The sequence below is a fragment of the Chenopodium quinoa genome, unplaced genomic scaffold (assembly GCF_001683475.1).
Source record: "Chenopodium quinoa cultivar QQ74 unplaced genomic scaffold, ASM168347v1, whole genome shotgun sequence".
Classification (NCBI taxonomy): domain Eukaryota; kingdom Viridiplantae; phylum Streptophyta; class Magnoliopsida; order Caryophyllales; family Amaranthaceae; genus Chenopodium; species Chenopodium quinoa.
The window spans coordinates 819,519-884,226 of record NW_018742418.1 but is presented as its reverse complement, the minus strand read 5'-3'; the positions used below and the strand labels follow the sequence as shown (position 1 = coordinate 884,226).

General features: G+C 37.9%; 5 protein-coding genes and 1 pseudogene across 5 annotated transcripts; 4 read left to right on the top strand and 2 right to left on the bottom strand.

Annotated features, from left to right (window-relative positions):
• The first annotated feature begins 8,949 nt into the window (after positions 1–8,949).
• On the top strand, positions 8,950–10,938 carry LOC110708322 (aspartic proteinase CDR1-like). Its single transcript, XM_021886427.1, has one exon. It carries the CDS (start codon positions 9,006–9,008, stop codon positions 10,332–10,334), a length of 1,329 nt encoding a protein of 442 aa, XP_021742119.1. The 5' UTR covers positions 8,950–9,005; the 3' UTR covers positions 10,335–10,938.
• A 5,768-nt stretch (positions 10,939–16,706) lies between these two features.
• Positions 16,707–28,476, bottom strand: LOC110708304 (annotated as a pseudogene).
• A 1,750-nt stretch (positions 28,477–30,226) lies between these two features.
• Positions 30,227–32,964, top strand: LOC110708314 (aspartic proteinase CDR1-like). The gene has a single exon (XM_021886418.1). The coding sequence runs from the start codon at positions 31,281–31,283 to the stop codon at positions 32,613–32,615; it is 1,335 nt and encodes a 444-aa protein (XP_021742110.1). The 5' UTR covers positions 30,227–31,280; the 3' UTR covers positions 32,616–32,964.
• Positions 32,965–33,514: 550 nt separating this feature from the next.
• On the top strand, positions 33,515–35,121 carry LOC110708296 (probable aspartic protease At2g35615). Its single transcript, XM_021886397.1, has one exon. The coding sequence runs from the start codon at positions 33,573–33,575 to the stop codon at positions 34,893–34,895; it is 1,323 nt and encodes a 440-aa protein (XP_021742089.1). The 5' UTR covers positions 33,515–33,572; the 3' UTR covers positions 34,896–35,121.
• Positions 35,122–36,295: 1,174 nt separating this feature from the next.
• Positions 36,296–37,734, top strand: LOC110708282 (aspartic proteinase CDR1-like). Its single transcript, XM_021886375.1, has one exon. It carries the CDS (start codon positions 36,363–36,365, stop codon positions 37,629–37,631), a length of 1,269 nt encoding a protein of 422 aa, XP_021742067.1. The 5' UTR covers positions 36,296–36,362; the 3' UTR covers positions 37,632–37,734.
• Positions 37,735–41,770: 4,036 nt separating this feature from the next.
• Positions 41,771–44,143, bottom strand: LOC110708288 (RING-H2 finger protein ATL46-like). The gene is made up of 2 exons (XM_021886387.1): positions 42,077–44,143; positions 41,771–41,892 (listed from the first exon to the last, which is right to left on the bottom strand). Exon 1 carries the CDS (start codon positions 43,198–43,200, stop codon positions 42,088–42,090), a length of 1,113 nt encoding a protein of 370 aa, XP_021742079.1. The 5' UTR covers positions 43,201–44,143; the 3' UTR covers positions 41,771–41,892; positions 42,077–42,087.
• Between the last annotated feature and the right edge of the window lie 20,565 nt (positions 44,144–64,708).

Below are 64,708 nucleotides of genomic sequence, written 5' to 3'. Positions count from 1 at the left end.
CTTTTATTAAGTAGCTCTTGACTATTTACATCATTAAAAAGAAATATTTCTTAAGATTATCTACATTCCAAGTTCGAGGCAACGGTTGTCCGTCTGGTGTTTCCAGACGGTAGGTACCGTCCCTGACTTCCTCACAGATTCGGTAGGGTCCTTCCTAGTTGGGAGTTAGTTTGCCAGACTCATTAGCCCTACCAACTGCTTCCATTTTTCTAAGTACAAAGTCCCCTACTTTGAGTGGACGCCTGTGTACTTTTTTGTTGTATGATCTAGTCATTCTCAGGCGATAGATTTCATGGCGCAAGACAACATTGCCCCTCTTTTCAGGAAGTGAGTCTAATGCCAGGCGCATGGCTTCCCAGTTTGCCTCTTCGTCATATAGCATTACTCGAAGAGTCGGCTCGTAGTGTTCTATTGGAAGAACAACTTCCGCACCGTAAGTTAGGAGGAATGGAGTTTCTCCAGTCGCCCCTTTTTCAGTCGTCCTAATGGCCCAGAGAACATGTGGTAGTTCATCCGCCCATAGGCCGCCTGCTCGTTCAATCTTTTTCTTGAGACCGTCCGAGATGATTTTATTAAAGGCTTCTACCTGGCCGTTTGCTTGTGGACGGCCGACAGATGCAAAGTAGTTTGCAATTCCTTGGTCATCCAACCAGCTTTTGAGAACAGGCGTCTCAAATTGGGGACCATTATCAAAAACCATAGACATGGGAACCCCGAACCGAGTGATGACATTTTTCCAAATGAATGAAATTACATCTTTTGTCTTGATTCCCTTTACAGCCTCCGCCTCTACCCATTTAGTGAAGTAGTCAACGGCAACAAGTATGTACCTCCTTCCGCCTGTAGCAGGCGTATATGGACCCAGAATGTCCATGCCCCACTTAGCAAACGGTAGTGGGCTATGAATGGTAGTGAGGTCAGTAGTCGGACGGTGAATTAGTTTGCCAAACCTTTGGCACTTGTCACATTTTTTCACCATCTCCATTGCATCTGCTTCCAAAGTAGGCCAAAAGTAGCCCTGCCGCCTTGCCCTTTGAGCAAGCGTCCTACCGCCTATATGAGAAGCACAGTAACCAGAGTGAAGATCGTCTAGTATCTCTCGTCCCTTTTCTGGAGTAACACACTTTAAGAAGGGTTGAAGGTACCCCCTTTTGTGAAGTTCTCCCTTTATCATTTCAAAACAGGTGGCCCGTTTTTTCAGTGCTGCCGCCTGTTGAGGATCATCCGGCAGTGTACCGTTTGTCAGATATGCCCTGATTGAATCCATCCAGGTTGAGCTTCTGTCTAGGATTCCAATAGGGTTTTCCTCGATGCTTCTCTTCTCCATTACTTCCCAAAAAACAGTTCGAGGAGTATCAGAGGAGGCGGATGATGCTAATTTTGACAGTGCATCCGCCTGGTTGTTTTCTGATCTCGGCACTTGGATCAGATGGAAATCCTCAAGGGAGCCGACTGCTTGTCGGACCGCCTGTAAATACTTGATCATGGCCGGATGGGTTGCTTCGTATTCGCCATTGTACTGACTCACTATCAATTGTGAATCGGAACAGGCGTCTATTTTTCTTGCCCCTGCCGCCTTGCACATGCGGATCCCGGCTAGTAAAGCTTCATATTCTGCCTCATTGTTTGAAGCCTGAAAACTGAAGCGTAGAGCATACTCGTACCTGTCGCCCTCTGGCGACTGACATATGACGCCTGCTCCACAACCATTTGAAGTAGAGCTTCCGTCCACATATACCTTCCATACTTGGTCTGGAACTTGAAAGTCAGGAGGACGAGTCATCTCTACAATAAAGTCAGCAAAGGCTTGCCCCTTCACTGCTTTTCTAGGCTCGAAAGTAACTTCGAGGCTCTGTATTTATATGGCCCATTTGATCATTCGGCCTGACGACTCCATGATGGTAAGTGGCCGCTTGATAGGTTGGTCTGTATACACGACGACTGCATGTGCCAAAAAGTAGGGCTTCAATTTTTTAACAGCCATGAAGAGTGCAAGACCAAATTTCTCCACTAGGGGATACCTCAACTCGGCATTTTTCAGTACGTGACTGACAAAGTAGACCAGGAGCTGACAGCCGTCTCTTTCAGCAAGGAGAACAGCGCTTAACGCATGATCAGAGACGGCCAGGTACATGTAGAGTACTTCTTTGGGCAAAGGGCTGACCAGCCTCGGCAAGGAATGCAAGTGAACTTTCAATTTCTGGAAGGCGGCCTCAGCATCACCCCCATTCAAACCTTGCCTTTTTCTTAATTGCCTGGAAAAAGTATAGGCATTTGTCGCCTGATCGGCTTAGAAATCTTCCCAAGGCCGCCAGACAACCTGTTAACTTCTGAACCTCTCGGATGGTACGAGGCGACTGCATGTCAATGACAGCCTGCACCTTCTCAGGGTTCGCCTCTATTCCTCTCTGATTGATAAGGAATCCGAGAAATTTCCCAGACTCAACTCCAAATACACATTTCTTGGGATTGAGCATGACATGGTGCCGCCTGAGTATGGCGAAAGTTTCTCGGAGGTCTGACAGATGATCTTTCTGAAGTTTAGTCTTGACAATCATATCATCAATGTATGCCTCGACGTTTCTCCCAATCTGATCAAAGAACACAGTGTTTATCATTCGCTGGAAGGTAGCCGGGGCATTCTTAAGACCAAACGGCATGACCGTGTAACAGTATAACCCCTGATCAGTGACGAAGGCCGTCTTCTCCTGATCTTTCTTCCATAAAGGAATTTGATGGAAACCAGAATAGGCGTCCATAAAGCTCATCAAAGCATGGCCGGCTGTTGAGTCGACCAGGTTATCAATTTTAGGCAGAGGGTAACTGTCTTTGGGGCACGCCTTGTTTAAGTCTGTGTAGTCTACACACATTCGCCAGGTGCCATTCGGCTTTTTAACAAGCACCACATTTGCAACCCAGTCTGGGAAGTAACATTGCCGAATGAACCCTGCATCAAGTAATTTTCTAACTTCGGCGGCTGCCGCCTGACTTCTTTCTTCTCCATGGTTCCGCTTCTTTTGTCGTACCGGCTTCTTTTTCGGATACACGGCCATTTTATGTACCGCCAGATCAAGACTAATGCCTGGCATTTCATGGACTTCGAATGCAAAGATGTCCTTGTATTCTTTCAATAGTTTGTGAAAGTCGTCACCAAGGTCTCTCAGAGCAGTCGTCCCAACTTTGACTGTTCGGTCAGGACGTGAGTCGTCTAAGATCAGGTCCGCATGCTCACCAGCCGGCTGAGGGCGGAACTCATCCGACCGCTCCTCTGCCAATGATTGCTATTTTCTTTCTTTTCTTGCGGCCCTTGTCTGGGATTCCTTTCTCTTCTTGCCGCCCGCTTCTTGAATAGGCGCACTCTCCTTGACATTGTCAAGGTCTGTTTTTTCACCGCTTGACCCAGTGGCCATAACAGCGGGCTTGACATCCGAGAGATAGCATTCTCGGGCCATCCTCTGATCTCCCCTTAGGGAGCCGACTGTTCCATTATCCCTCTCAAACTTGAGCAACATAAGAGATGAGATTATAACAGCCTTGGAATTATTCAGGGTTGGTCGACCCAGAATCATGTTGTAGGCCGAGAGTTCTTCTACTACCAGGAACCGGACTACCATGTGTCGTCCTTCCCCTTTTTCGCCCAGGCGGATGGGTAAATCCACTCGTCCCAGTGGGTGGACGACTCCTCCTCCAAACCCTACTAAAGGGTGGGAGGCCGGATGTATGCAATCAGTCTGGTATTTTAGTTTCGACAGACATTTACTACTGATGAGATCTGAGGAGCTTCCGGTATCTATGAGGATTCGGCCAACTCTCTGGTTGGCCACTTTACATTCAATAACGATAGGGTCGTCATGGGACCCTATTACCCCTCCTAGATCTTCTTCAGTGATGACAATCTCAGGAAATGAATATTTGGACGGCCGTTCTTGGTGAACGGAATTTACATCTAACCGCCTGATATTGTCTTTGTTGCCCCTAATAGTGGGGCCGCCTCCTGAGAAGCCGCCTGCAATGGTGTAGACGACTGCATCATCTGTATCGGAGCTGTCGGCCTGTTGATTCTTTTTGGCCGACTGCTTTTTTGAGGAAGTGTTCCCCCTAGATTTCTTGACATAAGTGTCAAGATCACCTTGCTCAGCCAGGCGGTCCAGATACCGCATGAGACTGATGCAGTCATTGGTGTGATGACCAACATCATCATGATAAGCACAGAATTTATCTTGGTTCCGGTTGTTTGCAGAACCCTTCATGGGGACCGGCTTCTCAATTGAGATTCGTCCCTTGATTTCTTTTAGGATAAACTGGTTATCTTTGTTAAACGCATACTTTGGGGAGTATGATTTGAATTCTTTTTTCTTTTTCTGGGCCGGCTGTTTAGAGGAATCAGCCGCCCAGACCTCTTTTCTCTTCTCATCTTTGTTTGACGACTGTTTCTGTCGTCCTTCTCTTTTGTCGAACCTTTTCCCGTCTGACTGTTTTACCGTACAAAGATCAGTCGCCTGTATATAGGCTTCTGCTTCAATCAAGGCCTCTTGAAGAGTCGCCACCCTCTTTCAAACCAAATCAAATTTGAAGGTAGACCCGTCTTTGAGACCTCTGAAAAAGTCAGTATAGGCTACCTCATCCGGTAACCCTTGAATCTGTATTCTCATCAGGTTAAACCGCCTGATGTAAGAACGAAGCCCCTCCTTCTCGCCCTGCTGAATTGTTCCTAAATCAAGGGTCGTTTTCTTCGCAGGGATGTTCATGGCGAAGTTGGAGGTGAATAAGTAAGCAAGCGTCATGAAGCTATTTACACAACCAGTCGGCAGGTTGCCGAACCATTGTTGTGCGATTCCTTTGAGAGTTGCTGGGAAACACTTGCACCAAGTGGGATCATCTAACCCTTGAAGGTACATCAGGTTGGTGAATGCCATCAGATGGTCTTCTGGGTTAGTAGTGCCGTCATAGGCGCCTACTAGTACATTTTTCACTTTGGCCGGCTGAGCGGCTTCAGTAATTTCCTTGGAGAAGGCCGACGACTGTTCACCAAGTCTAAGCAACCGCAGCTGCCAGTCCATAGGTTTGACGGTTTTTGCTGTAGGTCCACCAAACGGAGGTGGCTGCAAAAAATACTGTTGTTGCGGCACAAATGGTAAGTTTGGTACCGCCTGGTCGCTATGAAAGCCGGACTGACGGGAGGTGCCGCCTGACTGACTCTCATGATACGACTGAGTATGCCTCATCGAGGCATTTCGCAGACTGTCTTGAAAGTTTGAAGTAGAGGCCGACTCTGACAATCGGTCACTCTTCTTCTGCTCTAGCAGTAGCCGAGCGTCTGTGAATGTTTGCTTCGACCCGTCCGCCTGAATATGGCGAACAGGTTTCCTATTTCCTGTAGGAAAACGGAATTTTGTGAAATCAAGGGCAGGTGGCTCCCGCTTCCTAGATTTAGGATGAGGAGTCGCCTCTCGCCCTTGAACTGGCTTCCTCTTCAGTGAAGTGGTGGGTTTCTTAGCCGACTGCTCCTTGACTGGAGCAGGCGGCTTCTTGTTGATCAACTCTTGAATCTCTCCCTTGAAGTTCCTCATGAAGGTCATGAGTTCGTTCCTTGTGATGGGAGCAGACCCATCAGTCGGCTGTTGCCGAACAGGCGGTGCGCCTGCTGGCTCACTTCCAGTTTGAAGATGTTCCCGTTCCCTCCTTTCGGTATGACGGGTACGTCGGGCCCTTAGGGTCCCGTCTGAAGCTGTGTGAGCTTCAACTTCAAATTCACTCTCGGTATCATGGTCCGACTGAACTTGAGGGTCGTCTAGGGGACGCCTCTCTTCAGGAGTCGGTACAGACTTGGATGCCATCTCAGAAGTACTCTCCCCACAGACGGCGCCAGATGTTTCGGGGTTTTCTGATGTCCTGCGGGAGAGTTACAATTCCGAGACTGGAACCGGACGCCTGTACCTGCAAAATAACGGAGACTCCTGGTGGTGGGAGCTCCGCCTCCAACGGTCAAGTTAGTACTTGATTAAGGAGTAATTAATGCGGAAATTAAAGTGATTGGGTCTCTCTAGGTGAGAGTGTTTAATGTAGGTAATATGCTTTGTTAGCGAGATCAGCCGGTTATTACTGTGTGTAATTAATGTGTTTTTTCGTAATCCCCCTTAATGAGGATTAAGGGAGTTATTTATAACCTTGGGAAACGTGCCCATCCTAGGTTTAGGTTAACCTAGGGCTGATTGGGCTTCCCTCGGAAGTTGGGCCTGGGTGGCTGGTTTCTCCATTAGGCATGGAGTATGCCACATGTCATGACATAATAGGTCCAAGGTGGACAAATAAGCGCGTGCCACGTGGCAAGCCCTGACAGTGCCAACTGGGGGACACTTGGCAGGACCTGATTGGCCCACGTGGCGCATTCCGATTGGTGGGAGCAAAATCCCCTAATCAATTATTATTATTATTATTATTATTATTATTATTATTATTATTATTATTATTATTTATTTTATTTTATTTTATTTTATTTTATTTTAAACGTGAGGAGAAACATTTGGATGGAAAGCCTTGTTAAGAGGTGGCGGCGATGTGTGGCAACTGGCAAGGCAACAATTCTTTGTCCTGGGATTTAAGAATAGTATAGATACATAGAAGGATTGAGTTAATATGATAATTATACTCCCTCCATTTTATAATAATCACAGTACTTTGATCGTCATATATGTCAATGCACAACTTTAACCATTAATATTTATAATTATATATTATTAAGAAATACAAAAGGTTAATATAATGAAAATATACTTAAAGACTAATCTAAAAATATTTTACATGACAATATATGTTTTTATGTATTGGTAAAATGTATAGTCAAAGTGAGCATATAAATATTGCAAAAGTCAAAGTGTTGCGATTATTACGAAATGGAGAGAGTTTATGAAATTCTAAATGGAAGGTGTAAAACGTACTAATGTCAATGTGATTTAGTTGATTTAGTTCTCCTCTGTATACTAGTCCCATTTCTCAACAAGGTATCACTAATTAATTTGTGTGAAAAGCAGAAGAAATTATTGTGGTTGTAGGGTTGCAAAAAATGACACAATACAAAGATTGGTTGATTTTATTAATGACTAGTTTAAAATGAAAGGGGCTTAGGGTAATAAGAATGGAACAAACCTTCAAGGGATTTGTTTACTTGCCATATCATCATCATCATCACACAAATCTCTCACCCAAGTACCCACACAAAGCTATTCGCATTTAGCAACAATAGATAAACCTGTTCAAAAGTTTATGCATAGAACCCACTATCCATACAACTTATTAAATTAATCAAAACAAAAAATAAAGAAAATTCATCAAGTGGGTTCGACTAATCCACTTGGCAACTTGTATAGCATTTGCAAGCAAAATGCAAACCAGTTTGTAAAAACAAACCTCTCCCCATAAACCTTTGTTTGTAAGAGTGAGGGATAGCTCAGGTGGTTAAAGCTCCCCTCCTGATTTCAGAAAATTTTGGGATCAATTCTCATAACCTGCCCTTGAGATAACTCTCTAAACACCAAAAACAAACCTTTGTTTGTCAAAAAAAGGTTTGTTGACAAATCCTTAAAAAGTTGCCTCAAACCCATCAAAAAAACTTTCTATTGCTGATGCCGTGCAAGAAATGTGAACGAAACGAAAAGAAGACTTGATCTCTATAAGAAGTGGGTCTTAGAAAACAACAATGTGGCTAATGAGAATGTAAGATCTAGTCGCATGTAATACCAATAGAATAGTACTCGTATTCCACCAGTTTTATATGCTAATTATTCTCCCTTTTGGGATAGATAGTCCTAATTCATATATGTATTCGCTATGTTTAGCTCAACTTATTTAACATAGATCATATAAGATCAAATTAGATCTCATTTAATCTCTTGGAATTTTTGCCAAACACCTACCATTTAAATGACCACTCTTTAACAACTACCAATTAAATTTTTTTTTGAAAAAAAACTACCACAAAAATACAAAAGTTTGAGTAACACTATCACTTTTGTTTTCCGACAAAAATTTCCAGTTAAGGAGATCCAATTTATAAAATTTCCGTCCAAAAAAACTCATATGGAATGACGAAATTGCGCCTACATTAACCTTATATTGGGTAATACAATTCAGTTGCACCTAATCCCCTATTTCGCAAAATCCTATAGTCCTAATCTCTTTATCTGCATTTACTTATCATAAAATTATCAAATTACAAATTAAAAAAAATCATGAAAATTTCACATTTGCAAAGTAGGATTTTTATTGCAAAAGTATGGATGTTTTCACAGCAGTCGTTTGAAATATGACTATCATATTACTTTGATGATAAACAATATGATCGGTTCATTTTTTTTTTTACATTATAATATGGACACAATTAGTCTTCTAATATAAAATATAAATTTTGGAAATTTTAATCTAACATAAAATTAATATTTTTCGAGAAACTATAAAATAAAAATAAAAGTATAAATAACATAAATGAAACTAAAAATGTGTTACATAAAAAAAATATTGATTATATTATTTCATACCAAAAATTAAGTAATATAATTTATTATTTAAAGAAAAAAATGTCAATTATAAACTATATAATCATTAAAAAATAATTATTATCATATTTCAAACTACCACAATAAAACTTTCAACATTATTAGGAATGTAATGCCATAATTTAATCATATTTTTGCTTTGTCAAACATGTATAGCTCGCTGTATACTTGTGCGTGTATAGTTTGATTTGCCTTGACAAACTTGTATAGCTCTTTGCATTCTTATGTGTACTTTTATTTGCCCTGACAAACTTGAATAGTTCGTGGTATACTTTTATTTGCCTTTGACAAACTTTTATAGTTCGTTGTATAATTTTATTTGACTTTGACAAAGACATAATCTATCATTAGAAAATGATTATATAAACCCATATTGTTAACCATATAAGTCACACTTAACCAAAACATATATCTTTTATTAGCCATTGGCACAAATTTTTGTTAGCAAACAACATGCATGCTTATACTTTGCCAAATATCATCCTAGCTCTTTTGCTAGCATTCTCCTCTTTCTTAGAATCCCCTAATTCGATCTCAGTTGAGGCTCGAAAACTATCTACTTCTGATGGTGTCTTTAAGGTCGAACTTATCCATCGCAATTCACCACTTTCACCTTACTACAAGAGAGAACTCCAAGGCTTTGAAAGTGATAACAAAAGCGATGCAACATCGTATGCTTTAAAAGGTAATAATGGTGGACAATACTTCATGAAAATTGCCCTTGGTACCCCAAAAGTCGAATTTTTAGCCGTGGCAGACACGGGAAGTGACCTTATTTGGGTCCAATGTGCACCTTGTAAGACCTGCTTCTCGCAAAAATCTCCACTCTTCGACCCAACAAAATCTTCAACCTATCATACAATCCCTTGCACTTCTCCGAATTGCACCCCTCCAGATCTTACTACTAGTTGTTCTCCGTATAATACTTCAAATAATAACAATAACAATAACAACAAGTCATCAAAGTCGTGTTTTTATCAGAGTATTTACGGTGATACAAGACAAAGTAGTGGCATCCTAGCCACGGAAACCATTAGCTTACCAACCCCTCATCCTACCTCTATTAGCCTTTCTTCCGGCATTTTCGGTTGTGGCACGGACCAACAAGGCCCATACAACAGCCCACTAGAGGGGTTTGTTGGGCTAGGAGCGGGCCCATCTTCCTTAGTCTCCCAACTCGGCCCAAAAATCAACTACAAGTTCTCCTACTGCTTGGCTCCCTTGACTTCCGGGGTCTCAAGCAAGCTTACCTTTGGAGCCGATATAACCGGTCCTAAAGTAGTGTCTACTCCCTTCCAAATTGGATTAGCGGGAACACAACCCACATTTTACAACCTTACTCTCAATGGCATTAGTGTCGGGGATATAAATAACTCGGTCCAACTCAACTCGGGGTTGGGCATAATCATCGACTCTGGTACCACTCTTACAATGCTTCCAACTAATACCTACACCAGTTTAAAGTATTCTTTGAAAAGTGCCATCGGACTTAACACGATACCGAGCCCTTTGGAAGATTATGACCTCTGTTATAATACAAGCTCGACATCAGGGCAGCAGTTTAGCCCTCCAGACGTGATATTCCTATTTCAAGGGGCTGAAGTTGTGTTAAAGGCATTCAATACTTTTCGCGAAATTGAGGATGGTGTGAGTTGCTTGGCAATGATGGCTACCGATGGTACTCCCATATTTGGGAACATTGCTCAAGTTAATTTCGAAATTGGGTATGATTTAAAAGCTAAGCAAGTTTCTTTTGCTCCAACAGACTGTACTAAGTACTAACTAGATCTCATTCATTTATTTTATATGAGTATGTTTTTATAATTTGCTTGATCATAATTTTTCATTCTTAATTTATTTTGCCCCTAATATTTAGCTATTTAATTGTGATAAGTTTGTATTATTTGCTATTTATACTTGTAACTATCGAGTTCCTGTATCAAGAAGCTTTGCTCAATAAAATTGTACTTATTTTTATTTTTATTTTAATTTTTTTTTTTTTTTTTTGAACGGGCAATAAAATTGTACTTCGTAGTATGTACTTTTGCCTTATATATGTGCTGGTAGAAAAGTTTCTTATGAAAAGTTTCTGTATTAAGGCGATTACCCTCTTAAGAGTCTTAACTCTTAAATGCAAACTCTACGATACTCAAGTGTTGTCATTCTTGGCTATTAAGTTTTTTGTTCGACAAGAATTTTTTCCACAATAATTTTAACTAGAGAAATGCTCTTAGTAGCTACGACAATATATATGTTATATATTTAATATCATGAGTAACATTACAACTCCCTTAATCCTTTTACAACATTTGTCGTATGCACAATATTATAGCAAATGTTCATGGACTATTAAGTCACAAAGTGCATCAATACATTGAACTCTTGATCTTTCTTATCTTATTCAAGTAATACTTATACAGAATATATTTAATTAGCCAATATGGCTAAGCAAATGTCTTGGATGGAAGAAATCCATGTTGAAGGGAAGCTTCCCATATCTTGTCAATGTCGAAAAGTGTTGATAAGTATATTAGGTGACTCGTACTTCGTAGCTTTGTCCGCCCGATCGGGCGGACATTGCCCGGTCTGACCGGGCGGAAGAAGAAGAGGTGCCTGGCAAATTCGTTGAAGAAGCTGCTCTCGCGCCCGACCGGGCGAGCCTTCGCCCGACCGGGCGAGCCTTCGCCCGATCGGGCAGACCTTGCCCGGTCTGACCGGGCGGTGGGGGTTGGATACGTTGAAGCATTCGTATGGAGTCTTCTTCTCGCGCCCGATCGGGCAGACCTTGCCCGGTCTGACCGGGCGGAGAAGGAAAAATACGGAACGCGGATTTTGCGGTTTTAGGTTATCTTATTTTATTATCTTTTTGCCCAAGTATCTTTTAATTAGGGATTAATATAAAACCTCCCTAATATCAGTATTAGGGTGAAGAGAGACAGAGTGAGAGCCGTTCTTGAGAAATACAAGAATCATCTTTGTAATCTTTGCAGTTTATAGTGAAATCATTCGATCTCGGTGCCCGTGGACGTAGCTATCACATCGATAGTGAACCACGTAAATTCTTGGTGTTGTTCTTATTGTTTGCATTGAATTTCTTTATTGTTTTCTTGTTTGTTTTCGACCTTTGCTTCCGCTGTCGCACAACAATTGGTATCAAGAGCTCAGGTTCAATCCTTGGAGAGTTTCTTGAAGATAACAATGGCAGGAGATTCAACAATAAGAATTGAGAAGTTTACCGGGAAAAATAGTTTCGGGCTATGGCAAATTAAGATGAAGGCTCTGTTAAAACAACAGCAGATATGGCGTCCGTTGGCTCCAAAGAGTACTACTTCGGAGTCAGGAGACGGACCGACTGACTCGCAGTTAGAAGTTATGGAAGAGAAGGCACACTCTACCATATTACTTAGTCTTGATGATCAAATCATCACGGAGGTTGCTGATCAGGAAACGGCGGCTGGATTGTGGCTGAAGCTGGAGTCATTGTATATGACTAAGTCGTTGACCAACAAATTATTACTGAAACAGCGGTTGTTTAGCCTCCGGATGCAGTCAGGTACTTCCTTACGGGAACATCTAGAAAAACTTAACTCTATTTTGCTTGATTTACGTAATTTAGATGTTAAAATTGATGATGAGGATGCTGCGTTGATTTTACTTGTATCTCTACCGTCTAGCTTTGAGAATTTTGTAGAGTCTTTTGTTGTTGGTAAGGATTCTATAACCTTAGAAGAAGTGAAGGCAGCACTTCATACTAGGGAACTCAGAATGAAAGCTACGAGTGATAATGGGGATAATGGTAGTGGGTTATTTGTTAAGTCCGGAAAGTCTAAAAAGAATAAGGGGTTTAACAAGGGGAACAATGCTGGGTCGGGTGCTGGAAACGGCAAGGATGGATCTAGTAAAACTACTACTAAAACATGTTATTACTGTAAAGAACCGGGTCACTTTAGGAATAATTGTCCGGTGAGGAAAAACAAGTCCCAGGCTGCTGTAGTTGAAGAGAAACCGAATGAGAGCTATAATTCAGAGGAAGATTTAGCATTAGTCAGTTCTGCTAGGTCTGATGATTTATCTGATAACTGGGTTCTAGATTCGGGGTGTTCGTTCCATATGTGTCCACGTCGAGATTGGTTTGATACATATGAACCTCGCAATGGGGGTATGGTTATAGTCGGTAACAATGCTCCATGTAAGGTCACAGGTATTGGTTCCATGAGGTTGAGGACTGTTGATGGGCGGAGGTTAACTTTGACTAATGTACGGCATGTTCCTGCTTTAGGAAAGAATCTGATTTCATTGGGTACCCTGGATGAATTGGGGTACAATGGTGTGTTTTCAGATGGGGAGTTGTGTATTTTCAGAGGTTCTGAGTTGGTACTTAAGGGTATCAAAAGGAACACCCTCTATGTTTTTGAGGGTGTTACACTGCCTAGTTCTGCGGTTTGCGCATCTGTATCTCACCAGGAGATGACTAAGATTTGGCACATGAGGCTTGGTCATATGGGGGAGAAGGGGATGCAGCTATTGTCCAAGAGGGGTCTTCTATCCGGGGTCAAGGTTGCCAACCTTGAATTTTGTGAGCATTGTGTGTTTGGTAAGAAACACAGGTCAAAGTTCAGCAAGGGTGCTCACATTACTGATGCAGTGCTCGATTACATCCATTCAGATTGCTGGGGTCCATCTAGAGTTGAAGGTATGGGAGGTTACCACTATTTTGTGTCATTTGTTGATGACAAGTCCCGATACACATGGCTTAGGTTGCTTAAGTCAAAGGATGAGGCCTTCAAAGTTTTCAAGCAATGGAAAGCTTTGGTGGAAAATCGACAAGGAAGGAAGATCAAGAAGCTACGAACGGACAATGGGCTAGAGTTTTGCAAAGACGAGTTTAATCAGTTCTGTGCAGATGAGGGTATAGGTCGGCATCATACTGTCAGGAAGACACCACAGCAGAACGGTGTAGCAGAACGGGTTAATCAGACACTGCTAGAGAGAGTTCGATGCATGCTCTCTAATGCAGGGCTTGGGAGGAGGTACTGGAGTGAAGCTGTGTTAACAGCTTGTTATGTCATTAATAGGGGTCCTCATTCTGGAATTGATTCCAAAATTCCGTTTGAGATCTGGAGTGGTAAGTTGCCTAATTTTTCGAATTTGAAGATTTTTGGTTGTGTTGCTTATTATCATGTTATTGAGGGTAAGCTGGATCCACGAGCCAAGAAGGGGTGTTTTGTTGGGTACGGGGATGGTGTGAAGGGGTTTAGAATTTTTTCACCTTCGGAGGGTCGGGTCATTCTTAGTAGGGATGTTACTTTCGATGAAAACACCATGTATTCAATTAAAAATGCAGAGATTTCAGATTTGAGAAGGGAAGGAGACAATTTATTACAGACAGATGGGGTACTTGAGGTACATCAGTCTACCATTGCTGATTTACCTCGGGTACAATATATTGATGATGATGCTGATGTTCCAGTGCCGGGTACTCCTGAACCTGAGATTACTCCTACTCATTCTAACTCTGGGGATGAGGTGGAGCAATCTAATCAGGGGTCATCTAGTCAACCTGACACCATTCTTGAGATGCCTAAACGAGTTATCAAGAAGCCTGTTAGATTGATTGAAGAGATGGAGGGAAGAAATTGCTGTGTTGATGCGATGACAGGTTATGCATTGAGTGTAGCTGATGATGTAGAGTCATTTGAACCTGCCACATATAAACAAGCAATTAGTTGTAGTGAGTCTGCGCAATGGCTTGCCGCAATGGGTGAAGAGATGCAGTCCCTTTACAAGAACAGAGTGTGGGAACTGGTAAAGGTACCGGAAGGGAGGAAGCTTGTGGGTTGTAAATGGATTTACAAGAAGAAAGAAGGGTTGTCGGAAACTGAGCAAATACGTTTTAAGGCTAGGCTAGTTGCTAAGGGGTTCAGTCAGGTAGAAGGGGTTGACTTTGTTGAGATATTCTCACCTGTGGTTCGACATACTTCTATCCGTGTGTTATTGTCAATTGTAGCACATTTTGATCTTGAGCTGGAGCAGTTGGATGTTAAAACGGCCTTCCTTCATGGCGATTTGGAGGAGGAGATTCTGATGAAGCAGCCCGAAGGATTCGAAGCTCCTGGAAAGGAACACTATGCCTGCAGATTGCTAAAGTCATTGTATGGACTTAAGCAATCCCCCCGACAGTGGTACAAAAGGTTTGATTCTTTTATGGTTTCACAAGGTTTTGACAGGAATTCATATGATTGCTGTGTGTATCATAGTAAGCTGGATAATGGTTCCATGATTTATCTTTTGTTATATGTTGATGACATGTTGGTTGCCACAAAGAATAAATCTGATATTGCTAGATTAAAGGAGATGCTTAACTCGGAGTTTGACATGAAAGACTTGGGTGCAGCTAGGAAGATTTTGGGTATGGAGATCTACAGGGATCGGGCTAGAGGTAAGCTTTTCTTGACTCAGAAAAGCTACATTGAAAAGATTTTGTCTCGTTTTGGGATGGAAAAATCGAAGCCTATAAGTACGCCAACTACTGTTAGTTGTAAGTTGTCTTTGTCTATGTCACCTCAATCAGAGGAGGAGTTGTCTTATATGTCTAGAGTTCCATATGCAAACGCGGTTGGTTGTTTGATGTATGCTATGGTCTGTACTAGGCCGGATATTGCGCATGCTGTTAGTGTTGTAAGCAGGTTTATGGCTCGACCTGGGAGGGAACACTGGCAAGGGGTGAAAAGGATTTTTCGCTACCTGAGAGGGACAGCTGATATTGGTCTTGTGTACGGGAATGGTAAGGAATGCTTGGTCACTGGGTACAGTGATTCTGATTATGCAGCTGATGTGGATACCAGGAGGTCTGTGACTGGTTATGTGTTCACTTTGGGTGGTTCTGTGGTTAGTTGGAAGTCTACATTGCAGTCATCAGTTACGTTGTCAACTACTGAAGCTGAGTATATGGCTCTAACTTCTGCAGCTAAGGAGTCTATTCGGCTCAAAGGCCTAGTAGGTGAACTGGGTATTGCACAGGATTTTGCTACAGTGTATTGTGATAGTCTAAGTGCGATTTGCTTAGCTAAAGATCAAGTACACCATGATCGGACGAAGCACATTGATGTCAGGTATCATTTCTTACGTACTGACAAGAGGATTAAGGTGAAGAAGATTGGGACTGCTGACAACCCGGCTGATTTCTTCACTAAGCCTGTTCCGTTTAGCAAGTTTAAACATTGCTTAGACTTGCTAAATATTGATTACTACGTGATGTAGTAGGCCCTGAGGGGCGAAGTTGGGGAGCTCCTGGTGTAGGTGTGTTGGCATTAAGGTGGAGCTTGCCCGGGGCTTGTGATGCAGGTGGAGCATTATGAGTTGTTATACTTGGAGACGAGTATGTGATGGGTCTTGGTTGAAGACTTATCGGGATGTATGGCTTATGCATGAGTCCTGCATCGGGTTTGGCTTGAGATGTTTTTTCACTATGTCTTGATGGGGTCGTTTGCTGACTACGAGTTCTCGTCAAGGTGGAGATTGTTGATAAGTATATTAGGTGACTCGTACTTCGTAGCTTTGTCCGCCCGATCGGGCGGACATTGCCCGGTCTGACCGGGCGGAAGAAGAAGAGGTGCCTGGCAAATTCGTTGAAGAAGCTGCTCTCGCGCCCGACCGGGCGAGCCTTCGCCCGACCGGGCGAGCCTTCGCCCGATCGGGCAGACCTTGCCCGGTCTGACCGGGCGGTGGGGGTTGGATACGTTGAAGCATTCGTATGGAGTCTTCTTCTCGCGCCCGATCGGGCAGACCTTGCCCGGTCTGACCGGGCGGAGAAGGAAAAATACGGAACGCGGATTTTGCGGTTTTAGGTTATCTTATTTTATTATCTTTTTGCCCAAGTATCTTTTAATTAGGGATTAATATAAAACCTCCCTAATATCAGTATTAGGGTGAAGAGAGACAGAGTGAGAGCCGTTCTTGAGAAATACAAGAATCATCTTTGTAATCTTTGCAGTTTATAGTGAAATCATTCGATCTCGGTGCCCGTGGACGTAGCTATCACATCGATAGTGAACCACGTAAATTCTTGGTGTTGTTCTTATTGTTTGCATTGAATTTCTTTATTGTTTTCTTGTTTGTTTTCGACCTTTGCTTCCGCTGTCGCACAACAAAAAGCTCATCACCACATTCATTCACATTCCATCCTTCTAAAGCATGTACGATTCCCGCCACACGCCAAGCACTGATCACCCTTCTTGGCAACCAGTTCTGCTTATGTACACATACAGCCGAAAACAAGCAATTAAGAGCTTCGTTTGAGAAAATAATACTCGATTAGGATGACTAAATAATGTATTCAAGAAGTGCGTGGGAAAACAACGAACAAACCTCACAAGAATGCAAGTTTCCAAAAGATTTAGGAGCCACCAATGATGGTGTGTTGTGATAGAAGCAGTCATCTCTTTATTTTCTTGGGAGGGAACTGAGAGAAAAAAACAAATATAGTTCCCTTCGATGCCATAGACTGCTCGTCTTTAGTAAAATCATCTCCGACTAACCATACCTGCATCAAAAGGAAAAAATATCATCTTCGAGACTACTAGAATACAATAATTTTACGTACAATGGTTACAAGAATTTATAGCCACTGTACCGTACATTTCATATATTTATTGGTTCGTATGTAGCTGATTTTAATACTTAGATAATTTAAATTAAAGAGCAAAAGCATACCTTTTGATTAAAACCATTTGTTATAAAAACAAGATTGGAGCCATCTTCTGTTGTCAAAGGCTTTTTAAGCTTCTCATATTCAACTTTTCTTATGGTAGTAACCTAAATAAGATATAAAAGCATAGGTTAATTTCACGTACTTGTATATATTTACTGAAATTCATCACATCAATGTGGATATTATTGGAGTTTTACCACAATACTACATGGCCATAAATGGCACAAATTTACTACCTGGATGCCCTTGTGACATAGCGCCAAAACAATTGAATAAGTAACCTTAGAGAGCCTACCCCTAAACATAACCTGGGAAGTTCCCACTGGAATGCTATTGAGCACTACCGCGACTGCTAAGCTACTACCATCTACCACTTTCACTTTGAAATTAGGGTGTCTTTCCAAGAAAATTTCTCCGTTTTTATTGCAATATTCCCCCTGGAAAGTAGTTATGTGATAAGAAGATAAAGTAAGCTATATTTTCATTGGTTTAACGTAACATAAGAGAAGAATCATAACTTGCCTGATTTAAAAGTCCTAAGCTCACTACTTTAATTCCTTTCTCCTCTGCCTCTAGTATGGCTTCTTCAATCGACTTGTTTATAGCCTCTCGCTTCGTTAGTAAGAGATACTACACCAAAGTTTGCAAAAAATATGTAAGTTCCATTTTTATGTCATACTCGATCATATAGAAATGTAATATGTCTTTGTGAAATTAAAGTTACTTCATTCTTAAAGCGTGGTACAACCCATAACTGTGCTTTAAGCTTCTTGAATGTGTTTCTTTCGACGATAAATGTCCTACCATATGCCCAAGTTATGACCGCGGTCAAACATGTGAGAGGCCAAATTAGCCACATGTACCATTTGGAGTTCAAGGGCTTTGAGGCAAGGGAAGCAAACCCAAGCCGGAGATGATAGACAGACTGCAGGGTAGTCAGATGTGTAAGGTGAGCCACATCCGGAACATCTTCTAGCTTCTTTAGAGAAGTTTCATAAACTATATCTGTTAAATTCATCCATCGTTCCATAGATATAATCATAAAATGGCATGAAAAGAGAATAATTTGTCCTGAAACGAGTGTGATGCAAAGAGTGATACCTGTCAAAGCACAAAAACAGTAAGCATTGCATCAAAACATAACAACAATACTAAAAGTAAGAATTATGCATATAACTTGCTTTTACTCTAGGATAATATGCAATATGCAGTGCTACCTAGGATTTGTTCTATTCGACTGATTTGTCTGAACTTATTTAATTTGCATTTATTTTATTTGAAATAAGTCGAACAAAATAGAGCCTTGTTACTTTTGTTCATTTTGAAATAGAGAAATGTATTGTACATGAGATATTTGAGTGGAGGAATCATATCAAACACCCATTTCGGAATGACTTCAAAGTTGCAATGACCCATGCTGTTCATCAAGTCGATGTAAGTGATATACAAAGCCACGGTAGCTATAGAGATAGTTCGCAAATGTGGTTACCACCAATGGTGATATAAGGATAGCATAATATGCTATGAGTTCAGCAAATGGATGAATCACAGCTGCAACCACAAATATTATTGTCCCACATTAAATAAGATGGTGGTCGATAAGGTCTAGTTGATTACTCCACCTATTTCCAACTGATTACAACAATTTTAAGAAATACGTATATAGATCTACACTATATATATCATGTGTCCGTTATCAACTTTTGTGACTATGTAATAACGTTATTTTGATTAATACATGTTACAAGATGTTTGATCGTTACAATTTCCATTGACAATGATTATGTGACGACTTACCAGTATGGGGTTGAGACACAATTGAAGAATGGTGATGAGAGTGGTAGCGAGAGTAAAGGAAGTGATGGTGTAGAGCACGATGTAACCAATAGTAGAGGAACTCAATAGGACCAATGTGAAGTATGAAAACCTGAAGAAGACCATCCATTCTCCATAAAGGCATGTTCTGTACAGCCTCTAGCCCCCAATATGCAATATAGAATATGATCCCATTAAGCAGAATCTGGTCATCCCTGATTAAATAATTTTAAAAAATATATTGTAAGAAATTACCTTATAAACACTAGATGTTTTAAGAAATTAAACTACCTTATAAAATACTTAATGTTGTAAGAAGTATGTATTATTTGCCGGATTGCATTGAATAAGGGACGTTTAATGACCCATTTTTAATCATTCTTTCTCCTTTTCCCACCCAATTTCTTCATAGCCCCCTTATAACCTAAATGCTCTTCTATTGTTAAATGAAGCACATAGTAGCAACTTACAACATTTACACTTTGTTTGGATGAAGGAAATGGAGGAAAAGGAAGGGAATTGGAGGGGTAGATAATCTTTCATTTGGATAACAAATGAGGGAGGGAGGGAATTGGAGGAGAGAGAAATGGAGGGATTAAATTGTAAAAAAATTGATCTCTTCAACAATGGAGAGATTTGGAAGGAAAACTCATCATTTTTCCCTCCCACCCCTTCTCCTCCTTCCCCTTCTTTTCCTTCTCAATCATCTATCCAAACACACTATTAGTTTTCACAAATTTTGATGTATATAAGATAGTTTTTCACAAAAAAATCCTAAACTTTATAAACATGTAACCGTCCCTTGTACCATCGAGGGAGTGTGATAGTTGGAGTTATTTTAAAAAATTTTGATAGCCATTTATGGTTAATTTCTATATTGGAAAAATGTTTTGGCAAGATCGCCTTAGGAAATTACCCTTAAAGTTGCGACTATACGTTAATTATGTCTGTTGACTCTGTTCATATAGTTTTCTCTATCGGGTACTATTTGATAATATTTACCCTCTTCCCATTGTTCTAGTACGTACGTTTCTTTAGGAAGAACTTGAGCATCGAAGCGATTCGAGATTCAAGATAACCCTTCTAATAATTCTATGATTCCACCTAGAACACGGAGCAACCAACAACCTTGATACTATTGCCAAGGTAAAACAAACTTCGAATTAAATTTCTTCAAAAAAAAAAAAAAAAACTTCAAATTAAATTAAATCTAGTTGAGAATTAAAAAAAGAACGTTACCATTTGCTTTCCCTATCAACTTGCTCGAAGTCGATACTCCTATCGACAATAAGGTTCTTGCCTTTTGCTGTTCGATATCGAGAGAGACTTATCCATAGCTGCTGGTGAAGCATCCTCCATAGCATATTAAAGAACACAAAGAGGTTAAATGATTTTCTCTCCTCTGATCTCACTAAGTACAAGTACATGCTGTGAATTATCCCTGGTACCACTAAAACATACTGCAACCCGTACAATAAAATCAACTAGTAAGTCATCAGTAGAGGTTACTTTACAATAATTAATATTCCGTATACATGAAATAATATTAGCACAGTACATAACTTAAATTCATATTTCCATTAAATTTCTCATACGCCCTTTTTCTGCTATACATGGAGAAGGCATCATATCTCTATATATGATACTTCGTATTAAAACAGACACCATCAATTATAACATATTTCTATTCTCGGTGCAGTTATTTCCCACCAAAAACTAATTCCAAACAAAATACCATATTATTTTTCATTCTATCTTTTTCATTAGGAAAACTTGTTAGCACCTTTTAAAACACGTTTTTTTTTTTTGTTTTTTTTTGTCATAAACAACCTTATACTTCTTCCGTTCTTTTTTTATTGCACCATGAGTAATTTCACGCTTGCCAATGCATTATTTTGAATATTAATATCTTTAATTATACTTTTGTAAAAATTATAATAAATCGATATTTGAGGTTATGATAAAGAGGTTATGACTATGTTTTTCCTAACGGATAAATCACAAAAGATGGTCAAAGAAAATTAAGTGAATAGTGTAAAAGTTCTTATGGTGTAATAAAAGAAAAACAGATGAAGTATTTTCTTTTCTTTTTTTTTTGCTAAAACACATCTCATTCTAAAAAAATTAAAATTGTCAAGAGTCACCCTTATCCGGAAACAACCCATCACCAGCCCAAAAACCCACCATAACCACCTAAAAATCACTCACTTAACCCAAAACTACCCCTAACCGGCCTAAAACCCACCATAACCACTCAAAAACCACCCTTCTCACGCCTCGAAACAATCTTCCTTCTATTTCTCCTAGCTCTTTGAGGGGGGATAGGTCGGGGAAAGGGCAGTGGAGGGGTTTTGGGGGTGGAGTATGGGATGTTGAGGATTTCAAGGGTAGGTGGGGGTTCAATTTTAAAGTTCAGGGGAAAAGGGGGAGGTTTTCTAGGGTTTTTTTGTGGTTTGGAGGAAAGGAAAGGGCGACAAGGGTGAGGAAAGAAGTGGCAGGATGTTTAGGGGGGAGGGCGTGGAATGTGGTGGTTGGTTGATGCACTAGTAGAAAAAATGAAATAGGCATCGCAGAATGCGCACCGGTTTTTAAAAACTAGTGCGAAAAAAAAAGGCGGGATTGAGGGGAAGAGTTTCCCACCGTTCTAACCAAATCGGTGCGAAAAATGAGTTAATTGCACCAGTTCCGCTCGAACCGGTGCAAAATCTATTGTAAAAAAAATAAAAAAAAATAAAAAACCCGGATATACTCTTTCTTTCTCTTTCATTCCTCGATCAATCCTCCTCTATCATCTGCCTCTCTCTCCTCCATTGAAGCGTACTCGAATTTCTCCATTGAAGGGGCTTCTGAGCTTTCTCTCAGCACTTTCCTCAAACTCCTTCTCTCTCCTTCGATCTCCTTCTCCATAACCGCCACTTTCCCTTTCCTTTCTTCTCTCTTTCCATCTCCTTCTCCTTCTCTTTTTCTACAACATTGGAGGTTAGGGTTTCTGGGTTCGTCTATTTTGAATCAATTCGATGTGCATGCGTCTTCAACAACAACAAATTCGAATCAATTTCGAACCAAAAATCAGAAATTCGGGGTTATGGTTTCTGGGTTCTTTAGCTTTGTGTTATATTTTGGTCTTTTGGTCCAATTATTCATGTTAAATGCTTTGAAATTTTGGGTTTAATTGATGTAACATTGTTCGAAATTTGTTGAAGATGGCCGGAGAAACTGATACCAACAACAATGGAGGTAACAACGCTTTTAATGAAGATAAGAAGCCTGCTCCTGATCGAGCTACTCATATCAATCTCAAGGTTAAAGGTCAGGTAATTATTTTTAATTTTTTTTGGTGATTCTTTTGATTTTTCTGTGAATTTTATTTTGCTTTTTTAGAATTTTTGTGTCAATTTTGTATTTTCTTAGGTTAAAGGATTTTTGTGTTAATTTTCTGTGAAATTGTTGCTGGTTTGGATGATCCGATGAAATTAATTATGCGATTTTGATGTTTTTGAATCATTTTATGATAATGCATGCATATTTAAAAAGAGTGTTAATGTTGTGGAAATTGATTCTGAGCTGTGGTGTCTGGATTTTATTTTTGCGATTTTTCTGCTTCAACATCGTATGGTAGCTCATTTCCAGATTCGTGTTGTTTAATTTTAATAATTTTGTATGGTACCTTAATTCGATTTTTGTAAAAAGTGATTACTTTGATTATATTTTTGTGTAGAATCTGTTTGTGCTGCTATTTAGTTTGGGGATGAGTTAAGTGTGCAAGCAGGGGAAAGGTGTGTAGGCAGGGAGAGGGCAAGTCTGCCACAAGGGGAGGGGGCAGTGTGCAAGTAAGGGGGCAGGCGAGGAGGGGAGCAGTGTGCAGGCAGGCAATGAGGAAAAATTATTGAAGAATTGGAAGGTAAGCTGCGAAACACACTAGATCAGGTACTATGCATGACTGAAAATTTGATAGTTTATGGGACATGCCAGTTCAATGCACGCACTCTACACTTAGACGGGTTGCTCTATGTAAATATGTTTGAAGTGGGCAGCTTTATACCTGTGCATATGTTTGAACTGTTTCTAGCTGGTGACCTCGCAGACTGGGTGGTGGACTAGGACTTGGAGGTTTTTCATGTGCGATTTTGGGGTAGGAGGACATTGGGGTCGATCATAATTTGTTTCACCTTGCCAATACATTTTCAACTTTCATCTTCTATATTTATCGAAATGAAGTGTATGCTTAACTGATTTTTGTGTGAAACTTGCTGCGTTCTTCCTGATACTTGCTGATTTGCTTAGTCGTCCTTGTAATATTGCAATTGTTGTATTAAAAATTAATGGAATGTGGCCCTGTTGTAAGTTGTTATTTGTGAACCAGTCAAAAATGGTTGTAATTATGAAATTTTGCTTGTCGATTTGTTGTATTGGTACTTGGAAGATGTTTTTTTTTTCTATGATCCAAATTCCTTTTTCCTGTGTTTTGTAGTCGATAGGGTGTTTTGATTCTTTTGTAATCCTATAATGTCACCTTAGGCTATTATATTTTGTCATTAATTTTAATGTATGCCTTTTACATTTGTGTAGTTTTCCTAAGATAGCAATCAATAAAGTGTGATAATAAAAAGTCTGTTGGTTATTTCTTTTTTACAAAAATGCTTCATTGATTCATACTTTCATTTTTATTACTCTAGTTTTTTAAACTACTTTGAATCATTGTGAATCAAACTGTTGTTAATTTCTGCTGCTTACAAGTGATTTCCTATTTTTTCTTATTCTAGTTTTTTAAACTACAAGTGCTTACAAGTGATTGCATATTTTTTCTTAACCTAATTGATGTATCATTTTTGTATTTTGTGTTCAGCCACCCAAAAGACCATTGACAGTCCATCAGCCGAGGACTGGAGAGGTGGAAGGGCTGCTTCCTTCAACATCATTCCCAGCAACACCGGAGCAGCTAAGGTATTTTTTGTCCAAACAATTTGCACTGAATCTATTATACATTATATTATTGTAAAGAGTATCGTTTCTTTGAATATTGCTACTTTCTATCTCTTCCTCTATGCCTTTCTCCAAAATTTGTTTCTTTATTGTCTTGCTTGTTTTTGGGTTTTTCTTGGTGTTCTTTACTTGTGCGAGAGTATGAATCTTGCTTGTTTATTTCTTGCATTCACTTGGTTGATTATTGCTTTTATACACTCACCTATACTCTACAGTCCTCTTTCTTGCCCAGTTCATTTAGTAACCATAAATTGCTTAGCCCATTTTATTATTAAGATTGCTTGATGCTTTGTTGGAGTTGTCCTTTTGCATATGATTCCTCTGTTAATGAAGTAGTATTAGCTTGGTGTCTTATTGAATATAGACTTGAAAAAAGTGCCTTCTGTACTGGTAGTATTAGCTTGTCGTTATGCATATCATTCCCATGCTTGAGGGGAGATGTGGTAGTAATTTGTAAATGTAATGGTGGCATATAGCTCAAAGTGTAAGTCCTGTATAGCTAGTTCCACTCTGTCAAGCTTCTTTTTGTTCTTATACCAGTTGACGTTTAGTATTTATCCTATAAGTTGTAATTGGATATTCTTCTTTTTTAACTTGCTACTCAATAAGATTAAATTTTAATTTTCCGCAGGAAGGAATCTTATGGTTTCAGAATTTGACTGAAGCACCAAATGGTCCTTTTGGGCCTATCTTACCTCTAATTATAGCTGGTTTGCATTTTTGTAATATCCAGGTACCAGAAATTTTCTTCCCTTCATTCTCAGTTTCTCATTAGTTAAAAATGGTGACTCTTGACTTTTAACAAATATATTTATGTTATTAACATCCTCATTGGAATTTACATCTAAAAATCTGTATGGTTGTGTCCCTATTACCAACTTATTTGAGAAGTTTTGCTTTTTGCAAATTATCTAAGTGCAACTATTATTTTTGTATTTGCATCCTAATTGGTATTTATGGAGTAGAACTTTAAGTTGTAGAATTTGGTCCAGGCATCTCTAGGTGGATTATGGGTGACATAGTACAGCAGCCTCACATTTTTTCAATTCTTGGTTTGCTGATTGTACTGTGATGGTGTGAATTTGTTATGGACATGAGTAAGTCAAATTTATTCAATGGTCTGTATTAATTTCTAGAACTCCTACCTTTGGTTCGTGTCCATTTAAATTTTAAGGTGTTGAGTTTAATAAATCTGTTGGACAGATATTTGGTCCTAATCCCCTATGCATCTACTGTTTAGTGGTAGTCATACCTGTTGCCTATTGGTTATCTGCAGTCCAGGGGTTGTCATATTGCCTATACTTGCCTCTTTGGATTATTTTCCCTCTTGCAGGTAATCTTTTATTGATTAAAGAGTCTTTCTGGCCTGATCATGCCAAGCTTACTCCTCTAACAAAATATCATCGCCAATCAGAACCAAGCAGAACCGGTGCTAAAAGTTTTTTTTTAATTTTTTAGGCCACTTTTCGCACTGGTTCACAGTAAGGACCGGTGCTTAAAGTTTTTTTTTAATTTTTTTGGGCCATTTTTCGCACTGGTTCACAGTAAGAACCGGTGCAAAATCTTTTGGTTTTTGGAATCCCTCAAATAAGGACCGGTTCAAAATCGGTGCGAAATGGGGGTTTTGAACCGGTGCCCATTTGTATTTTTCGCCTAGTGATGAGGGGTGGCTTTAAGTTAGGAGGGTGGTTAGGAAGGTTGTGGCAGTTCAATGTCAGAATAGTAGGTCAACAACCACATTCCCAATTGGCCAATTTAGGTGGGTCTTGAAAAAAAAAATACTTGAAATTAGGTCTATTTTACAAATATATATATATAGGATCATGTGATAACACATCTCTTATGTGAGAACTCTAATTTATATGAGAACAAATCTAGACCATTGATCAAATTAAATCTAACCATCCAAAAAAAACATTGTAATGGCATTTTCGTAATTTCGTGAATTACACCTCCTTCTCTCTTTCCTATTCTTCTTGGCTTTCACGTTCAACATCTCTTTCTCCTCAAACTTTCAAACCTCTTGTCTTTCGTGAAGTATTTATGTTTGATTTGTGATTAAATTGATTGTATGAGATTGTTTGTTAGTCTTCATGATAGGATTAGCTACCCTTGAATTTGGAGCTTGATGGCATGTTATGCTTAGTTTGACATGGAAATGTAGATTAAGTATGTCATTACTTATTGCAATTTGATTATGTATCTCCTATTGCTAAACTAATGAGGGATCTAAGTTTAGGAGAGTGAGTTGTTTTCCTAATTGCATGAGGTTGGTCTTACATATAGTCCTTCCTATCTTTTGTCTCTTTTACTCCCAATATGCTTAATTGTCATGGTTGAGTCGATCCCATTCCCTAGTGCTTTTAATCATTTGATTTCGAACAATAGTTTGTTTGTCTACTTGACAAACCCCCAATCAACATAAGTCTTCGAACTAGCTTGCATATTAAGATCTTTAGCGATTATATCACGTTCCCTGTGGACCAAACTCTTATTATTGTGCTTGGTTTGTGAGATGTTTGCCTATAAATGTGTTTGAATGAGTGTGGAATGTGCGACCATTCTAACGCCCATCATGCATGCATGATTCAATCCTACTTTTATTGATTTTTTGTATATTATATATGATGTCATATAATAAATTTTTTTGTTATTAAAGACCCATATTAAAACATGGTTCAATGATTAAATTCCTATTAGTTAACCTTGTGATCAAGAGTTCAAATCTTGTGCAAATCATGTTTCTAAATTTTTAAATGTGTAATGACATGAAATAATAGCCAACAAACAAAGTCGGGAGAGTGTCACGTGGCATGTGAACTTGATTCGAAACGCCTTTTAATATATAATATACATATACATTATGTAATTGTAAAAACAGTTAGAGAAACAAATAAATAGCAAATGACAAAGACATAAGAGAGGTTGAATACCTTGAAGTTACCAAGAAGTTCCCATGGCCAGTGAGAAAAGATGCCGGGAGTAGACGCCATATTTTTCTCTCTTACAAGACTATGAGATAATGAGACTATCTTTTAATTTTTGCTTATAACTTAAACTGTAACAAAAGCCTATATATATAGGAAGATTAGGGCAGGGACAAAATTGTTAATTAAAAAGAATAGAGAAGACCAAATACTAATTTTAGTTAATGAGGCCTCAAGGCAACTTGCCAATCAAGCTCTTCATGGTTAATTGGTTTGTATCCGATGTCAAAAGATTCTTAATGTTGTCGGTTGGATACTCTCCTCGTCTATTTAAGGTCACATGATCAAATTCTCTTAATTATAATTATAGGTTTTGGATTAAAAAAATTTGAGGGTTTAGTCATATGATTCTCTTTATTTAAGAATAATATATATCTCTACCTTTTAAAATGTTTGAGAGACCTTTTAAGTATAGTGTGTAAATATGTATTCGCTAACAAATATTTGTTTACATATTTGCCCTAATTTAAAAGTGTGAGTTTTTTAAATAAAAAAAAATCGAGTGAGTTCTTATAAGTAGCGTGCAGACACCTATATGGCTATATCCTTAAAAATATTTGTTTAAATATTTTCCCTCATTTAAAAGCTTGAGAAGCTCTTTTACATTTTCCTATTACGTCAAAATAAAAATACAAAAAAAAAAAAAAAAAAAAAAAAAAAAAATTGAAATCTCAATTAAGGCTTATTCGAGTGATTATTCTTAAATTAAAATTTGTGTTCATTTCAATTATATTCAAAGCTATTCCATATATTTTTACTCTCTCCATTTATGTGTGATGCCTTGTTTAGCTGATTCTTCTTAATAGCTTCTTTAAGTATAGAAAATAATTATATTTCTACTAGAACTTGATTTTTATAAATTGTCGCTTCCTCAATAAATGCAAATTAACTCTATAAAAGTTTTGAAAACTGCACAATTACATAATAAAAAAAACACATTTATCGTCTATAAGCAAATAATTATAATATATCACCATGCAAATAGGCATAGGATATTAGGGACAATTATAAAACCTCTTTCCAAACAACTAACCACATCGTGTGCGTCTAAATCCCTAATAAGTAATTAAAATTATCACTCTACATTAAATTGGTTCAAGATATTTCATGTTACTTCAAGATACTTACAACACTTGCCTCTTTCATCCCTTATTAATTATGGAGTACAACACTTCCTACTCTAGCTTGGGACTAGTAGACCACTATTATTTTAATGTTTCACTAATCCCACATGTACTAATTCTTAATTGGTTCTAACTCCCACAAACAATTAATAATACATCCATTACCACCCACCTACCCCATGTATATTAGTTTGTTTATTTGATTATTTCCATGTAAGTATGCAACACTTTTTCATGATTAATATTCAAGTGATCAACTTCAATTATGTTTCTTGATTTTCATTTAAAGAAAATCATATACAGTCATATAGGATATTGTTAAAGTAATTTCAATATCTATTTTATTAAAATCAAATATTTATAAATTTTACAAATATATAGATAAAGATATAAAAATTATTGATTAACAAACGTGAAAAATAAATTTATTAATAGCAACCGAAAAAAATAAGTATTATAATCCATTAATCCGTAGGACTATTTTTGACAAGATGGAAGGATTATTCCCTTTATTGGTCTATTAATGCAATTGTATGGGCTTTGATTAGCCAGCGTACACTATATATTTTATTGAGCCCATGAGATCGTATCTTGCGGCAATAGATTAGTATAAGTTGCATTAGATGTTAAGTCGATACATCAATGTAGACAAAGGCGGCTTTAAGCAATTTGCTATAGAGATTGGAGAGTTGCAGTAATTGTTGTTTGTTTTTTATGATAGAAATCGTGATTTTGATAAACTTTTTAATTTGGTTTTTTGCTTAGTTTTTGAACTTTCTTTAAACTTGTAAATCAATTAATGCTTATAGCAGACTTGATTAAAAAAATTAAATCCAGATATATCATATCACTAATCATCTATAATCTATAACTAACATTAAAGTAACAACCACTGATGTTATCTTTTCCCAAAGTAATACACGTACGCTACCTCATCAAAAAATTTCTCGCTCAAATGTTAAGCCCATTTACCTATAGGAAAAAGCTAACGAGCGCCCCGGGGGCGTTGGATAAGATAACTAAAAGAAGAAATATTGAATTAAAATGAACAATAATTACACCGATCGACGCATGATTTTGACATGTTTTCCTAAATTTAAAACTACTTTAAGAAATATTTTAAATGCTTAACTAACGCCCTGGGGCCGTTCGTTAGCAACATCCTTATTTATATACCTAAATTATATTAGAGTTTTTTTCTTTGAGGGAATTTTCCCTCCTAAACTCTAATTCTTTCGTTTAGATTTTTGCAAAATTATTAATGTGTCTAGAAACTTTTTATTGTAATTATTTATTATTATGATGGACTTTTTTATCACATTTTTTATGACACTTCTATATTTAATTTCAATTACCATCATCAAAACCGAGCATGGCTCGGGTATTATCTAGCTAATAAAGCCAAGTCCCGCAATCAGGTCACGAGTCAGTGGTAAAGGCTTTCCAACTTCTCACCAAGTATCACGCCACATAAGCAATAATTGTGCATAAACTTGACAGGTTAGATGTCATGTAAAAGATATCGAATAAATATTTTAAGAATATATGTAGTTTTTTTTTTTGATAAATTTTAAATCTTTTCCATACTAAAAAAAATTATAAAATTGTAAAATTGTAAATTTATAAAATTTATAAGATCGTAAAATTTATAAAATTTTCAAATTTATAATTTTAAACACATATCTTATAAAGTTGTAATTTTTGCATCATAAAATTCGTTTTAAAAAATACTTTAAAACATGTTCATTTATGATATACATAAACCAACTATTATGGAAAAACTATTTTAAAAATTATCATCCACTCCACGTACTTGATCCATCATTACCCGCTTTATAATCTACATTTGATTTGGTGGATCGGGCAAACATGTATTTTGAACTCAACAATATATCAATATGTTCTATTCACCTGAATTTTTTTTATCTAACTTTTTTTGAATTTATCTAAACTTACTAGACCTTATTAAAGCTTATTTTAGTTGTAATTTGAAATTGCGTAACTCTTATAAAAATTTAATTTTCCTCATCTAAACTTATTTGAACTTATCTGAACTTAACTAAACTTATCTGAACTTATTAGACCTGAAATAAGTAAAAATAGAGTAAATAGAATAGGCCCTAAATAAATTGGGATGAAAGGAACATCACCTAAATTCAACCATCACTCACCTTTCATCTAAATTATCTTACACTTTCCTTAATTAAATACAATTTAAATTGAGTGGATCTTAATAATCAGAAATCCATTCAAAATTATTATCCATTTGTCAAAAAAAAAAAAAAAAAAAATATTATCCTTAGCATTTATTTGGGTGCCCAAATGGTTTGTTCGTTTGGGCCAGCCCAATTAACTTCCAATGTTATTTATGCAAGGCTTAAATTGGGCTTGGAATTTACGTACTAACTTTATTAAGATAATGTTGATGCGGCGGTGGTACATGCTTGGTGGAAGTGAGTGCTGTCTTGGGGTTATTGCTTGTGCGGTGGTTTCTGCGGTTTGCAATTTTGTCCGTGATATATAATGGGACACGAGGTGGCTGTACATAAAGTGCCGGCTTTTGAGATTTCACGTGGCTATTTATAGTGGACCATACGATGAAATATACTACGTATTAAATTTCGTATTAGAGAGTGATCGTTTTTAACTCAATAATATCTCATCTACATTATTTACGGTTCGTGATTTTAAAAAAATATTAAGACCAGATTTTTATAGTTTTTAAAAATGAGATTGATAGTTTGATAAGTTTAAGATTTGTTGTTATACATAGTCATGTTCACCTAATGACCTAAAGAGTATTAATAGTCTTTTATCATATTTTTTTGCCCTTTATAATCTTTACACTAAAGTGTGGGTTTATAAATACTTCTATTTCTATGATTATTCTGATGAATGTATAGTATCGGTTGATATTATTACATTAAAAAATTTGTTTGCTTTATTCTATCCTGTAATTTATATAGGCCAATACATAAATCCATTAAGCTTGGTTGCACACTTGCACCACACATGTCACAACTCACTAAACTACCTTTCCTTAAGGGCATTACTTATCCACTCATCACCTCAAACTCAAAAGTCAAAACTATCTTTCGCATTAGCCAATATGCATTATTTGTTGGTCAATATTTTCATACTTCTACTAGCATTATCTTCATCCTCAAAAGTACCTAGCTCACTGTTGGTTGAAGCTAGACATCAACAATCTTCTAATGGCACATTCACATTACATCTCATCCATCGTGATTCGCCACTCTCTCCTTACTACAACTCATCCATTACACCCCTAGAACGCTTAAAAAGAGCGCCTTTAGGCTCAATCTCACACGGTCACAACATTCACCGGTACCCATCCTCATATTTGATCCCTAATGGTGGAGATTACCTCATAAAAATCGCTCTTGGCACACCAAAAGTCGAACTTACAGCCGTGGCAGACACTGGTAGTGACCTTATATGGGTCCAATGTTCACCATGTGACGAATGCCTCCCTTCAAAATCTCCACCCTTCATACCTAAGAAATCTTCGACGTATCATCCCATCCCTTGTACGTCTCCATCTTGCAAATATCCACATATTATTCAAGGTTGCCTTCCAAATTACACCAACAAGAGCTCATCATCATCAGCGCCGTGTTACTATGAGGCACTATATGGAGATGGCACACAAAGTGTCGGAATCCTAGCCACCGAAACCATTAGCTTACCCTCGTCTAACAACACTACCTCACCAAGCCACCCGTCCATAAAGTTTGGTTGTGGGTTTGATCAGCGAGGCCAAGTTGGGATCCAAGGAGAAGGGATCGTCGGACTAGGGACTGGCTCATTATCCCTAGTCTCACAACTAGGTCCATACATAAACTACAAATTCTCCTACTGCTTGGCACCCCTTTCTTCTGGGGTGCCAAGCAAACTAACCTTTGGGGCGGCTCATGTAACGAGCCCCAAAGTCGTAACAACACCCTTAGTAACCGGACTCCAATCAACATTTTACTATCTTACACTCTATGACATTAGCATTGGTAATAATGCCTCGGTCCCTGTGAACCAAGACATAATCATCGACTCTGGTACCACTCTAACGTACTTGCCACAAACCATCTATGACAACGTCAAGACTGCTTTGAGCACCGCGATCAAGCTTACTCCTGTGCCTGATCCACTACAATTCTACGACCTTTGCTATGATGCACGGCGATTAGGATCGAGTGGAGGCCTTAATACTCCTGATGTGGTGTTCCATTTCAAAGGGGCTGATGTTGTGTTAAAGGGAATTAACACTTTTAGGACACTAGAAGATCAAGGTTTGATTTGTTTAGCGATGTCTACTACAGAAGGTACCCCTATATTAGGGAATATTGCGCAAGTTAACTTTGAGGTTGGTTTTGATTTACATTCTAAAAAGGTTTCCTTTGCTCCAACTGATTGTACCAAGCACTAGATTTCTTAATTTCATGTATAGCACATAGTTTTATTTGTTTTGTTCACCTACTTGATGTATGCTACACTTGATCATATTTGAATCAATTTTCAATTGAACCGGAAAACATTTAATTTATAACATGCTTCTTCGTAATAATTGTAATGTGTTATCTTTTGAGTAAGTTTCATATTATTTGCGTCAATACTTTATTTGGTAATTGATTATTTGATTTTCTCTAAGTTTATATTGCACCCCGACATTACAATTAATACTGAAGTATGAAATAGAAAGAGTATTAAATTGTACCATCGGTCAAGCATACAATTCTACATACGAGGGCAACACTTAAAAAAAAAAAAAAAAAAAACTATACAAACGCGCAGGCTGGGCCAATATCGGTCCAGTTGACCCATCCACTAGGTGGCCCAATGGGACCAGTATTGCCTGGTTTGAGCCTCGTGCTCACTGACCTGACGACCTCATCATTGTGCTATAGCATGAGTTCTAATTTGTGGGTATAAGAATAAGAATTCCTAAGATAAGGTAAGATTAAAATTTAGAGAACACGAATGCAAAATCGTCTCACAATATGTTTAGCACTTAAGCTTGAGTTCTAGAAAACTTTAATTTAAACCTGTAATACATTACCATGTGACATTCACATACTTTGCAACCAAATAAATCCGAAGTAAATTAAAAGAGAATGTTCCTTTTAATAAATATTTCTCTCTAAAATCGAGCAGTTAGTGTATGTGATAAAATTGTAGCTCGAATAATTCGGAACATTGGTAGTCATCCTCATTCATGTTAAGTGCATGCATTCTAGAATGGCCATCTTTGGAGGAATGGGATCTGAGTTTTCCAAGTTTGTAGCCGAATTTAAGAAATAAGATTAAAATCATAGCCGTATAAAAGATCCTAATTCATGTGTTGCCTATCCTTCATATTCATTCCTTGGGAATTAATCTTTTCAAAATGTCTATCTTACTGATTTACTTCCTTACAATACTGTCCTACACAAACACACTACACCCATGGCTCATTGAAGCTAGTACTCGAACAAATAACGGCTTTTCCATTGATTTATTCCACCGTTACTACTCTCCAATATCTCCATTCTACAACTCCTCCATGTCTCCTAAAGAACTCCTCCAACGATTAGTCCTTTCCTCGAACTCAAGGCACCAACAAATCATATGGCAGCAGAGTAACATAGAAGTTAGTACTAATTTAATTCCTAATGTGGGAGACTACCTCATGCAAATCTCTGTTGGTACTCCACCAGTACAGCTAGTCGCGGCTGCAGTGACAGGAAGTGACCTTACATGGTTTCAGTGCAGACCTTGTGTCCTTTGCTACCCACACAACACCACCAATTTCGATCCTCAAGCTTCTAAAACCTACAAGAACCTTCCTTGTGATGCAGAACATTGCTCTAACCTTAATACAGGACACATAAACTGTGACCAAAATGAAAATTTGTGTAGGTATTGGTATACTTATGGCAATGCAACAACTATTACTGGAGGAGTCATGGGAACGGACACGTTTTCCTTTAGTTCTTTCGATGGGGATGAAGAACAGGCTGCCTTCCCCTCCATAACATTTGGATGTGGGTATCAGCAAGCAGGGTTTTTCGATTCTAACTCTGCAGGTGTTGTAGGACTCGGAAATGGACCTGTTTCGCTTGTTTCACAACTAGGACCCTCGATTTCTTACAAGTTCTCCTACTGCTTAACTTATCCTTCCTCACATAGAGCAAGTAAGTTGAGATTTGGAGGTATGCTTGAAGATACATCAGAAATTGGAGGTTTGACAACTCCTTTTGTTACCAATGATCCTTCATCCTCTTATAGCCTCGAGTTAAATGGAATTAGCGTAGGCCAATTGAACTTGAACATGAACAGGGAGATCATCATAGACACCGGAACCACACTTACTTACATAGATCCGAGCATCTTCTATAAGCTCGAAGCTATGGTGAACGATGCCATAGGGGCATCCCCGGTTTCTAACAATCCTTTGGTGGAGCCTGTTTTGTGCTATGATCCAGATGAATCGGCTTTAAATCCCCCTGACATAGTCTTTCAACTTAGCGGGGGTGACTTAGTACTAAAGGCAAACAATATCTTCTTTGTACTTGACCATTACCTTTGCTTGTCCATTGCTAAGTCACCAAAAGATGGGGATCCTATGGTGCTAGGGAACATGGCTCAGACCAACCTTGAGATCGAGTTCAATCTGCTAAGCAAGACAGTTAGGTTTACTCCTAAATATTGTTCTCAAGAGAGCAGCTAGCGCGAAGCACAAGTCCTATCAGGAGTTTTTAAAAGATGAAACCACATATCTATATAGCTTTTCGCGAAGAATTTATTCTAATACAATTAGATGAGAGTTTATGAAGTTATCTTCTTTATCTTAAGCTTAGATGAAAAGTTGAAAACCATCCATTGTAATATTTTGCTGTGTTCGACCTCTGCCTGTAAGCTGAGTTATGGTTAATAATACAATCATTTCTGCTATATTATGTATCAAAATTTCTTAGTTGCATACTAGTTCCTAGTTAGTTAGTGTCCATAAAAGACACTGAAGTTGGTGTGCGTTCCATCTTTAACTTGAGTAATATACTGTATCATGCAATAAAGTTGTATTCTATGCCAAGTTAAAATTGTACTCTCAGTTTCATTACATGTAGAGTTCATAGTATAAGAGACCAATTACATATAAATTCAATTAAGGAACCATCCTCAGTAACGTACTACATCTATTAAAATAGTCACTTTTCTATTTGTGACCGCTCTTATATATGGGACAACTAATCTTAGTTATACCAGTTTGGTAGATGTAATAAATCACAATAACAGAGATGTGTATATTATACTCCGTATGTAATTACAAATATCTCACGGAAATGTAATTTTAATGGTAATGTATGGTAATGAAAATTTACGAAGAAAAAAACTTCTTAGAGATTGGATAGGGTTCCATAACCATGGATGCATCATCATACTGATATGAGATAAACTCACAAAATTACGAATCAATACCACTTTATCCTAAGTATATTTATCATTGCCACATACAGGGAAAACTTAAACACCAGGCAGTTTGTAATGAAATTTTGATCAAAGTTTGTCTTGCATTGTGAAAGGTCAAACAGAACTCTAACTAAAATGTTTATACAAATAGGAAGAATATATTAGTTGAGAGTCACCTAGACTTATAAGTTATAACCAACAAAGCTCAGGCATGAACATATACAGTATTTATAATTCAGACATATATAGTAAAGGATCAAGCATAAAAGTTGTGAAATCAATATTTGATCAAATTGAATGAAAACACAAACATGGAATTGAGCTCAAGACATATATAGTCTATGATGAGGTTGTTTGGCCATTGACATATAAAACAAACTATTTCCAGACAGAGTGTGTGCTTTGGAAAGGCAGCTATAGAAACTAGAAAGGCAAAAGGATGATGCCCCAAAAATGGACCAAAATTGAACTTGTTTTATTTTCCACAGGAAGAGTGTGTGCTTTGGAAAGGCAGCTATTAGGGAACGTCAAAAGAATTTCCTAGTTACTAGCTAAATCTATGCTATTTTTGAATTTACATGATTATTAGTTGCACCAACCTTAAAAATAATTTTTTAACAAACAAGATTAAATAAATTCAGTATTTTTTAGCTTCTATAAATAATGCAATCTAAATGCCAGATTAAGTAAAACACACTGCCTTTATTGTACACTACCATTTTTCAACATGCATACCCTACTATTCTATATCTTCTTAGCACTATTGTTCCTATATCAAGGTAACACCCAAAATGATGGCTACACTATCGAGCTCGTACATCGGTACTCTCCAAATTCTCCATTCTACAACTCTTCTATGACTGCTGAAGAGCGCGTCCAAAGGCTTGTACATCACTCTGCTTCAAGGTATCACCGCCATACAAAGAGCCTCGTAGCTAACTATCTTGATACCAACATAATCCCAGGTGACGGAGACTACCTCATAAAAATCGCGATAGGTAGCCCACCGGTGGATATGTATGCAATTGCAGACACCGGGAGTGACCTTATATGGGTCCAATGCGAGTCTTGTGACATTTGCTACTTCCAAAATGCAGCAATGTTTGACCCTCAAAAATCTAGCTCCTACAAGACACTCCCTTGTAACTCAACGATTTGTGACAATGATCCCAACATGCAATGTGATGATGACACGGGCACTGAATGCGAATACTTCTATACATACGGGAGTGGATCAACCATGAGCGCGGGGATCATGGGGACAGACTTACTCACCTTAGACACGAGTAAAACCAATTGTGTGTTCGGATGTGGAATCGTGCAGGATGGTAGTTTCGACAGGAATGCAGGAGGGTTAGTAGGCCTTGGTGGAGGTCCTCTCTCGTTGATCTCTCAACTAGGTCCAACAATCGCAAATAAGTTCTCATACTGCCTAACCCCGATCACCTCAAACAGCACAAGCACACTAAGATTAGGCAACAACCCTGCTAAAACCGGCTCTGTTGTGACTCCTTTAGTGACCCAAGACAATCCTACTTACTACGCGATAAATCTCAAGGCCATAAGCATAGGACAGGATGAAGTCGAGATCAACAAAGACATAGTCATAGACAGTGGTTCAACTCTAACATATCTAGACAAGAGTGATTACTCGCGCCTAGAGGCATTAGTGATGGCCGCGATACCAGAAGAGCCAATCGACAATCCACCTCTAGGATTCAAGATTTGCTTTGAGAAAAAGAAAGGGGTTAAGATTTCATTTAAGATGGATTTTAAGCTTAATGGGGGTGATGTTATATTAGTAGACTCGAATTTTATGATAGAATTTAGTAAATATGTTTGCTTAGGAATTGTGCCCTCAGAAGAAGAAGGTGATCCTATGATTCTTGGGAATATAGCTCAGGTTAACTTTGAGGTGGAGTTTGATCTTAAAGGAAAGACGGTTTCCTTTACTCCCACCATTTGTAGCCAAAACCATGGGGCTATTTTAGCTTAGTTTTCTCTTACATGAATGTGTAACGTGAAAGAGAATAATGTGGTTTTCATCACAATTTGAAATAAAACTTGATTGCGAAATTTAAAATACCTCGTATTATGCATGTATTTTTGTCATATTAATACAAAATTTTATGATGCACATCATAATTTGGAGTGAAGATATAGTTCAAATATTAAGAATTTAACGATAATGTTCATAAATTTTTAAGTTATATATGTTCATAAATTTTTAAGTTATATATGTTCATAAATTATAAACATTATGGTCAAAATTTTCAACCTTGCTCTATTTTTGGTCCACCCAGGCCTGCCAATCTACTGGGCCCAAAATTATGTAGGTCTAGTAATGAAAATGACTTTGACTTTTAAACTAGACTAGATGGCAATATACTTTACTATAACTATGATTAACAATTACTCCGTACATCATTTCAAAGAATTAATTGCTAATAAGTGAATTGGGGAAAAAAAAAAAAAAAAAAAGAGAGAGAGTAAATTTGAAATAAAGGGGTATTTATTAATTAATAAGAAGATTGCCTCCATAAAAAATGGACACATAATTATGATCAAAGTTGTTGCCTTGTTATATTTGTCCTACCAACCAATTGTTATTTGTGCGCTTGTAAAGTTGCAATTATATCACACTTTCATCATTAACCTTTTACTTGTGAAATTAGAGTCTTCGGCACCATAATTATGGTGATTTTTTTTTTTTTTTATAATTATCGTGATTTTTTAAATTTTTTTCATAAAAAAACCTCAAGAGCAATGATATAGACAAAATTCAATCTCACACCTTACCACATCGAGATTTTAACATGCTAAGCTAATTGGTATTCGCTTGTGACTTAGCTTTAAACAATTAGTGACATGAAATGATGAAAATAGTGCATATGTGCTATAATTAATTCATTAGATTTACTTTGGCCAAACTCAAACAAATTTGTACATAACTTTTATGTTTACTTATATATATATGACGTGTGAACACAAAAGTTAAAGGCAACTTATTCTTTAAAAATGAAGCTTTTATTTTTCTTGTTCATATTTAATTTTCTTAATTTTCAAACAAAACCATTTGGAAGCAAGATAAAAAGCCAACGATGCTAAACTCAGGGAAGGCGCAACTGCACTAGCGCATGACTTAAGAATACAACTGACAAGTTTAGATAAAATATGTATTTTAATATTTTTAAATAGTTTAAAATTTACTGTGTAATTCTTATACAATTTTTTTTTTTTTAATGGAAAGGAGCTGACCATACCTCAACCATCACAGTTTTATTGGTCTAATATTTGCAGACCAAACATTTGGGAGTAGAGAAAAGGTAAGAGAATCATTACCCCTAATTAGTCTCACTCGGTAGGATTCATACTCCAAACCTCTAGGATCTGAGATTTTGAGGTACTTACCAAGTGAGTGGCAACACTGTATTTATTTAGTTACAACACTTCTATTATTGCACTAATCACATGCTTCATATCTTACATTCACTATTTGTCTTGATGTATGAATTGAATTGACAAACATGATAATAAAACGTTGCAACCATATATAATAAGAGTACTGAGTATTATCTTTAAAACCCTATCTTATAACATTACCGTAAATCTTGTCAATATGATATAGTCCAACCACTCCTAGCTAATTGACTACTAATCAAATGACATCCATCCATGTTACCTGTAACTTAATAATCACGGATAATTAAGCTAATTAAATAGCTGGCCCCTGTTTCTTGAATAACACAGTTTGTAGTTAGAATTAATTTGTTGCGTGGACAATTGGTCCTGTATTAATATTCAACAACCTTGAAATTTTAAAGTGTATCTTTTTATTTAATACGAAATTTAACCATTAACCTTGATTCACTCAATGAGTTAATATGTTCATAAGTTCTTACTTCGTACTATGTTTTGGATTATTAGATTCATTTTAATTAATCAATTTATTAACAAAATAAAAATAAAAAATTAAAGAGCACAATGTGCACACTAGTCATTAAGTCAATTACCTTTCCCTAATACCACCTTGAAAAGGACCTAACTAGTGTAGCTTAAATTGGATTTTTCTAGGATATCTATCTTTGTTGCTTTTCCTATTTAGGCTCCAATGCTCCATGATGTGCTCATATTCAATGTAGAAGACTCAACGACTTTTTTTTTCCCCTTCTTCGAGAGTATACATTAGAATTGACAAAAGCACAAAACTAACTCATCTTCAAATTATTAGACATTGTTTTAGAGTTAATATGAAACTACATGACCTTATCCGAATCCATATTGAAAGACTTAGATACTCATGTTAGACAGGGATACATGTCAAAATTTCTAGCTTAGCTACTTCGTGAAAATATTCTACGATTTCAACCCAAAGTGAAGTATCAAAGTGTCTATATCCTTATCGAGTTTTGGTAATCCGACATAGGTACTTAAGGACTTAAGGTAGAGAAAGAGAGTCTGAGCATCATAACTAATACATCGTATCAATCACCCAAATAAGATCTAATCGAATTCACTCCAAAACAATAACATGAGCTTTATTATTACACAAAAACTTGTCATTACTCAACAGTTCATGAAAATCCTAAAGCCAAATCAAATTATTACAAAAAAATAATAGGCAGGCCAACTGATAAGATATGTCTCAAATAAGTGTGGAGAGGCAAATCATGGAAAACAGTCAAAACAAAGGTCAACTGAATCAATGGTTACATAAGAACAACTCACTAGACCCCATTTCAACTGTCACACTACTCAGTCTAACTTGTATAGAAGGGAGTCATTTTTGTTTCATTCACCAAATAGACATACATTTGCTTTTGGTTGAGGATAACCTGTTTCCAGTTTCTGCTAGCAGGCCCTTTTCATCTGGACTTTGGTAACTAGTTCAGATCAAAACAACGGGAAAATGTCGAAGATTTAAGCATGTAGAAGTCCCTAAGTTGACATATTTCAGCCTAAGTAAATCGATAAACCTTATTAAGTACATGTAAGTTACGCGAAGGATCTTTTGTCTACCATAAGCTGGAAGTAAATGATATCGAAAACAAATAATTATGCGGATTCTCATGGGATCTCTAAGGGAAGTAATATGTCCTAATTTCTATGTCAATCAAACAACCACTTGGGCTTTTTCGGCGTTAAATGGGTTTTCCCACAAGAATTAGTTAACCATTTATCCTACCTACAACTTTACAAGCAACTTTCAGATTTATGTGATTCTCAACCACCACATAGGATTATAGGAATATCAATTATTGGGGATAACATGACGTGTTATACTTACTCCCTTCATCCATAAAAAATGAGACATTTTCCCAATTCATAATCAAAGATTTGATACAATCTTACCAAGAGATTATTATGTCTAAATTATCCTCCTACAGTAGCTGGAGCATTCTCACCCTAGACTGATTTTTCAATCTTTATCTAGGCAAAGGTATTATCAGGTAACTTTTTTCCGAACATCCTAATATAATGTACGCAACTTTTATTATCCGACAAAGGGAGTAATCAACTAATCAGGAAGGATCACAAATGACGCGATTTTAGGCAGCCTAGTAATCTTCCCAACATTACAAGGGCAGGTCTTCCAACCATGTCTACATCCCAAAAATTAAAATGAAAAGTATTGCTTCTCTATCTACAACTTAATAATCTACTACTATATCTTACATTACCAAATCAATCACCTAACATTCCTCCAATGACAGTAAACATTGCATCTAACACCTAGGACAAAATAAGTAGTTTTTACAAAGTACTTGTTTATGCTTGGAATCTTACAAAAATGTTGTACTTCCAAGTATTCCAACAGCTTAAAACAGAGTAATTATGCTTAGTTTAAGTATGCCAACTAATTGTGATCACATTTTTTAGTTGAAAATATAGTTCACGAGTGGTTGATGTAAATAAGATTTGGTCAATTATAATAAAATTTCCAACCACATAAGTCCAGAGAATTCCAATTTAAATGACTTCATAAGTTGAACAATTCAGATCATACCACAATAGCATCTCGATTAATTAATGGTCACGTATACTACTACTTCACGGTGTCTCCAAAAAATTATCACGTTTCCTAGATTAAATTAGTCATCATTTAACTACGAACAGTTAAGACAATGCGACAAATAATTCCAAGACAGAGAGAATTACATTATCATACGATTATGAAGGGGTTGCGACAACATGACAATTTCTTCCCCAAAAAGCTTCTGTATTCAGCTTCATCAAAAGATAACTCTGCCATTAATCTAAAAGTTGGAGTAAAAGGAACATAATTCACATCATCAGATAGCAAAACCCAGAGACAATTAATTAAATACATAGGAAAACAAAAGAAAAAGCAAAAGCCTAATCTAAGAACTTTAGTATATAAGTGGGGTCAAAATAAAATGATAAAAAGTTTATAATAAGAAAAAAAAAAGTAAGGAATACCTCCATAATTATCATGTAGCTTGACCTTTATGAGTCCAAGGCAAATTCATGTTATCAACAGAAAAACCACTAAATTCTGTGTTTGAAGAATTGGTAAATTTACCCTTTTTAGACCATAACCATATCTTTGAAACTGAAAGACTCTCAGTTTTACTGCCAATATTTATCTTTCTAGCTTCAGCATCTCCAATGTTATGATCAGCAGTAAAATTACCATTTTTACCCTTGATCATCTTCATTTCAGCGCCTTCATTTGATGATTTTTTTGGACATAATGCAACTTGAAAAACTGAATCAGCAACAACATATTGATATGAACCCATTGAAAAACACCTCCTTGCATCCAAATTACTACTGCTCGTTTCGCCCACATTCGGATTTCTATCATTAATTTTCCCTCTTTCAAAGACATTTAGTTGATCTTGCACTTCTACAACCTCTTCATTGTTGATACTATGATGGTTGTTATTACTTGTACTCTTAAACTTGCCAAGTCTAACAGGAAAAACCCTCCTCTTATCACTAGAAACCTCAATTTCAAACCCCTTCTCCTCATCCCTGGAATCATCGAAATCGAACACCGGGTTTTCAATAACAACCCCGGGAGTGTACAGAGCACCCCTACAAAGTGGACAAGTCGAATTCGACAACAACCATGTATCTATACAATCAATATGAAAGGCATGACTACACAATGGTAACAACCTTAACTTGTCCTGTTCAGTAAACTCACACAAACACACTGCACAATCAAATGGCTCTTTTAAACCCACAATTTCTTTGTACTGAAAAACAGGCAGTGCATCTATAAATGCTTGGTCTAACCCTGAATCATGAAGCTGGAAAAGCTGCTGTAATTGCCTTTGAACTGCATCAGAACTCGAAAAATTTTCCGGGTATCTATTTGATTGAGAATATGATGAAGATGATGAAGATCTTTGTCTTACAAAAAATCTAACTAATAAATGAAGTAACCCAGAAATGAAGAAAATTACTGCTAATATTATTATAATGAACAATATTGCAGGGCTAATTTTGCCGCCACCGGAGGAGGATGGTGGTGGCGGTGGTAGAGACGGCGGTGTTTGCGGTGGTGTGTCAAGATTACTTGAAAAAGATGACATTTTGAAAATTTGGGCATTACCCAAAACCAAGTTTATACCCCTTAATTACATTAGATTTGGGGTTTTTTTAATTTTTCTCAAGAACCCATTTTCAAATTCTTGATTTCTGACAAAACCCAAATCATAATTTTTCTTATTTACTAAGAAATTGGAAGCAATTCAGGTGAGATTAACGGCTAGAATGAGGAGAAAGATACAATCTTTACTTCAAATGACAGTAAAAAACCACTTCTTTAACAGAAAAAATAGTACCCAGTTCAAATTTTGGGGTAATTTTTCAGAGTAAAAGGGTAAAAACCTAACCTGTTTAAATTTTTGCAAGTGAAGTTGAACAAAATCTTGAATTTGTTGGTGTTGAATGAGGCTTCAAATGAATTTGAGAAAGAAAACCCTAGAAATTCCAAGATTCTTTCTTTCTTTCGTTTTTATGGGTGTTTTTTTTTTTTTTTTTTTTGGTTTAGTAGTGGGAAGAAAAAGTTGGGGGAAAATCAAAAGTTCAACTTACTTCTGTTAGAGGAGAAAGAGAGAAAGAAGTGAAGAGGTTTTGTGGGATGTTCCAAAAAGGAAGGTTAATGGTGATAGCCAATGAAAAAGGTGGAGGTAGGCCCAATTTTGTGCTTCATCGAATATTAAAGGGGCTATATTCGTAATTTTAGTACTTGTATAAGGTTTTATTTTTTTGGTACTTTTTTATTTTTTTGGTACTACAACTTACACTTGCTTTTGATTCTCTTGCTTCTTTACGAGTCCTTATCTCAGAGAAAGGGTGTCACTTTGTGTAGACATTCGACTCTTTGGTTTTTTTTTTTTTTCATGTCATTAGATTTCTTAGGAAATTCTAAATAATATTTGGTTAATCAAGTGGAAATTCCCATAAAAACTTCCATTTATCTAGGCCTTTCTAGATAATTAAGCTCTTCAATTTTGTAGGAAGTAGAAATTCCTAGAAATTTTTACTTTTCATTAATTTGTCGGCTAAAAGAATATCAATTTTTAGAAATGTTTTTTTTCATCAACCAAACAACACTTCATTCTTTAGAAGTCTACTTCTCTTCAAAAATGAATTCGTTAGTATATATGGCTCTTTCATAATTAGGATGATTAGTCACATAATTTCCAATAATTTAAAAGTGTCAAATAAGATATTTGGATAGTAAGGAACGAAGTTGTGTTTAGACACATATCATAATTCACCCCAAGTTTAGTGATTTGCTATATCGAACACTCTCTATAGTAGTACTTCCTCTATAGTCCATATATTTTTGGTGATTTTTAGCTTTGAAAATGTATCTTTTAACAGATTTGTTTCATTATACTTTGAATATCTTTAGTATATTATTATTTTTATTTGAGTACCTCTAACGTAACTAATGATGATATTATTAATAGTTAAAAAGATGTGTTATAATAAGGGAAAGAGCATAAGATATAGGGTATATGATCCGATCATTAGGCTGTGCATAATCATATCGAGAGACGAATATGTGCCCAAGTGATCTTCATGCCCAATTATACTCTAGGTCTGTAGTGAATGTGTCTCAATGTACCCTAAATTGCACTCGACTTTCTTCCAAAAGGCTTAGGTTATGATTCCTAACCTATCAATTGAGTCATAAATAAACTTTTGGATCATGATCAAGAATTTTTAGCCAATACCCAAAAATGATCCAAATCTAAATCTAGCCGATCATTTTGATAGGTCTAGATCACACATGAGTATTAATAGAGTATAAAATATAATCCTAGGCCTTAACCATCAGCTTAAGACCTTAAACTATTGGTTGAGCTGGTCCATTTAACTCGGTATTGGAGCCAACGTGACATAGAGGTCATAGTTTGAATCTCATCCACCCCCACATTTAAGCGGAATATTAAGAGATGGGTATGAGGAGGGCCTATGTTGCATCCACACTTCAAGCCCAACGGGCTCTCGTGTGAAGGGGCGTGATAGAGTATAAAACATAATCGTGGGTTTCAACCATCAGCTTAAACTTTTGGTTGAGATGGTCCCCTAACAAGTATAATACATACATATATATCATATCACTAATAGATAAAGTCGGTCTCGCAGCCAGACTACGAGACAGTGACACTTGGCATTCCAGTTTTTCGCCAAGTGTTGCGCCACGTAGGAGATGAATATGTATTATTGTGACACATATGATGCTAAGTAAGCGATTTTTGGATAGATTTTTTAAGATAAAATTGTTACTAGAGTTTTATTATCAATAAAATTTTAATATTTCATATATACAAAATTAATCATAACTTTTAATAAATATCCTATAACGTAATTCTATTTTCATCATCAAATTCATTTTAAAAAGTTCTTTAAAATAAGATCTATTTATAATATCTTTAATCACAAACTTTTATACGTAGCTGGCCAAACCGTGTCACCAATTATTACAATATCAGAGTTACTTCTTTAGTGCTATAAGGGTTACTTGGTCAATGTTATAGTGGTTACTCAATCATGTTATAGATAGGGGTTACTTAGTCAGTGTTAGAGGTTACTCAGTTAGTATAACAGGGGTTACTCGATCAATTTAATAGAGGTTACTTTGTCCAGCCAGATGGTGTGGTTAGCCGCATACAAAATACATTGTTTTTTAATTTATTTAAAAAATATTAGAGAATCAATAAATTGAGTTTTAATCAGTAAAAAAAATATTAGTTTGATAAAATACTTTCAGTTCGGTCAGTAAAAATAATTTAAATTCAATAACAATAATTTCAAGTCCATAATAACATAGATATCTATTTACAAACAAAACTACAAAATGTACATTATTCTATAAATAAGCGATACGATACGTATGTCTAAATATTCTGTATTATAGAGATTACATGATTGTATTATTGAACATTCAAGCCAAAAAGTTTATCCTAAAATTTTATCAACAATCCGGGCATCAACATAGATATCTACTTACAAACAAAACTACAAAAATTACACTTTTATATGATATTGTAAGTCTAAATATCCTGCATTATCAAAAGGGATTAGATGACCATATTTCACATTCAAGTAAAAAGTTTATCCTAAAATTTAATCATCAATATGGGCATCACCCGGGCATAAAACTAGTCATTAATAAATAAAGCCGGTCTCGCAACCAGGCCATGAGACAACGACACTTGACATTCTAATTTTTCGCCAAGTGTCGCGCCACATAGGCGACAAATAGGTATTATTATGACACATATGATGCTAAGTAAGCAATTTTTGGATAGATTTTTTAAGATAAAAATGTTGTATGGAGTTTTATTATCATTATACTTCTAATATTTCATACATACAAAAGTAATCATAACTTTTAATAAATATCCTATAACTCGGTTTTATTTTCATCATAAAATTCGTTTCAAAAAGTTCTTTAAAATAAGATCCATTTATAATTGTTTCGGGGTTTTCTGTGTCCCTCGGGAGAGTTACGTCACTAAGTCTGGATTCTGGGGAGCTTATACCTACAAAACAACGGAGACTCCGGTTGGGTGGAGTTCCGCCTCCGACGATCAAGTTGAACCGGTCGAAAAATGTAAAAAGGTGCGGAAAGTAAAGAGAGATCTTCTCGGATTCCGAGATTAGGTGTTTTCTCTGAGGTGAGAGAATTCAGTGTTTTCAATAATTGAATTTTATCCCCAAAGTGGGGTAAATCTCCTTATTTATAGGGTCATTGGGATTTGTGCCCCTGTTCTAGTTTACGGAAACCTAGGACTAATGGGTTGCGTCGTATTAGGGCAGTCTAGGGAATTGGGCCTTGAAGGCCGCCAATTCCATATGGGGTATCTGCCTGCCACAAGTCTAGCCCTAGTAGGTCCACTTTGGGCTCTCCCTAGGGTGACACGTGTCACGCTCTGGTTGGTCCACGTATCCTGGGTACTTTTATCCAAAACATTTTCCCCTCACATGTGTGACGTGGCATGCCATGTCGCGCCTGTGACACTTGTCACTTAGGCATTGGTGAACAGTTTTAACTATTCACCTTATGGGGAAAATACGGGGATGCCCCTGATTTTTACCCTTCTATAAATAGGGTTTTACCCTCCCTCGTTTTTGGCATTTTCAAAAAGTCTAGAGAGAGAGTCAAACGTTCTAGAGAGAGTCAAACGTTCTAGAGAGAGAATATCAGACAACCGCTCGTGTACTTTCCAGACAACTATTTCCTTTCTTGCCCAACTGGTTACAGCCGGTCAACTATCTATGCATCTCACAAACAACTGCTTGATTTCTGCTCGCTTGTTATAGCCAGTCAACAGTCTGTGCATCTCACAGACAGCTGCTTGATTTCTGCCCGCCTGTTACAGCCGGTCAGTGCTTGACACCACTTTCAGAAACAAATCTTTGAGGTACTGTTTCTTCCCTTCTCAGCTCTTTCATACTTTTTTCGTTTGTGTACATATCATTCAACAAATGGATTCACCATCAGCACACACGGCACAACCTAGGTCAGTAGTCAGCCGGTCCCCTGGTACGGTTGAGTCTAGGACTGGGGGTGCCGTCTCTGGGTGTTTGGATCACCCTTGTTCATCTCCAAATCCGACCGTCTCTATGTCTGTGCAAGACACTATGGCTCGGACGAGGTGGACGACACTTGATCCGGACTATAGGGAAGAAGGCACAGAAGGTATGCCGCCTGAGGAAGTTCTGGCTGAAGAGGGGAGAGGATCTCCTCTTGGTGCACCCAGCACTCCTAGTGATGGGATCCTTGAATCAGAAGAGGGAGACGGTGAAGAAGCTGCCTTTGTATTGGCTTTGGGGAAGATGATGAAGTTGTCTCTGAGAGAGACGGGGAAGAGACCGCCTCTGGGTCTAGCTCTGGGGAGAGCAGTAGTGGCTCACTATCGCCGGTTGAGGATAGTGAGGCAAAAGAGAGAAAAAAAGTGGAGCAACAAGGGGGATCCGTTCCGGATCCATGTGTCTGCTAGAGACAGGGCAATCATGGAAAAAGGCCTGGCAGACTTCAAATTAAAACGTCCTCTTGGCGAGGGCTATGACATCTGGGTGCCGCCTGCCATGGGTACCATTACCTGGAAAGATGACCAGGTGAATGCCAACAATTACTTCTGCTGCTATGAGGTGGCCTTCCTAGCCAGTCTCCTCTTCCCCCTTCACGATGCAATAAAGGCTATCGTACGAGGATAAGGCCTGGGTGTGTGGCAGTTAACCCCAAACTCTTGGGTTAACATTCTGGGCTACATTGCCGCCTGTGAGATGCAGGGCCTCCATCCCGGCTGGGAGGCTTTTGCCCATATGCACTATCTTAGTCGTAGCCCAGGCGGCTGGAAGGCGTGGTACACCTTGACCACCTACCCCAATTATTTGGTGACCTTAGACAAACTGTCTAAGTGGTCTGACTGGAAGAATAGGTTTTACCTGGTTTCTGCCCCCAAACGGCGAGATAACTTCGAGTATCGCTATTACAATAAAAAGCCGGATCTATTGGGTCAGAAACGTGCTCTCCCAAAGGTTCCATATGAGTATTATGAGAAAATAATAGAGCCGAGGTTCTTTGAACTTACAACCACCCCCCTCTCATCCGGCGAGTTAATAAGTGTACCCAAGAACTGGGTACCCAAACATGAGTGACTGAGAGACGAGGCGTTCTTGTCCGCCTGCGGTTTGAGCACTATGTTTGATAGACATATGTAGAACATGCATCCGGCAATTTTATGCCGTCTCTATTGTTTCTAACTTGTGAATTCTTGTCTCCTTGATGATCAGACAGACGGTTCTTTTTGCTGAAATCGGCAGAAGCATGCTTCATCAAGATAAGATGCCTGCCCGCTCTGCAGCTCAAATCCTCAAGGATAATGCGGAGAAAAAGAAAGCCCAACTAGCAGCTAAGGGCCAGGTATAAACCGCCTGCCCCAGCTTCTCCCATTTCATGTTTATGTATACAGACGACTTATAATCCGACTATATGCTTAATGTCAGATTTGTTTTTCAGGATGGAGACAAGGGAGCTCCAGATCCCTGACCAAGCTAATTAAATGGAAACCAGATGACGAGGTCAGCAGCTCGGCCAAGACCCAAAAGGTGTATTCTGCTCAGACGGCTCCTGAGTTTTTGCTTGGGAAAGGTCATTTGACCATCGGCGGGAAGAGTACCAGGAACGCTGGTCTGGGGATAGACCTCTCAAACAAGCTGGGTGCCCTTAAGGTGCTAAAGGGTGGCGAGCCACCCTAAGCTATAGGCGGTTCTGCAGCGGCTGTAGGCGATCTAAGCCTTCAGCCTCATCCCCAAGGTACGGATGACCTCTTCAACTCCCCCTTTAAGCTTGGTTAGCCCATGCGGGTCAAGTCTCGTTCTCAGCTACAGTCAGAGGGTTCCTCAAGCAGCCGGCAGTTTGTTGGTGGCACCTTTTGCTGCAGATCAATACCCCAAGTGGCTGGATGTGCAACAGTTCTCCAAGACCATGCTGAGGTTTGTACCCAAGGAGGACAAGGAGGCCATCCCTAGGATTCAGTCGTTTAATGTCGACCGCATTCTTTCCCTGCTGTCTGAGGTATATTAACTTTATTCACATTCCTTCAAAGTATAATGCCGGTTATTTTTCTAACACACCATTTGCATGTATACAGGCGATGCTGAGTGTAGATGGGCTGAAGAAGTCGTATACTCAGAAGCAGGAAGAGGTAAGGCGAGCTAATAAACGGGCGAGTGAGTCCGCTAAAGTTGCTCAGTATCAGAATACAATAAATGAACTTGAGACTAAAGCTGAGCTAATGACACAGGCAAAATCCATCAGGGGGCTAACGGCTGCTCTAGCTGAGGCTAACCTGAAGGCCACCAACCTTGAGGCGGCGCTCAAGAACGCCCAGGCGGACCTCAAAATTCTGGAGGGCGCCAATAAGGAGAACACCACTCTCCGTGCAGACGTCAACCGTATGAAGGGTGAGATGGCTGCCTCCCAAGGCAACTTCAGAGCAACTGTGGAAGCTGAGCGAGCCGCCTTATCGAGGAGAATGAGCAAGATTGCAAGGACCGGATGAGGATGGCATGGGACCTTGTGGATCAGGATGCTGATTATGGTGTTTGGGCCTTGGACTACAATTACGCAAATCTTGTTCTTTATACCAGAGCTGAGGGGAGACCGGAGCCGGAACCGTTTGAGGAGTGGGGAAATAAGGAGACCTTAGACAGTGAAGAGCCGGCTCAAGCTGCAGGGGAGAGAGAGAAGCAAGAGCAACAGAAGGACGATGCACAGGTGAACTCTACTCTACCTCCGCCTAGGAAGGATGCGCGGTGGCCTCGCCTCAGCAAAATTAGCTTTTCTTAGTTCTATTCGGCCTTTGGCCGTATACATTTTTGGCCTGCGTGCCGAGTATTTGTTGTACTTTTAACAATCTTTCAATTTCCCAGACATAGATCCGGTTTAACAATCACTCTCCCAGCCTTTTAGTCAGGCTTTATTTATGAATTGACCGACTGAGTCAGCTTTGTTAAATTTTTCGATTCCTGCAATTTTTGATTTGCTGATTTGCTATATATATATATATATGCTTGAATTTTGCCTAACTTGTTAATTGCATGCGGCAACTAAAAAACCCGTTGGCTTTTTTGCCCCAGGGCGGTTTTGTGGTTGGTTTCAAAAATTTGATTGACTTGGGGACTTTTGATACTTTTAGGTATATGATGAATTCCTAATCCAATTAATCACAACCGTGATTCCCCTAAACCAAGTACACGACCGTCTAAGATTCAGGCGGGTTAAGCCTGGAACCCAAGCAGTTTTTGGAGATTGCTTAGTCTATTAGACTAGGATCGTTTTAACTGTCTGGGGCATTTGTAACCCATTCATATACTCAGGCGCCCTTCTGCCCCATTAGGAGGACTATAAGCACATGATTCTTAATGTAGTCTAAGTTGGAAAAACGGTAGGTTACCGGATGATGTTTGCAGACACGCGGTTTTAGTATACCGTCTAGGTTTCCTTTAGATTGCTTATGCGAAACGGCTATTAGTGCACCCCATTGGAGAAATCAAACTTTTCATTGATGGGCTTCTTATTTACAAAAAATTTACATGTCTCAAAAGTAGTACTTTTTGAGGTTGTCTACATTCCAAGTTCTGGCTAGCTTCCTGCCGTTTGTAGTTTCTAGGCGGTAGGTGCCGCCTTTTACTTCTTTGTAGATCCGATAGGGACCTTCATAATTGGGTGTCAGCTTGCCCTGCTTATTAGCCCTACCGGTTGCCTTCATTTTCCGTAACACAAAGTCCTCTACTTTCAAGGGTCATTTGTGCACTCTCTTGTTGTAGGCTCTTGTCATCTCAGACGATAAATCTCATGACTCAAGGCGGCATTGCCCCTGTGTTCCCGGAGTGTGTCCAGTGCTAGCCGCATGGCCTCCAATTTGCCTCTTCATCATATAACATGACTCTAAGAGTTGCTCATAATGCTCAATAGGCAAGACGACCTCAGCACCATACACCATAAGAAATGGGGTTTCGTCGGTTGCCCATTTTGTTGTTGTTCTGATGGCCCATAAGACATGAGTTAACTCTTCTGCCCATAGACCGCCAGCCCTTTCAATTTTCTTTTTTATGCCGTCTGAGATAAGCTTGTTGAAGGCTTCAACCTGGCCGTTTGCTTGGGGACGACCGACTAATGCAAAACAGTGAGAGATCCCTTAGTCTCCCAGCCAATTCTTGAGGGTAGGCGTCTCAAACTGAGGGCCATTGTCAAAGACCATAGACATAGGTACCCCAAACCGGGTGATGATATTCTTCCAGATGAAGGAGATGACATCCTTTGTCTTGATGCCTTTGACCGCCTCTGCCTCTACCCATTTGGTGAAGTAGTCAACGACAACTAGGATATACCGCCGTCCGCCTGGCGCAGGCGTATACGAACCAAGAATGTCCATGCCCCATTTGGCGAATGGTACTGGGCTATAAATGGCTGTTAGATCAGTGGCCGGACGATGTATGAGTCTGCCGAATCTTTGACACTTGTCACACTTCTTTACCATTTCTATGGCTTCTGCCTCAAGAGTGGGCCTGAAGTAGCCTTGCTGCCTGGCCCTTACTGCTAGAGACCTGTCGCTTGTGTGCGAGGCACAAAAGCTCGAGTGTAGATCCTCCAGAATCTCTTGCCCTCTTTCTGGGGTGATACATTTCAAAAGAGGTTGCAAAAAACCCTTCTTGAAAAGCTCTCCATTATAAATCTCAAAGTTGGTCGCACGTTTTTTCATTCCAGTCATTTCTGGATATGTATCCGGCAAAGTGTCGTCTAGCAAATAGGCCCGGATGTCATCCATCCAGGTTGAACTCCGGTCTAGTATTCCAATGGGATCTTCTTAAATACTTCGCTTTTCCATTACCTCCCAAAAGAATGACCGAGGTGTATCACAGGAGACGGATGATGCCAACTTAGAAAGAGCATCCGCCTGATTGTGAAAAACACTTTGGGAAAAAACAAAACTGATATTCGCAATCAAATCTGATATTCTTTGTGAATCACTTTGGGAAAAAACAAAACTGATATTCTATATCCTCTTTCCTTCAGAGGGTCACAACCGCTAGAGGACCGTGACGCGCTGCATCCGGGGCTGCGGGTGCGGGAGCCCTACTCGCGGGCGCGGACAGGGTGAAAATGGATTTCACCCAATTTTCCTCAGACCTGCGGGCGCGGCACCCCATGCTGCGGGCGCGGCTATCCGGCTCTCCACATACACTCTATATATTCTAACAAATTTGACTATCATGTCATCAATGTGCGCCTCTACATTCCTCCTAATTTGATTAATGAAGACTATATTAATCATTCGTTGAAAAGTAGCAGGCGCATTTTTCAAACCAAACAGTATCACAGTATAACAAAATAACCCCTGATCAGTGACGAATGCCGTCTTCTCTTGATCTTTTTTCCACAAAGGTATCTGGTGAAAGCCTAAATAGGCGTCCATAAAGGTCATCAAAGCATGTCCAGCTGTAGAGTCGACCAGACTATCGATCTTTGGAAGTGGATAACTATCCTTCAGACATGCCTTGTTCAAGCTAGTGTAATCAACACACATGCACCAGGTACCATTCGGCTTCTTTACAAGCACAACATTTGCAATCCAATCTGGGAAGTGATACTGTCGAATGAACCCGGCGCTTTTTCACTTCGGCAGCTACCGCCTGACTTCTTTCCTCGTCGTGGTTTCTTTTCTTTTGCCTAACCGGCTTCTTTTTGGGATCCACGATGAGCTTGTGGACAACTAGATCCAAGCTTATGTCTGGCATCTCTTCCACTTTGAAGACAAAGATGTCTTTGAATTCCTTCAGCAAATTGTGCTAGTCTGCACCTAATTTCGCAAACGCAATCGTCCCTACCTTAACAGTACGCTTTGGACGTGTGTTATCCAGAGCAATATCAATGTGTTCACCAGCCGGCTGGGGACAAAGTTCATCCGCTCGTTCCCTGGTCAGTGATTTCTATTGCTTTTCCTTCTTTACGACCACAAGCTGGTCAACCTTTCTCTTTTTTCCGACTGCTGGTGAAGCAAGCTCATCTTCCTTGACAACGTCAAGGTTTATTGGCTCCTCACCCTAGCCGCTTGAGGCCACTATGGGCTTGACGTCTGAGAGGTAGCACTCTCTAGCCCATTGTTGTCAAAATCGCGATCCCATTTTAGCTAAACGATTCAGATCGGACGCAAAATCGCAGAGTAAGCAGGATCGTTGTAGGATCGGTTAGGATCGCACAAGATCGGGTAGGATCGGCCAGGATTGTACAGGATCGGATGGGATCGCACGATCTTGTTTTTCACTTATTATTATTGGATTGTATAGGATCGGTCAGGATCGGACGGAATCGTGCAGGATCGGTCAGAATCGACTAAGATCGGTCATGATCGTACGATCTTACTTTTTACTTATTAAAATGAGCCTAAAGCAATTGAACTTTTCTATAAGCTAAGAAAATTACTATCCATCTACTAAAACTATAAATTTTACCATTTTTATGGCTTAAAAAATGTTATCTAATTATGTAGCAACCCTTTTATTACTCTTTTTATCAATTTTGTAGAATCTTACGATTCTACGATCCAATTTTACCGATTCGATCCTACTCCTCTCACCGATCCAAAGTAGGATCCCAATCCTGATAACCTTGCTCTATCCGTCTTCTGGTCCCCGTTCAAGGAGCCAACAGACCCATCATCCTTCTCAAATTTCAACAGTTTGAGGGATGGAATAATGACAGCCTTGGATTCGTTCAGAGTCGGATGGCCTAATATCAGATTATAGGCAGTCAGCTCCTCTACGACCAAGAACTAGACTACCATGTGGCGTCCCTCTCCTTTCTCCTCCAGCCAGATGGGTAGGTCAATCCGTCTGACTGGGTGCACAACTCCACCCCCAAAACCAACCAAGGGGTGAGAAACCTTGTGCATGTTGCCGGGCTTGTAATTCAGCTTTGACAAGCACTTGTAGAGGATGATGTCATACGAGCTTCCGGTTTCAATGAGGATCTGGCCGACCTTCTAGTTGGCCACTTTGCACTCAATGACAATGGGGTCATCATGCGGTCGGCGGACCTTGCCCTTGTTCTTTTAAGTGATGATGACCTCAGGGAAGGTTTCAATAGACGCTTGACCCTCATCAACTGAACTGACGTCCAGCCGTCTGACATGATCCTTGGTGCTCCTGATAGTTGGGCCCCCTCCAGTAAAGTCGCCTGCTATTGTGTAGATCGACTCTTAATCATTGTCCGAACTATTAGTAGGTTGGGCACCCTTTTTGGGAGACTGCCCGGGGTTTGTCTTCAGGGTCACCTTAGACTTCCAAATGTAAGACTTCAACATCCCCTTATCAGCCAGACGGTCCTTAGACTATAGAAGTCGTTGGTGTCGTGGCCAATATCCTCATGAAAATGGCAGTACTTGTTTTTGTTCCGATTATTGGCGGAACCTTTCATAGCATTGGGCTTCTCTATGGTCACTCGATCCTTTATCACCATGAGGATAGAGTAGCAGTATTTGTTAAACTTGTACTTTGGGACGTACGGATTAAACTCTTTCTTTTTCTTCTGGGACGGCTGATTAGAGTCGTCAACCGCCCAAATCTTTTTTCTCTTCTTACTTTCTTCAGCTTTCTTAGATGGCTAAGCTTGCTGACTCTCTTTTTTTTTCATTCTTGGAGTCCGACTGTTTGCTAATGGAGCAGAGCTCGGTCGCCTGTATATAGGCTTGCGCCTCCATTAGCGCTTCCTCGAGGGTGACAACCCTCTTTCTAACGAGGTCAAACTTAAAAGTCGACCTGTCCTTCAAACCCTTAAAGAAGTCTATATAAGCCACATCGTCAGACAGCCCTTGAATCTGGATTCTCACCAGATTGAATCGCCTGACGTATGATCACTGCCCTTCTCTATCCCCCGGCTGCACTGTACCCAACTCAAGACTTGTTTTCTTGGCACTGCACCCAACAGTTAGAAGCAAACAAGAACGCAAGCGTCTTGAAACTATTGATGCAGCCGGCTGGCAAGTTGCCGAACCATTGTTCGGAGATGCCCTTCAATGTAGCCGGGAAGCATCGGCACCAGGTGGTGTCATCCAACCCCTGCAAGTACATGAGGTTGGTGTAGGCCATGAGGTGGTCTTCAGGGTTAGTGGTACCATCATAAGTACCCACCATGACATGCTTAACCGTGGCCGGCTGTGCCGCCTCGGTTATTTCCTTGGAGAACGCAGAAGGTCATTCCCCAAGTTTTAGCAGACGGAGTTGCCAGTCCAAAGGTTGGACATTTTGTGCCGCTTGACCCCCAAAGAGGGTCGGTTACATGTAAGGTTGTCCATACGGCATGTATGACTGCTGAGGCACACACGGGGGCCGAATGGATCATCTAAGGGCCAGTGTAAATGGACGAGCCGCCTGACTGACTCTCTCGTACAGATAAAGAATACCTCATTGAGGTATTCTGGAAGCTGTCTGGGTAACTCGACGTTGAAGCCGACTCAGACAGTTGCTGGTTTCTCTTCTGCTCGATTAGGAACCGGGCATCAGAGTATGTCTTCTTTGAGCCATCCGGATGAACATGCCAGATGGTCTTCCTCTTCCCTGTCTCAGGGAATCGGATCTTGGAAAGATCAATCAAGGGCCGATTTCCCTCCTTTGATTTAGGATGCGGAGTGGGCTCTCTATCCCTTACTGGCTTGTTCTTCTCAGAGAGTGAAGGCTTCTTGGCCGACTGACCCCTGTTGGAGCCAGCTTTCCTTTTGTTGATTAGGTCCTTTATCTCCCCCTTGAAACTTGTCATGAATCTCATGAGTTCGTCTCGAATGACTAGGGCTGTGCCTTCCGTCGCCTGGTGTTGTCCAGATGGCTGTCCGGATGATTTACTTAGACCTGCTTGATCATCGCCCCGTTCCCTTCTTTCCTTGGGACGAGTGCGTCTGGTTCTGAGTGACACATCAGTGACCACATACGTTTTGACTTCAAAGTCGTCATCACTGTCATGGTCCGAATAGACCTCAACTTCGACCGTAGGTCGTTTCTCATTAGGAGGCGGTATATACTATTGTGAAGCCATCTTAGAGCCTTAGAGGTACTCTCCCCACAAACAACGCCAAATGTTTTGGGGTTTTTTGTGTCCCTCAGGAGAGTTATGTCACTAAGTCTAGATTTCGGGAGCCTGTACCTGCAAAACAACGGAGACTCCGGTTGGGTGGAGTTCCGCCTCCGACAATCAAGTTAGATACGGTCGAAGAATGTAAAAAGGTGCGGAAAGTAAAGTGAGATCTTCTCGGATTTCGAGATCAGGTGTTTTCTCTGAGGTGAGAGAATTCAGTGTTTTCAATAATTGAATTTTATTCCCAAAATGGGGTAAATCTCCCTATTTATAGGGTCATTGGGATTTGTGCCTCTATTCTAGGTTACGGAAACCTAGGACTAATAGGCTGCGCCGTTTTAGGGCAGTCTAGGGAATTGGGCCTTGAAGGCCGCCAATTCCATATGGGGTATCTGCCTGCCACATGTCTAGTCCCGGTAGGTCCACTTTGGGCTCTCCCTAAGGTGACACGTGTCACGCTTTGATTGGTCCACGTGTTCTGGGTATTTTTACCCAAAACAATAATAATTTAATTTAGTAAAAAAAAATATTGAGAATCAACAAAAAGAAGTTTTAATCAGTAAATATAATTTTGGTTTGGTAAAAATATTTTCAGTTTCGTAAAAATAATTTAAGTTCAATAACAATAATATAAAATCAATAATAACATAAATATCTATTTACAAACAAAACTACAAAAAGTACACCATTCTATAAATAAGCGATAAGATATCGTATGTATAAATATCCCGCATTATCAAAAGGGATTACATGACCGTATTAATGAACATTCAAGCGAAAAACTTTATCCTAAAATTTTATCAACAATTCGGCCATTCGGGCATCGCCCAGGCACAAAACTAGTTGCTCAGCCTTAGGCCATGTTTAGTTCACCTTATTTTTACTTATATAATAAAAAATAAGTTCAAATAAGATCATATAAAAAAAAAAGGTTCTAAAACACTTTATTGTATTATTTGCAATTTTTTATCGTTAAATATCTTTAATTTCGTAATAAAGAAATTATGAACATTATATAATAATAAAATGCACATTAACATTATTACAAATTTAACAAGACCCCACTTGATATATTTTTTTTCTTTATAAATTATCGTACACATAAGGTCAAAGTTTGGTCAAATCAGACAATCTCAAACCAAATCAAATAAGATAAGCAACAATAAAGTGAACTAAACAAGCCCTTTAACTCGAATTGATTTCACACATCAATGAACCTTTTGTACTTAAATCCAATCAATCGATCGTAAAAACGTATGCATTACCATTTATATTTTTGGGTGTGTTTTATTCACCTGATTTTCACTTATTTGATCTTATCTGAACTTATTTGAACCCACCTGAACTTATTAGACCTTATCAAAACTTATTTTAGTTGTAATTTGTACTTGAGTAACCCTTATTAGAACTTATTTTTTCTGAATTGAACTTATTTTTCCTAAACTTATCTTAATTTATCTGAATTTATTTGAACTTATTACACCTGAAATAAGTTAATATAAGGTGAACAGAACATACCCTAAATTAATAGAAAGTGTTTACTTTATTTATTATTATTTTTTTTTAATAAGAGGTGAAATATGAGAATTTATTTCAATGTAGTGTAAAAAACAACACAGCATATGTATAAAAATGGCGTGCAACGGCTTCATGAAATAGGAAGATCAGTTATGACAGTGGCCGGTAAAATGGGCTTAAAAACGACATGCATGTGACAACTCGAAAAGGACAATAGCTTAATCTACCTCGGACTTCTCAAAAGTGGATTCCTTTCATTAAACCCAATAACCCAAAAATACGCCTATGTTATTGGGTTAGCTCTTTTCATTGATTTGTACATTATTATGGGCCTCTTGCTTTATATCCATGTTTATTATGGGTCTTTGCTTATTTTCTTGTTCGTATGAAGTTTGGGCCTTAACTTTTAGCTTGTCATGATAACTACGTAATAATAACGACCTTAAAAAGCCAATTTTTAGAAACTATCCTATACTTTGTATTTGTAATAAGACAAAAGATAACGAGCGTCCATTTTAAATAATGTATTAATTAGTGATCTAACGCTTCGAAGCACTCATTAGCAAGATCTTTATTCTAAACCACCTTGAACAATACTTTATGTAGTAATATAGTACCTTAGCCGGATTCTAGCCGTTTCACCAAAATTTTCCTTCGTTGACCCAGTCAGGTGCCAATCAGACGACCTTGAATGATCATATTCCCCCCCCCCCCATTCTTGTTTGACATTCAATGTTCTTATTTACCTTTTGTTAAATAGGGGGTTTAGATTGTACCCGTCCCTAAGAGAGAGTGTCCAATTGACAAGACTAAAAGTGTTCCATTTCAAAACCATATAACAATAGAAAGAATAGTCCCTTAACTTTATAAATTGTTAAATTCTCTATTTTTTTCTTAATGTGAGACACCTACTTGTGTTGTTTGGAAAGTTTATATTGTATTTCAACACCTTTCTCCTATAGTTTTTTTTTAACCTTTCTCCCACCTCGGCTTCCTTCCTTTCCCTTCTAGTTTTCCTTTCTTTATCTCTACTCCATCCTCTGCTTCCTTCTTTCTCGATTGTCACAATCTGTGAACTTGTAGATGATTCTAATGTAGTCTTATGACTTTTAACTACCACAATTTTTTAAAATGGACGGTTGAGTTTATTTGTTTTTTTTATTTATTTTTAATTAGTATTTTAATTAAAAATAATTTTAAATATATTTTTATCTTCCAGAATTTTTTTTTTTAATATTTTCGAAATTCTAGAAATAAAAAATATATGTAAAATAATTAAATTTTTTTTTTAATTAAAATTACTAATTAAAGATAAATAAAAAAAAAAAAAACAATCTCAACTCTCCATCTTAAAAAAATTGTGGTACTCAAAAGTCATAAAACTACATTAGAATTTTCAGTGAGCTTGTAGCATGTAGGAATGTAGGATATCCATCAATATAGTGTACGAAATAACAAATTCCTAGCAAAATTCAATTGTCCATGTTTCACATATCATTAATTACACTCAAATGAAACTTGATTTCTCTACATCTTTGTTACAGACACTTTCTATACACTAATCAAATCCTCTTCATCTTTCACATGTTGTTGGGCTCTTTTCGTTACTTCTGTACATAATTATTATAGCCCTCTTGCTTGTTTATGCTTATAATGGGCCTCTTCTTATTCTCTCTCAAACAACGCATCCATGCATTAAATGCAATAAGTTATGTCTAACTACAGTAGACTGAGAGATTGTTATATACATCCGAATGCACGGTACACTAATGAGTATTTTGTTCTCATTTTATTGATTATTTGTCATTTAATCATCAAACGAAAAGCAAAAATTAACTTTAGGTTAATTAAATACACGATACACCCGGATGTATATAAAAAATTTCACATTAAACGAATTTGAAGTTTGAGCTGATCAAATTCATTTCGATTTTGTTTATAAATTTTGTCTTAGGAGAATATTAATTAAAAAAAATCAAAAAATTACTAGAGTGAAACAGTTGGGATAAAACAAAAATTACGAAAAAAAAAGATGATTCTATATCAAAGGACATACACTAAATGTCGAATAGGCGGAAGTGTGGAACCTGAGTAGTTGTACTGAATATACATTTGCATGTGAGTATATATTTATACGACAAGAAAATGGAAATGACAACCAAATATATTGGTCCATCCTTTTGTGCATCACTAAAAGGTTCAATTCCACTTAGCTTCTTGGGAAAGTGGAATAAGTCTTTTATTTCAGATTTCATATAATCAATCGTCCAACGTGCAATCTTAATATATACTCCTATTATCTCATTTCCATGTATCTCTAACATGCTTATCTTAACAGATTTGATGTAGCCGGTTTAGGATGTCACTTGTGTGTATTTCCTTTGTCTCTTAAAAATGTCTGTGTTTATCTTGTTTCATATCATTTCTATAAGAGGTATGACATTATTTAATGTAGTATATGGTCAAATTATATGAATATGTGAGAGTTAGGCAAGGTCAAATAATATAATATATGCGTTAATACCTTCTAATAAGGTCTAATAACATCTTATACAAGTTCCAATAAGATCTTATTTGATAAGTTAAAATAAGATAATATAAGATAGAGGTTGATAAATTCAGATAGAATAAGGCTAATAAGATAAAATCTTTAGATAATTTACATAAACTTAAAAAGAGGATTTTAGATGATCTTTATTGAATGATGATACATTATCTAAATTTGGTAGGCTATGAATCGATGCGTATTTCCATCATATAACATGACGCAAACATGAAAAGGGAATGACTCAAAGTTGCACAAATTAAAGAGTATCTGCCTATATAATTGAGTCTTATGGCAACACGTACTACTAGCGGCCTATTTCTTCCAATAACAACGCTAATTAGCTGTGTATGCGACCAATTCACTGGAACAACACTTGTTGCCATGTTCACTTCGTATTATAAATGAGTATAACCACATTTGTTACTTGATACCATTGTGATACTTCACATAGGGAGATCATTAATAATCGTGTATCTTTTCATTTTTTTAAGAAATTGTGGTACTCCAAAGAAATCCTCTAATTCTTTTGGCAAGTAATCAAGCAATGTAAGAATGTATTGATTTATTAGAATTAGAAAGCAAAACGGTGTACAACCAAAAGAAGGCATACCTGCGTTTTAACTACATACTAGTACAATAATGATTAGTTTTTTTTAATGAGGAAAACAATTGAAATTAATTTACTTTGTACACGAATAATTTAATTTCCTCATTTTTTTCTTAGGTTTTTCATCAAATTTGAAAGACATCTATGAAAAACTAAATGATGTAAATACAATTGTAAGGATTTACGCACATATACATATTTTTCTTTTCCTCATTAATGTTATGTTACTAAACACTCTAGCTAGCAAAATTGTTTCAAATTTAACTTGTGTTAGTAAAACTAAAAATGTTCCAATTTCATTTTCATGTTCACTTTTGGTAGGATTAGTAAATACTCTACGTGTTGGAGTAATAGTTATTCAAAACTATTTTAACTCCTTAATCTACCTCGCCCATCTTGCTACATACTAATAACATTTAACAACTGTTCTAATGCACTGAATTAGATAAAGCTTTTAATTAAGTTATTGCTAACCAAAGCCATAAGCAGTGTGCTATAATGAAGTAATTATAGGAAAATTCTCTTTTGTAACACTCAACTTTATTTTTTACTCTTTGGTAAAAAGCCAAAAAATTTCATTATCATTGGTAACATTGTATTATTGATTCCCAAATATAATCACCATTTTAATTAAAAAAACTTTAACCTTGGTTAGTTTTTTAATTAATAACTAGCTAAAGTCTCGTGCCACGCATAGTTATCTTAAATTTTATATCGAATTATTATTTTTTATATAATGTATTAACAAAAATAATTATTTTTTACCAATGCAAATAACTTAAATTAAATCTATATCCAATACAATAGACATCAAAGTTATTACCCTTCGTGTTTTTTATATACATACTTTGTATATGTTATCAAAATAATTTTTTTAATGAAATGAATTCTACTGCCAAAAAATAAAGTTTGAGAAAAAAGAATGATAATATAACTTAGGTAAATTCTAATTATATAATAGTATATATAAAAATTTACCTAGTAATTATTGAAGATATGTACAAAAATTCTAGTTAATTATATACAGATTGAATATGATTACCAAAATGAGAAGAAAATAATATAGATTATAAATTGAGAATTTTAATTTGATATACACTTTTATAGGTCTTATTATTTTTTTTTTATTTTTTTTTGGTGTTCCACCTGGTTCACCCTTTGGGCTAATCCGGATTCGGGGATCACTTCAGGGTGGTTAGGTTCTAGTCCCCTCTCGATTGTTGTTGCGGGGGATCGAACACGGATCCTCCCTACCAAGTGCAGTCCCAATTACCACTGCACCAACAACCAATTGGTAAGTCTTATTATTGTAATATACGTTGTATATATAAGTGAATCAATTGTAATTATTTAAAATTATTTTGTTTAATAGATTTTCCTTAACATAGGAGACAATGCAGTTATTTTTGTAAGAAAATACAGTATCCAGTGACCTAATTATATAGTATGTACTCGTATTATGTTAGTCAATGGATTTGGTAAATATATATATGGTAATTTTTTTTTTTAATAAATATATGGAAAATCTTGTGTATCAATGGATAATTAAAAAAAAATAGATTTTGTTTTAAAGTTGGAGGGAAAAAATAGCACCAGGAATTAACACGTGTAATTTCTGATGTCTGTTTTAGTATTATGTTATTGTTTAATTATTACAAAAATAATTTTTTTTAAAAAAAACCCAACCCCTCTCCCACCCACCAGCCCCACCCCCTCCCCATGCCGGCGCCAAGCATTCCCCACCCTTGCTGGCACCATCGGGGTGGGGGGAAAGGGAGGAGGTGGGGACGGGCGTTGCCGACGATGGTGGGGGAGATTGGGCGTCGCCGGGTGGGGTGGGGGATGCTTGGCGCCGGCAGGGGGTGGGGCTGGTGGCTCGGTGGGTGGGAGTGGGGTTGGGTTTTTTTAAAATTACTTTTGTAATAATTTAATATTAAAAAATTAAAAAACTAACCCAAAACCTCTAACTATAGTTAAAAATTTAATACTCCATAAAAATTAATCATTAATGTTATAGGTAACTTAATACAATAATATAATGTTACCAACAATAATGTGAATTTTCACTTTTAATGAAAGAGAAAAAAAGAAAGTTAAAAAATGGTGCTGTTTAGTGATTGTTAAAAATTATTAGAGAGTTCCTTCAAGGTTTTCCTTGGGAGGGTTTATCATCTAGCTTCTTTGGCTAGGGTTTCCTCGTTTTTGAGGTTTCTTCTCGATTTTAATCAAGTTTTTATTGCTTTTTCCTAATTCAAAAGTATATGCGTTCAATTCTTGGATGTGCTTCTCGTTCAATGGAGGAGGTGGAAAAAAACCTACCATCGATGGAGAAAGTAGACGTCGAGAATAAAGAAAAACAAATTGATGTAGTAGATGATCCTAATGAAGCAATTGTATGGGATGATAAAGGTGAGGACGATGATGATGATCGTATTGAACTTGCGTTGATAGGTACCATCTGGACTATTCGTAACATTAATATTAATGCTTTCATTAATACCATTAAAGGAGTCTGGCAGCCCAAGCATGGGGTAGATATTTTAAACATTGGCAAAAATCGTTTCTTGTTTAAATTTTATCATTGGAGGGATAAGCAGCGTGTTTTAGACGAGCAGCCTTGGCATTTTGATCGTCATGCTTTGATCCTTGGAGAAGCTACTGCATCTGTGAAACCTTCGGATTTAGAATTCTTCCACCTGCCAATGTGGATTAGGGTGTATAATCTTCCCCTTAAAGGAAGATTAAATCTTGCAAACATAGAAAACATTGGGAACAAAATTGGGGTGTTTGTAAAACTAGATGCGGCAGCAAGGGTGGGGATCGATAAATCCATCAGAATACGGATTCTTGTGGATGTCCGTAAACCCCTGTACAAACACGTCAGATTGAAACTAAGAGGTGGTGTGGAAGAGGATTTTGAGGTGAAATATGAAAAACTACCTTTATTCTGTTTCTTCTGTGGGATGATGGGACATGGAGTGAAGGATTGTGAGAAACATAAAGATCTTGACGAACCAGCTTTACCCTTCGGCTTGTGGTTAAAGGCTTCACCATGGAAGTACAAAGCAGGAGGAAGGGATGAAATGGAGGGGAGGGACAACCAGTGTGTGAAGACGCTTTTTGTTACAAAACCAAAACATTGTGAAGCCTCGAAATCTGTTGAGACAACCCAAGTGGTGGAGGTTCTTGACAAGTTATGTGAGATGATGTTGAATTCCTCGGAGGGGAATAAAAAAATCATCCAAGGTGAACATGAAGGGGAGGTCTTTG

Excerpts from the sequence above, each read along its gene's own strand:
- LOC110708288 (XM_021886387.1), bottom strand. The coding sequence starts at position 43,200 with ATGTCATCTTTTTCAAGTAATCTTGACACACCACCGCAAACACCGCCG.
- LOC110708322 (XM_021886427.1), top strand. The coding sequence starts at position 9,006 with ATGCATGCTTATACTTTGCCAAATATCATCCTAGCTCTTTTGCTAGCA.
- LOC110708296 (XM_021886397.1), top strand. The coding sequence starts at position 33,573 with ATGTCTATCTTACTGATTTACTTCCTTACAATACTGTCCTACACAAAC.
- LOC110708282 (XM_021886375.1), top strand. The coding sequence starts at position 36,363 with ATGCATACCCTACTATTCTATATCTTCTTAGCACTATTGTTCCTATAT.
- LOC110708314 (XM_021886418.1), top strand. The coding sequence starts at position 31,281 with ATGCATTATTTGTTGGTCAATATTTTCATACTTCTACTAGCATTATCT.